The following is a 72089-nucleotide window of genomic DNA, read 5'->3' on the forward strand; positions in this document are numbered from 1 at the left end:
GCCGCTCGTCGAGTGTAATAATTGCAGAAACGGTCCCGCGTATGGTGGGCAAATCATCGCCGATGCACCCCCGGGTAGAGTCGCGAGAATCACGAGAATTACAATCGTTTGGGCTAATCTTGCACTCGCTTGCGATGGCCGGGTGATAACGAGTGTACACAGGTGACATGGGGCCGGCGCACGTCATTTAAGCTCATGGGATTGCATACGCAGGGCATATGTGAAGCACCGGCTCTTCATGATTAAGCTTTTCCGGGCCGGTTGATGCATTTTTCGAAGCGTTTCACCAGCTTTGCCGCGCAGCGACCGGCGTATTACGATCCTAATTGGTGACAAAATGAGTGAAGTCTTTTGTTTGCAAGTGTGCTTAGCTTAATGTGAACAGATGAACCGAATCCATCATCATTTACATTGCGGATGATGGCGACACGTGAGAGGAGCATATTTGAATAAGCCAATGTGTACTAAATCGTAAAATAGTTTCAAACATGTTAAACTATGCGATGTAATTAAAACATTGTAAGATCGTTCTGGAACGTCTCGACTATCGACGTATTATGTCGAAAGAGAAGTATTGATGTAGTGGCTGTGGCTGTGAGGCGAAAAAGATTTAAAGAAGCTACTTATAGTAAGCATGAGCTATTAGTTAATCTAATCTGGATCTTCAAAAGATTTCATGTAGTTTTGGGTAAATAAAATTCAGGAATCTTGAGGATACTTATGCGAGTTGACTCCTGACTTAAATGACTCCGATTCATTCTATGACTGACTAAAAATTGAATGACTAAAAATTCATTCAAGAGATAGAACGTGTTATCCAGCATATTTCGTTGAAACATCGAATTTTACTCCTCTGAAACATCTACAGCATAGTACAAACATTATTGGTGCACCCTGTTTTAGTTTTATCAAAAGCGCCTGAAGGTATGCAATTCGGATGCAAAATCACATATTTAAGCATTCAACACGTACGCATCGCTGTAGAATAGAAAATGCACTGTTTTCAGAAGAAAAGAATGCACTCGGTAAGCATGTTCCGTTGGCTCGTGTGTGAGTCATCTTAAGCAAATCTGTTCCGATCATCGTGTGTAACGACCAGTATACTGTTGCATATTACTGGGGCACAATGTACACACAGTAGCACCAGCAGCGTGTTTACTCATTAATCTAGTTACACTGGCCAAACTGTTTCAACATCCTTTCAAGTGCTTTATTGTTCTGTCCATTTGATCAACCTCCAGTGGAGGACCGTCCCATCACTGACGATCGTCGTCACTGGTTAACTATTAACGTCACCCAAGAGGTGACTAATCGGATGCTGGATAACGCTTTGTAGACACGAAATTTGTTCATTACAGTCGCCACCCAGTGTATTTACCCACGGTGGCATCACAATTCATCCTACGCAAAAACGATCGTGTGCATGCGCTGCACGCAATGTGTTGAGTGAAATACGCGGATACTGCGGAAGGAAATGATCGATCGATATAGAATGGGAATGTCTACCGAACAACACGTTTGTTCTGTCCCCATTCACTAACGAACCAGAAAAATGAGACAGCGGCAGGGTGCTAAATGCGTTTGTCAATAGGTTCTTCTTCCGCAAAACGAGCGCGGATGGTCGCTCGTGTTAAATTGTTGATACCGCCCGAATTAGACGATGAGCCGACAAACGATTAGTGACCTCCGTAACGATGCACGGGGAAGCCACCTGCCTGGGTTGATGCTGTGTTCCGGTTCCGGTCACTGGCACTACAAATTAATTACGAGCGGTGCATTACTGTTTTTGTTACTATTTTGGGGTTGCATTGTGCGCTAAGTACACACACTCACAGTGGGGCGTGGTCGATTCGGTGATGGAGGAAGTGTTGCGAGAAAAGAATGGAGTGCAATTTTGTTCCCCCGTTTGGCGTTACCACGTGACGGTGGATGTTATTTTTTTTTCGTCTTTTGCTTCGCTGATTAAACAAGCTTCAGGGTGAATGGGAAGGGATTTTAGGGAAGCATCACAACAAGAGGTGACAGCTAGTTGGCACCTAGTTAGGTGCCTTCTATTAAAAGCGCATTCCCCCATTAGCGTTACACCGTCGGATTCGCTCGATCGCTTGAGCAGAGGCGTCATTCGAGAACGGGACCGCACGTTTGCAAAGTGGCCCAAGTGGCACAAAATTCGCAGGTAAAGTCAATGGCAATGGCAGTCGCCCAACCGTCGTCACCGCGTCCCGACACAGCTCGCGTGATGTGTTCGATGACGAAAAGTGCGAATTGATTGCGTTCTTTTAGCGTGCGTGCGTTCAGTTCCGCGGTAGTGCAAACAGCGTCTGTTACCAGTTGAGCTTGGGCGGTGAATGCAGAAAGTTGCCCCCTGGTGATCGCACACACTTCTGGTGGAGGCCCTTGCCTGCGCGTCTGGCTGAGATGAAGCGTTTTGTAAGTAGGCGAAATACGTCACGGTCCCGCGCGTTTGTTTAGCAAATCATCGGCGCCCAAACTCGGCGAATGTTGCCCTTTGTGCGTCCCCATTTATCGCAAGGATACTAATCGAATTTCATTGTAGGCATTGTAAGCACAATGGAGCGGGACATAGGTGGGAAATAGAACACGGAAATTTCGCTCCAGACGGGCGATTCAGGCACGATCTTCCTCCGTGGATGACGCGTACACCCAAAGCAGACGTGCATTCAAGTGGGGCGGTCGTGTCTGACGCTTCGTTTTCACCGACCGTTGGGGCACCCGAACGATTTGGGGCCGCGACGCCGCGATTGGTTAGCGCCGACGGTGAACCGTAGCTTGATTGTGGACAGTTATCACCTGTTGGCCGCGAATCAACGATAAAATACCCTCCCGCGTTATCTTACCTGATGCGATGAAAACGACCAAATGTCGTAAAAGTTTTGCTCACAGAGGGCGCCACTGTTTGTCGCTGTTTTGCTCTCGCTAGAGAAATGAATGATTTGCTCTGCACTAGCCCTAATTCCATTGTTTAAATTTACCTTTTTTCCAGATGGCAAGAAGTTTTATGGACCTTATCTGGGACTATGCGGTGTTCATCGTGTTCATCATATTCTCCACCCTGTTCCCGCTCTGGGGTCGGTTTTTCGGCAAAAAGGAGAAAACCAAGGCCGACTATGTGTTCGGGCTCGGCACAATATCGATGGGCGCGATGATGCTGTCGATCGCCCGCGGCACGCTGGGCGTACGATCGTTTCTGGGCTACCCGAGCGAACTGTTCTACCGCGGATCGGCCATGTGGGAAACGCTGTACGGTATGGTGACCGCGTATCCCGTCGTCTGCTTCATCTTCATCCCGGTGTACTTCAATCTGGGCGTGACGTCCGTCTACCAGTATCTGGATCTGCGCTTCAACAGCCGGCTGGTGCGATGTCTCGCATCTGGCACGTACATCGTACGGTCGCTGCTTAATCTGGGCGTCACGGTATACACGCCGACCGTCGCCATGAACACCGTCATCGGCGTACCGTACTGGGCATCGCTGATCGGCATCTCCGTCATCAGCATTGGGTTCAATTTGCTCGGCGGACTGAAAGCGGCCATCACGGCGGATGTAATACAGGGCGTGACGATGATCCTGATCTCGTTGGGCATTATCGTGCAGGCGATGATAACGGTCGGTGGGTTCGAAAAGATTTTCACCATTCCCGCCAGTGAGGGTAAGGTTGCGTTTGGATCTTTACCAAAAAAGAAATGGTCTTTTACTCTAAAGCTTTCTCCTGTACTTCTCCTTTACAGATCGTTTGAATTTCTTCAACTTTACCGGAGATGCCACCGTGCGCGTAGACACGACGTCTGCCTGGCTCGGTCAGCTGTTTATGTCGCTGAGCATCTTCGGCTGCCAGCAGAACTTTGTGCAGCGCTATCTAAGCATGGGCACGTTCAAGGAGGTGCGTCGCACACTGATGAGCAACATACCGGTCGTGATAGTGCTGTTCTGTCTGGCGTGGATCGTCGGGATGGGCGTTTACGCGGTGTACGCCGTGTGCGACCCGATGAAGGCCGGCTACATTAACAAGATGGACGAAATTTTGCCGTTCTTTGTGGAGGACAAATTTGCCTACCTGCCGGGCGTGTTGGGCATCTTCATGGCGTCGCTGTTTAACGGCGCCCTGAGCCTGAACGTGTCGAATCTCAACTCGCTCGCAACGGTCACCTGGGAGGATTTTCTGTCGCATCTGCCCCGGTTCAAGGGAATCGGCGATAAGCAGCAGTTGAACGTTATCAAGTTCATTGGTTCGATTTACGGTGTGATCGTGATGGGCGTTGGGTTCTCGGTTGGACTACTGTCGGGTGTTATCGAGAGCAGTATGCTGATGACGTCGGCCACCTCTGGACCGCTGCTGGGTGTGTTTCTGCTCGCGATGTTGGTACCGCTCGCTAACTGGAAAGGAGCCGCCTGTGGTATGATCGTGTCCCACATCATCACACTGTGGATAACGTTCGGCAGTTTAACGGTGTCGAAGGAAGTTATACTGCTACCGACTACAATTGAGGTAAGCATCTTTGTGCGATTTGATCGAACAAAATGCGCCATTACTAACGCTTGCATCTTCTCATTTGTAGGGCTGCACAAACGACACATTCTCTTCGGGTATTACGAAACCCACCAAATCTTGGCTGCTGGCCAACACTCCTCTCGAGGTGGAGTCAGAATTTCCCTACTTTGACACCACGCCACAAGCACCGGTACCGCCCGAGACCGGATTCCCGCAAAACATCTACTCCGTGTCGTACATGTACTACAGCTTAATCGGCACCTTCCTAACCGTCGTGGTGGGCACGCTGGTGAGCTTGCTGACGTCCCACAGCGACGATGCGTACGATCGCAAACTGTTGCATCCAATCGCTTACCACTGCAGCAAGATATTCCCCGGCAAGGAACGCCGGTACATCTCCAACCCGGACATCCGACCGAAGGACGTGGAGACGGCGGAAACCGGCACGAAGAAATCACCTCTGGAAGAGCTCGAGCGTGACAATTTGGGTTTCGATACGGTCTCTGAGCAGTCTGGTGTTACGGTGGTAAGCATCGATCCGATACCGCCGAAGTTGGATAGGCCGGAGGTGTACCGGAAGCATGATCCCGAATCCGACCACTAGCCCCTGGCTTTACGATGGCTCCTCGCAAGCGTTAGTATACACTATTAAAGACTGTGATAAACTCAGAGAATTTTACCGATTACGTGCATCAGCTAGACCAATCAAACACGTTTAACACCGCACCTCAGGAGGAAGTGTGTTTCTTGCTTCTTTGCCGCAATAGTATTTGACCGTTCGAATGACATAATGGACGAGCGATCCAAATGTTTTGTTGTTGTTGTTGTTGCTGTGTCAACTATAAGCGTCCTAAGGCGCTGGGGATGAAAACTGCTGAAAAACCAATGACAATGTTTTCTATTCTCAGCATGCCGTGCGACGCAAGATGCAGGGGTTAACGATGCGTTAGCAAAAAAAAATCTAGTTCTAAGAATAGCCTAAGTAAATGCACATGTCTAGGCATAGGACATTGTGTTTGCGACAGGGGGAAAGGGTAACAAATGGAATTTATTTCGTATTTAATGTTGGATGTAATGTTAGCAAGTATAAGCAGAATAAATTATGCGCAATTATAAGAACAAAGGTGAACGAAATTTCTATCTGCAACAATTCTCGCCTCATAATGCCCTGCGAGTGACTAATGTATGCATTCAAAATGGATTAATTTAATTAATTGACGTGCCAGTGTCCACTTGTGGTTCGCCTTTAGGAGTTATTCTTTTGAGCACAGGTAAAAGTTGATCTTCACGTATCATGTTATCATTGAACTTGTAACAACTACTACGAGTAGCTGTATATCAAGGTTTGTACAAACTGAGGGCGTCATAACAAAGCGTAGGCGTTTTACATCGTTAGGAACTTTATATCCGCCAGATGGCTTTATTATATCGTCTCCGTCTCGTATCCGTAGAAGCGCATTTCCGGGGTCTCAAAAGATGATGAGGCCTATTTCATGCAAACTAATAACAGTTTGCCTTGCACAAGTAGTCCTGAACCGAGAAGCTAACCATTGACGAATCAAGCATAATGCACCAGAAGAAGACCCTTTTACAAATTGCGGATACGGCGCTCGACCGTGAGCGATTTAGAGGACGCCAAAGCGGTCGCAGCGCCTGATAAGTAAGTAAATAAGAAAGTAAATAGAAGGCTGCTTAAGCATATAATACTGGCGAACTTTTTAAGCATTCAATTAGCTTTATGCATGTTTTTTGTTCTTTTGAAATAAGACCACTTTTTGTACGACGATTTTTTTTGAGTTGGAGGGTTTGTGTAATATGAAAAGAGAAAAAGTTTATCATACATGAAGTTTTACCACGAGACGTGCAGAAATTGATTGATTAGCCGTAACCATAAACCAGTCATCTCTATACGGGGTTCAAGATGACGCGGAGTAGAATGCGAGGCGTATCTCGCACATTGCACCGAACTTTAACAAAGGATTGAAGTTTATGCATGAATTTCAATCCAAGCCTGCCAATCTTACGCCCGCTGTCCGCTCATTATCACTCGTTGTTTAACGTGCTGCGTGAACGGGTGCGGTAGAGTAGGTCGAGGAATTGTCTGTAACTCGAGAGGAACTTCAGTGACGCTTTGTGTCTATGCTCTTTTCCGTTATGCTCTATTTTCGAGTACCGAGTTTCCATGCACAATGTTTCAATGCGGTGAATATGATATTAATCAAGTACGAAACAACGAGAAACTGAAGGGCTCACAATTATGAGTGTTGTGACACAATATTTCACTAGCGATTCGTCTCTTTTCCTGAGTGGAAAACCACTTACAAAATAACTAGCAAAAGTAGTAGAGTATATTGCAGCCCGAGTGTCTTTTCAACCGGCAGAGCAGCAAGTTGAGCGGTTGGAACAACTTTCGTAAAATCTGTATTTTTGAGTACCGAGTTTCCATGCACAATGTTTCAATGCGGTAAATATGATATTAATCAAGTAACTCAACAAGGCGTACGAAACAACGAGAAAATGAAGGGTTCACAATTATGAGTGTTGTGACACAATATTTCACCAGCGATTCGTCTCTTTTCCTGAGTGGAAAATCACTTACAAAATAGCTAGCAAAAGTAGTAACATATGTTGTAGAATGAGTGCCTTTACAACCGGCAGAGCAACTCGTTGAGAGGTTGGAACAATTTTCGTAAAATCTGTATGCCCGGTACCCGTGAAGAAGGGGCTAAAGTTTGCACTACTGGGAAAAAAAGAGAGCTTTCCACCGTAATGAAGTTTATCCTCTTGATTATGAGCTCGTTGAAGTGCCTGATCTGCCCTGTATTAGTTTCCCAGAATGCTCTCTGTCCGGCGGTGGCTGGGCTTTGAGTGAAGCTAAAGAGGTACAGTGTGTAGATTTCTGTATTCTGCCAGGAGGCTGATGCACACATTACCTTTGTAGGAAATGTAGGTCACTGCACGACGAAGATGTCGGATGACGTCGAATGGTGTAACGGCGAACTCGAACGGGATAACGAAAACAAACACCGTACAGGCAAATGCGGGGGGAAAAGGTAGTGAAATTCTGTTCCAACATTCAAAGAGTGCCCCTAGTTTGCTTACATTTTAATACAAATTACCATCAGAGCATTCCGTGCGGTCTATTTATTCAAGCATTATTGTTTAAATGTCTTCTCGCCAGAGGTCGTACAGGTTCGATCCGGACCGGGGCGGGCGCGGAATGGTAAAGCAAAAGGAAAACACAGCACACGGCCCAAGGTAGAGTGGATTTCAATGAGCCAAGTACGGGAACTGATTTTCGTCCAAAGCTTACAGCAAACCAACCGCTGCTGCACGGTGCCTGGGATCAGTCACCGTGGCCGGCGGTGCTGACGTGCGCGCCAACATTTTTGCAAGGTCGGGATGGATCGGCACATGAATCAGGCTCAATTGCAAATGGATACAGAATGCACAACGTTAAATTACTTCTTGTTTACCATAAAAATGTCAACCCTCGTTATTTCTGTGTACAAACAAATGCTCCGTAACGATGGCCGATTTTCATGGCACAGGGAAGTGTTTGCCATGTACGTGTACGTGGAACCATTTGTAAGCGATGCAACGTTTCATTTACAGAGAAAACGGTAGCTTTAATGTGGTGTGTATTGGTGTGGAATTTGGTAAACATTTCTAAAGAATCTCGATGACATTATTACTTAGCACTGGGAGCGAAAAATGACCTTTCGGTTGATGGTGATGATGATGCTGAGTTGTTAGTGTGATTTATCGTCTCAAATATAGTACAATGTACAAATTTGGAAGAACTTCTTGTTATAAATGTATTATGGGATGATATTGAAATAAAATCTGTTAAGATTTACATGGACCATGGAAGTTATATTTGTATATTTCAGACAAACGCACTTCCGATCTGACCTGCTACAGATTTAAACTCCTCATTTTTATATTATTGCAAAAAACTCTGTCCAAAATTTCAAAGGAAGATTAGACGAGCATGGAAAAAAGTTTATAGCGCCTACAATTATGTGCAGCCATAAAATGGAAACATGTCCCCACCAAAACCTGTTTTGATCCGTACGTCCATTTTCTGCAGGACGTTGCTTTCTGTTTGCTTCGTTTTGCTTACGTGCGCTAGATTTAATTAAGTCAGCATGAACGCTTATTTTTGATTTGATCAATAAAAACAAAACACCCAAAACATAACAACCCAACTGGGAAGAGATCAGTGGGGGTAGGGAACATTTTACCGACCGTACCGGACCGGATCGAATGGGTGGTAGGTCGCAGCCGGCGCAGCCCAACAAACATTAGATCACAGAGGAGAAAATATTTATTTTGTTAATATATCAAGATCAGGATGGCGATGGCGAGTTTTATTGCACGGTCCGATTGGAAAGCAAAACCGACGGGGGGTTTTTTTTTGAAGGCAAAGTGCGTTATTAGTTTCACCTGTTATGACAGCTAAACGGAATGAAATGGATCGCTTCTCGCCGATGCGCCGATGTGTAAGGCCTGGCAGAGGGATGAAGATCGTTCGTTTATACATCCAATGGAGGTCATTTTTTAAAATAAAAATCATTGAATTGTGTAAACAGGGCGCAAATCCTATTCTAAATTAATACGAACGAAGACGAGAGCGAAAGCGTAGCTCAGATGAAAGCGTTCACAGTGTGAGGATGCACCATTATTTTTAGCCAAAAGTAATCCTTTTTAATCATATTTTAAACTCTTAAAAAAAAACACAGATCCAATAGTAAGTGGGTAGCTAGCGGACGGACAGCTAGAACAGGCAACGGTCTCGTACCTTTCGGCTAAACGGCATTGTTTACCGAAACGGTAAAAGATAAACTACTTTACACGATAGGTGAGGTGTCGCGTACTATTTTTAGCCCGCAAGATACATTGCCATTATGAATCGACCGTTTATTTATACATCGATCATTTTTTGTTCCCCGTCCATTCGAATGGCGAATGGCGAGGAATGCAGCGGGTACGTCGGTGCGTCTGCACGTCACTTAAGTGACGGTATTGTCGGGTAATTTTCGAACCTTTTGCGCGAGGACGGTTGATATCACCGGTTGAACGCATGCGCCACCGTGTTTGTCGGTGTATGGTCAAGGACCGGTTCGCGTCGCGTTTGTTTGGTGGTTCGACCCCATTGGGGAGGGAAATTCGATGCTCGATGTCGCACGGGTCCGCGCTGTGCACCGGCGAGTGTCCGCGGATCGGACGCGGTTGGCAAATTGACAGCGAACGGTTAGCTAATGACCTTTTCCCGGTGCCTTGGACCATCCTTCCATCAGTCAACACTCAGCGTAGCAAAGGGATAGAGGAGGAAGCGTACAGGAAGCCGGACGGTGTTTGACAATGTGACCATTGCGCCTTGCCTTGCGATGAGTTGGCAACCCCTGGGGGATGGTTTGTTTTTCCAAACAGGGAGATGGGGCAGAAAGGAGAAACCTCTCGAAAATAAGACACTTTTACCGACCATTATGCCAGCTTAGTCATCGCATTCCGAGACCATTACCAACGGTTGGCATAAACAATGTCAACTCGTTACATGCCGCGTTACGTATCGTCCCTCCATAACCCCCCTAACTCACATACACACACACACACACACACACACACACACACACACACACACACACACACACACAAAATTCCCATTGTCCAGGTCCAGGTGTTATGCTGCCATCGTTTTCACCACAAAAAGGACAATTATTTTTATTCGCTCGCGAGCTGATTAGTACAGCAAAATCCATTTTTAGTTGTTGTTAGCAACTTAAGATCTCCTCAGTAGCGGGATGAAGCTATTTCACAGTATTATACAATCGCGCAGCAATGGGAATGATCTCGACGGCGAACGATCGTACGCATGGCTCCTCGCTCCGAACTTATCACCGGCCACCATACCGTACGCCCGACGCAGCTCTCGGCAGCATCGCATAATTAATGGGTGTAGGAATTTCGCGATGCAATTATGCATTGCAAAGCTGGACCTTTTGCGGTGCGCTTTTGGTTCAAGGTGATGCTAATTAGTGCATACGCGCGATGGATGGATACATGAAGGTGGCAATACGTCAACATTGCGTTCTTCTTCCCCGAGCATCACCATGATGGATGGATGGAAAGAATGCGGCGCACAGGCACTGGTAACGATTGCCCGCAAAGGTGTCAAGTGCTCGAAACCGAGTGGTGGTGGTGGAATTTTAAATGCGATACTCCTAATACACGCTTGTTTTGCGCTGATGAAAATTAATGTCACGCTGTGGAAGGGGAAAAAAGAAACACAATCTAACAGCATTGGAATCAAACAATTTAAATTAAATTCTACTTCGTTAAAATTCCTCTACTGTGCCTTAGGCCGAGTGATTGACTGGGCGTCTCCATCGGTGCAACAGAGGAAAATTTTCATCTAATAAAACGGAACATTGCATTGTGGTTGAACATAACTATTTGCAAACAGAAATTTTAATTCCCAGGACTTAAATTCCCCAAAAAAAATAATAAAACAACATGTAAAGAAAAATAGAATGACAAAAAAAACAGTAACACTGAAGGACATGCATGTAAATGAATCATGCAAAGGTTCTTTAAACGCGATAAATTTGCGCACACTTTAAGCGTCGGGCATGAGAAGTAGCAGTTTAATACGTTCATCAGAGCTGCAAATTAATTACACTTGATTCATGCCGTACCATTAAACCCACAATCGGGAATAAGAAACAACCACACAACAACAAGCCAAGCCAAAAGACAATAAACCACAATAACCGATGCACTTCAAGCGGTTGAGCCAAGTGCAATGCAAACCTGCCCACACCGGAGACCATCCAACCGTTCGATCGATTCGGATTTCGTTTTTTTGTGTGTGTGTGATGGTAGCGTTCAATGCCGAGATGGTGCCGAAAAGCAAAACCGCCAAACCGGACTGGATTTTGCGGTGAAAATAAGCGCATTTTTTGTTGTTGTTTTCGAACAGCAGTGTTTAGCGCTTGCACTCAGTGTGTCGTTTTTCTTCGCTAGCGTTTCTTTTTTTTCCCCCTGCTACGATCCCTTGTACCCGTGTACAGAACAACAAACAATCGTTCATCGTGTGCTGGCAGTTTTGGAGAATGCCGTGCCGTGCCAGTCATAGCCGCGCGGGCACGGGATCGGGAATCGCGTCGCGATCGCAGGCGGGAATCGGCCGATTCATGTCGGTGGAAAGTGTCTAATTTTAGCGCATCGCATTACTTAATCTCAATGCGGCCCTCGGCCACATTTCCACACGGAGCGTAGCATCACGTAGCATCACGATCGGATACCTGCGTGCGCAGACTCGTCGCATCGTGGCGAAACTAGTCCCAATCTGCCACCGGTTCGACCGGTAGGCCCAACGGTTCGATCGATCAGTCGACGAGTGAAACTCACGCCGAAAGCGCACACAGTACGAGCGGGAGCATCTACTACCAGCCTACTACCACTACGACCAAGAGCGAGAGAGAGAGAGTGTGTGTTGGTGAAAACAGTGCCAGATCAGCAGGATACGATCGACCGTGCTTCGTAAGTGTAAATGAGTATCTTCTTAATGAGTGTGTGTGTGTGTGTGTATTGCGTCATCAGTAAAGGGGTGGGTTCCGAGTGCGTGTTGGTTTCGTGAACCAAATGCAATGAAAAAAAAACAACAGAAAAGGAAAGAAGAAAACTGCACGGTGGGCGAACGAAACCCGAACGACGAGCCGTGTCGATAGTAGAAAAATAGCCGATGTTCTGGTGACCGGCCAGTTGAGCAAGTGAAGTGAAAGTAAGCAGTCGCGTGTGCGTGTTCAGGCGATCGCACAGCCAACCCTCTTCTTCTTCTCGTGGGAGGAAAAATAGCCAAGGAAAAATAAATCCACAGTAAGGAATTTTCCCAAGCACCTTTTTTTCCACAGTGCAGTAACCGACGGAGGGGTGAATTATTTAGGGTTAAAGTTACCCCTCTTTTCGTGATGATCGTTGTGAATTAATGGCAGCTACTTCGTTGGTTTTTGATAGTGTGAAAAAACCCATAGTTAAGTGTGTGCTTTTCTTCGCTATTTGTGGTTTTTTTTTGGGAAAAAACGGGATGTATTTGGTGAAGAAAACAGTTCATTATTTACGCGAAGGATGAATCACACGCGTACTACATGTGTCACGGACATGTTCGGTTCTAGAAACATCTTCTGCATTGCCGCAAGACGAAGTAATATGGAGTTTGTGTGCGTGCGTCTGTGCGTGTGTGTGTGTGTGCCTATAGCGAATGAATATCATCAGCAAAGAAGTGTTCCGTCCTGAAAGGTGGTGATGATGAAATGAGGAAATTTTAGACACGCCGAAACACCATGTGCATATAAAAGTGGCCCATTAAAAGTATCTCGATCGCGAAAGGGATCTTCCTTACCGCCATACCCATGCCGCATTATATAATGGCGCTGGTACGATCGTGAACCTCCCCTCGTCTTGACCTCACAATCTTGTGTGGGCCCCGCTTCGCCGCCAGCTCCCTCCAACTTCCCCTTTGCTCTCTTCCCACCAAAACCGTGAAGCGAAACACTCACATGAACGTTGTTCTTTAATTTTCCTACCCTGGCTACCCACCCCCTGTCGCAAGTTGTTTTCGGGCCGATCGCCTTTGCCACAGCAGCCGCGATCGAATTCTTCATTGTGTAAACATAGGATGAAGAAATGCGCGAGACCCCGTTCGGAGCAGTGCAATAATAGGTGCCCAAAAGCAACAACAACAAAAAAACCCGCGGCGCATGAGTGAATCGCGCATTTCTTTCGCCTTCGCGTGTGAATAGGCAGAGAGTCCGGTACGAAGGATTCCGTGGGTTTCAAGATACGGGGAGGGGCCGAAGTGGTGAGCAACGGGGCCCCGAACGGGTAAAAATAGAAGAAAAACTGAAAAAAAGTCTATAAATAAAATGGGCCGAGAACCGAGACACCGGGCCGTGGGAATGGGCCGCGGATCGGTTGCGTTTGGCGTAAAGTTTCGAAAGCCGCAAGAATAATAAAGCAACAACAAAAAAAACAAACCCCGCCCGAGAGAAAGTTGTAGAATTTGGCGCTTCACTAGCAGTTTTTTTTCACGGTGCGTGCGTGTGTGTGTATGTGTGCGTGTAGGTGTGTGTAATGGAGTGTGATTTCGTGCCCCCTCTTGGTTGCGTACGGTGGCAGGATATTGGATCGGTGTTACACGGTGGCCACACGCATAAAACATGTCTCGTTCGTGGGGGCTGGCTGTCACATTTTTCGACCGGTGGTGAAATTGTGCGCGAGTGCGAACAGTCGGCAAGGGTAGATTTTATTCGCCAATATATTTACCCGTGCGCGAATAATGACGGGCGCGTTTGATTTGAATTGTTCAAGGTTGCAATTGCTGTGCTAGTGGTGGGATGTCGGTGCGTGTAGCGTGCAACGGGGAAGGAGACCACAAAAAAAACGAAAAGCGTAACGCATAGGAATGTTTGCTGAAATGGGATGATTAAAATAGTTAAACCCTGTCCGTAACGGAGGGGGAGGATTTTCTTCAGTCGCGCAACAAAGTGTGTCCGTGCCCGGACGCAGCGTGGGGAAGGCACGAAAAGTCCTTTGGTCGGTCGGATTGCACCCGCAAGGGGCTGCTAATGAGCGAAAATCCTGCCACCGTCCACCGACGACGACGACGACGGTGACCGTGACGGGAAATTATCTTGAGTGGGCGGAGAACATACAGAATTCGGTGACAGACAGCCAAGACCGCGCTCGAAGGACGTGCTGTGTGAATAGTGTGTCAGGGTCTGGGCTGTGAACGGTGCGCTAAGGCCTACAGCGATCGGTTCCAAGTGCTGCTATGAATAGACACACGGCTCCATGAAGATGCTAGCCAAAAATATGTGGTGTATGTGTGTGTGTTATTGAAAATTAAAAATGACAAAAGTTATGGTTTCGGTGCGTGTTGTGTAAAAATATAATGGATTATTGTGTACACTGGTGTGAAGTGGAGGGAAGAAGCGATACTTCGTCTGGGAGTGATGTATTTTTGCATTGAACATGAGCACGGTTGAGCTACGTCGAAGGTTTTGTGACGGAATTCATTATTTTATATGTCAATCCTTGAAAAGTGGCATGTCCATCTAAAATGCGTTTATGAAGAATTTTATGGATTGTCAATCTTAGTTATGCCAATAAGTTTTTATGATATTCATAATGAAGTTTAAAGCGATGGTAGAATTAACATAGAACGGGGAAGAAATACAAAGTGAACGATCAATTTCGAATTGACAGTTAAAGAAGCACATTGACTGTAAGAAGGGTGAGAATCCTGAAGACAACTGGATGATTTGATCAAGATATTGTAACTATCTTTGAAAGAATAGGAGCCGAATCAAATCGACAAGGAGGATGTTTTAATCGTACACTCACTAGTAACCTTTATTCAAGAATTACTTAACTCACTGCTCCATGCTGCTTAAAATCTGGAAAATGCAACGAACCAGTCACTTAATCACGTCATTGGGGAATCTAAATTTGTAGCCTATGTTAGGACTAGTAGCTGACTAATATCAGTAGTACTGTATGATGCTCAAATCCTATTAAAAATAGTACAAGGTGCAACATGGACAGGATGAGCAACCGATTTCCAACAATAGCATTCTAATAATAGCACTGCGTGCATTCTACAATGTGAAGCTTTATACTGCAATGCATGATTGTCCACTCTCAGGTAGCGGAATTTCTTAACTTGTTTTTAAGATATAACTGCACAAGGAAGCGTTTTTTTATATTGTAGAAATATATTACCTACAGTGATTGAAAAAGGGAGAAAGAAATAGCAAATTATAAGGCACACCTACTCCTAGAGGTTCTTGAAACTCATGAGCCTTGAGAACTCAACCTTGTGAGCCCGAGAAGAAAAACAATAATTTCTCTATCGCTACACATGATGATTCCTTCACTATTTTAAAAAAAGCTACCTCACCTACAACTTCCTCTACGGCACCTTCACGAACGGTATTTCGTTTCGTTTCCTTCCCACGAGTTGGTGCTTTCTGATGCATCTGAAACACAATCCATCTGTCCGCCAGTACACGGATCGCCTTTATTTTTAGGGCACTTTCATGCAAAATTTCGTCTATACTTAGTCAGCCACCTTGCCACTTGAGGATCGTCTTGAGAAGACAGCGTGAAACGAAATGGAGGCAAAATATGTGTGTGTGTGTGTGTGCATGTTTTTTTTTCTACCCTGCTGACCGTCCTAATAATAGGTTCCACTTTGGCTTATGAATAAGCCCCGGTGGTATGTAGTTAACCGCCTCCCGCGTACAGGGTACAGGGTGTTTTTCTTCAACATTCATACAGCTTTGCTCTGGTTTTCTGGCGGACAAAATATGGTGCAAAAAATAGTAGATATGAGAGTAGTGCACACAAGTGTTTGTTTTGCTTTTCGTACGGTGTAAGATCATCCGTTCCGGTTCAAGCGTTGTACCGGAGCGATGGACTAGTTATTTTTGACTGCATCGCAACGAGTTTTGGGTGTGAAATTGGAGACCGGTGGTTGTGAGAAGTGAAAAATCACCGCTAGAACACTACGGGATGTTTGTAGCGTTAATTTTGTCTATCAGCATTTAATGTTTTTAATCGATCCTAAGTGAGTTGTGTGGTTTTTGTCTGTTTATCTACTCCCAACAGCTTAGTATCACAACTGCAGAGACTGAAAAGTGAAAGCCAAACGTATAGTTTGCACGACCAAACGCAAAACAAAACACCATTCCGTGTACATGTTAGTGTCACTGTAACAGAAGGGCAGAGGACGCGTTACGTGCTGCTGGAGCAGAGAAGCTAAAGAAGAGAGAAGAGGAGTGGTTGGTAGTGGGGCGTTAGTGAGTGTCCGAGCGCAATAGGAAGGAGCCCGCGAGACAGCCGGACGGACACACTGCTGGTGGTGGTTGCGCCTCCACCCGCTATCGAGCAATCATGGCGGACCATGATTTCGCGCCAAGCTTCACCCAGAAGCCGCAGCTACGGCAGGAGGACGATGGTAACCGGTTGATATTCGAGTGTCAGCTGGTGGCGAAGCCGAAACCGAGCATCGAATGGTACCGCAGCGAGGAGCTGCTGTCCGAGAACACGCGGACCAAGTTCAAGATCCAATCGTTCGGCGAGAACAAGTACTTCGTCGTGCTCGAGCTCGACGACGTCATCGATACCGATGCCGGACTGTACAAGGTGAAGGCCAAGAATCGGATGGGCGAGGTTTCCGCATCGATCAATCTGAACTTCAGCCGTAAGTAGGACATTGGTTCGTGTAGAGCGGCGCGGTTGCAGCGTTCCCCGAAGTTTTCTTTTTCCTGTTTTGTTTTGTTTCACGAAACCGGTGACGCAAATAAAACGGTGCAGGGCAGCAGCGTGATTCGGTGAATGAGTGCTAAAATGTATCGTGATCCATTCATGATTTGTTGATCGTACCCTTTAGGAATGTATGGCTAAATTTAGAACATTTGGGTGGTATTTCGTACCGTACATTGGCAAGCTGATCTAACCGGATCCGCGGCAGGATCGTTTGCGAATTGTATTCTGTTTTAAATCGTTTCATTCAAAGTGTATCTAGAATTTCTTTCATGTTCGACGATGTTGTACGATCACTTATGTGTAATGTTTGCTAAATCTAATGCAGATTCCTGACTATGAATGAATCGAAATCTCTATTCCGAAGATTCATAAATCTTGAGAGAATCAGGCATTCTCAGAGATTCGTGAATCTTTAGTGATTCTTGAATTTTCATTTAAAAAAAACTGCTGTACAATAAATACGATGCTGTACGAGAAATACGATGCAAACAGAATTGAAATAATACTAAAATCATAATGCATGCATTGAAGAAATTCATGAATCCTTTAGAATTCATGAATCGTTCAGGATTCATGATTCCTGGAGAATTCTTGGATCTTAGTGTTCATGACTCTTTTGAGAGTCCTGATTTGATTGACTCCTTATTAAAGATGCATATGAATGACTCTTATAAAAAAAATCCATTAAGCACAACGCTACAAAAAATTGCGATTTAATGTTGGAAATTAGATCAACCATGGTACACCGATAACCTATTCTTAACTTATGCTCGTAAATTGTAAACGAAAAGCAAACTCACGATCCATTACACACACAAAATCATTTGCCAACTTATGCAGATAATTAGCCACCACACTGTGTCTCTTCTTTGTCGTCTCGACTTGCTGCAAACCGCTGCACTCTTGATAGAACTCCCCATTAACATGTCAATATTTCCTCTGTTCTCGTTTTCCCATCCACACATCATGTTGTACGTGTCTGTTGTGTTCAAAATTCAACCAATAGCTGCTGATGAACCTGTCGAAAAGTAAGTGTGCCAGTACTCGTTATTTCGGATTGTTTTGTGTTTGTTCTATTATGTTTGTGCGTTCGTTTACCTTCCATTCCCTGCGCTGTCCTATTTATGTTTTTAGTATTAAGCCAAAGCCGAAAAAGTTTTGAGTAAATCCTCCTTTCTTTTGCTTCTACTAATTCTTATATGCGCTTCCGAATATTCTCCAATTTTGCGCTACTAATTCCTACTGCCTACGACCAACTACTACGATCGTCCACTGACTGGGATTGGGACAAGCAGAAAAAGTAGAGCGCAAGGAACGGTACGTATGTGCGCTTCGTGTTTACGTTTTATTTCATTGATTATGCTTGATGATGGTAGCAATGGTTTTGGGCAAGTTGTTTTCTACATATCTCTTCTCACCTCTGACACTTCCTACACTTAGGCAAATCGACGGTGTTGCACCAACGTTCATCAAGAAGCCCTCCATCAAGCAGGAAAACGATGGCAAACGACTCATTTTCGAGTGCGAGATTAAGGCTGACCCGAAGCCACAGATCAGGTGGTCCCACAACAGTAAGGTTATCGATAACACACCGAGGCATAAGGTAGGTCGTCGTACGCACTGTGTCGCAATGCCCCCTTTACAACTGTCAACCGTATTTTTGCGTTTCGTCCATTCCAGTTTAAAGTACAAAATGACGGTACGCTGTACCGTGCCACCCTAGAGGTTGATAATGTATCGTTCGAAGATTCGGGTAAATACAAGGTGACGGCCAAAAACGAGCTGGGCGAATCGAGTGCAACGATCAGCCTTAACTTTGACAGTGAGTATAGCGTTTACCGGCGCCCACATGCCACCACGGTATTTGACACCCTTTTTGTCTACAGTGCTCATCCCGAAACCGCAGCCTTTTGTTACCTAATTTCTTTATCTAAGGTTAATTTTGTCGTGTGCCATTTTGCCAGCCAGCCATCCTTCACAACTTCATCGTCACGCTCATCTCATCTATCTCATGTCGATGCGTCACACGAATTTCGTTGATGTTGTAGATAGTGCTACGTTCACTACACCGTTAGTATGCGGTATTTCAGTGTTTCGGGTGTTCTTTATTCACGCATATTTAAGTATCGTCCAGCATCACCGTTCACCACATCGCGCTCATGTATCGCCATCTCTGTGTAAATTCATTCCATTCATTACTCATCAATCACTGTTCCATTCACTTTTGGATTAAAAGACAAAATGAGAGCAATCAATACATCGCGAATCATTGCTATCGTAACAACTAAATCGGACTCTGTTTGAAAAAGAAAAAAACGAATGTACCTACGCAAAGTGGAAACGGTACACAAATGCTTTGCAAAACTGGAAGATCTTAAGACAATGGAGAAATGAACCCCCGGTCGTAAACAATGCAAGAGGATCTTAATACCGATCGGTACTTACAGATGCAAAACAAATCGAGAAAGACATGTACAATCGAGATATGGTTTAATACACGAAGAACGGTTATGGTACGGTAGTACGGGGTTTTATACAACTCTGGTCTGCACAACCGAATGGGTTCGGTTGTGTTGCACACGAATCAAGAAATATTTTTTTATTTGGTTGTAATCTTTATAATCTTATCAAGTAGCAAAACAATGTTTTCGGTACAGAATATATGTCTCTGTTTCTCTCTCTCTCTCTGTGTGTGTGTGTCCCCCTTGTCTCTGTGTGCAAAATGGATGGCAAAATTACAACGTCAACTCATTTTTCCGTCCCTTCCCGTTTAGGTGAGGAAGTCCCGGTACCGGCGGATGGCTTCAAGCCTGCTTTTACAGATCGACCTGTCACACGACAATCGGACGACGGCAAGAATATAATATTTGAGTGTAGATGTATCGGCGATCCAAAGCCAAGCTATTCATGGCAAGTGTCGTATATTTGATTTACCATTTAATTATACTTCTAATACGCTAGTAGAACCGATCGGTGAGATCTCGCTGTGGATATGTGTGATCCACCGCGCAGACTCACCGACTTGTGTTTTTTTTGGTGGTTGTTGAGCGTCGACTTACGATTAGCAGCTCTAATTTCTAATCATCCCGTTTTTTTACTACCTGATGGCAACACGCGTAGGTTACATGAAAAGAATGAGATTGCCATGGCTGGCCGGTTTAGCAGTGAGGTCGAGGAGGACCAAAACCACAGCTATCTGATCCGTTTCACGATAAAGGATGTGAAGCAGCTAGACCGTGGTGTATACAGTGTGCTAGCAAAGAATAAGCATGGCGACTCGACGGCTGTCATCAATCTGAACTTTGATTCTAGCTCGAAACTGATGTAAGTTTACGATGCGTTTGTGGATAATGTGTGGTTGAACGATTGCATAAGGAGCTGGTAGTGCGTTTAGGATGAAGTTTCGACTTCAATGCTATTCAGCGTTAGCGTTGACGTTAACACGTTCGGTTATGACGAAAAACCCTCGTACGGTTCGACCCTACGATTGACATAAAAGCTCCAATGGGATCGTCTCAACCCCATTTGTTTTGTCACTGAAAAATGAACGTTTGATCAACACAACCACACCCAAACACACACACACACCTATGTTTTATGCCTTCCTATTGTCGTGTAGAAATCCGGAGGGCAAACCACCCCGATTCCCACAGAAGCCCACCATCTCCCAGAAGGGAGATGTGCTTTCGATGGAATGCATTTTAGAGGCAATGCCGGTGGCTGACATTACCTGGTATCATGGTCAGGACCGGATCGAGGATGGCGAACGGTTCAAGATCCTGCGGAAGGCCATTTCCATCGATACCTACCTGCTCACACTGCAGATCTCGCTACCGACCGCCAATGACGGAGGCATCTATCGCTGCCACGCTTTCAACCCGTTCGGGGAAAGTAACGCGCACATTACGCTTAACTTCAAAGGTATTTCCACGTTTCTTATTCCTTATCTACCTATAAACCGTGTTGCGTTCCACTGGTCTGTTTTACTGTGTTTTCTTTGTTTATTTGTTTCCTTACTGTTACCTTTTTTGAGTTCTCTACTGATTATCATGCACTACTTTTGTTTCTTGTGCCACCTTATTACGTGTGTTCGGTGCTGTGTTTTGTGAATTTATCGTGTTTTTTTTTTGTTCGTGAACTGTTGTTATCTATTAGTATGTTTCGTGTTACTGTAACTTTGCTCGTATTTTCGCCTATACTGTTTATACTGTACCGCTACGTATCTATTTGCTAGACTTGTCGTCGACTTGTTTCTTTGATAAAGCGTACTATGTTTTGTCTTTCCCATTTCCAATGTGCGGATTGATCAACGATCAAGTGTTCGTACGATGTATTGCTGGTTACTTCAATGCTATCTGTTCCCTCTTGTGATGTCAGATTGTGCAGCTTTGGAGCATTTTCCGACCTTCTTCCTTCTCTTTTTCTCACAACAACTATTGTGTCTGCGAACGTACCACTACTTCAGACACTCCTTGGGACCTTGTTTTGTACAATAAAAGTGAAATATTTAGCATAACTCCATCCTTCAAAAATGATCATGTTATTACGATAGCAAGCAAAGACTGATCACGATCTTTCAGCATCATGTACGTTGCTACTAGCGAGCAACAGGCTTACTGGCTGTTAACAACACGGAATGGCAGCTTTTGCTTCATAACGTAGTGTGTAAGAACCGTTCATCGACCGTTCCGTATTAGTGGTTTGTCTTAATTTGGCTTCTGGTGTAAAAACAAAATGTGTTCTTTCCAGCCTTGTTTGCTAACCGAACGATTAGATTTCGCGCGAACTGCGTTGAGTGAGTGGCAACTTGTTTTAACAGCTTCGAAGCCAGTTACCGTGCCAACAGGCCGTGCAAAAGACAATTCCCAACTGATTATTCTATTTTCCGATTCCACCTGCGTGAAGCGAATGAAAACGAGCGTGGATTTGCACCGTCGTTCGTGGAGAAACCGAAGATCATACCGAACAAGCTGGGCACGCTGATTACGATGAAGTGTAGATGTAGATCGAAACCGAAACCGACCGTCAAGTGGATGCGAAAGAAGCAAGAGGTAACATCGTCCAGCAAGGTGGCACTGGAGGTGAAAACAGTCGACGAGGACACGTACGAGCTCACCCTGAACATTAAGGACCCGAACGCGGACGATGGCGGCAGCTACTCGTGCATCATTAGCAACGAGTTTGGCGAGAGCAGCGCAACGCTCAACCTGAACATCGAGGCGGAACAGGAAACGACCAAGAATGCGCCCATCTTCGTGGAGAAGCCGCACATCGTCTCGCTGGACAATGGTAAACTGGTGCGCATGGAGTGCAAGGTGAAGACCGACATCAAGCCGGACATCACGTGGACACGCGAAAGCCGACTGCTGCAGGAAACTTCGAAACTGAAGATGACGATGACCCAGGAAAAGGACGTCTATCACATCACGCTCGTACTGAAGGATCCACAGACGGAGGACTCTGGCACGTACAAGTGCAACATCAAGAATATTCTCGGAGAATTAAATGCCAATTTAATTCTTAATATTGAGAGTGAGTAGTGCGATGTGTGCTGGTTATCCGAGCAAAAAAGGAACTTACCACCATGTTTATTTTCTTTCCAGTTATTCCGGTGATAAAGGAAAAACCGAAACTAGTTACGAACGTTAAGAAGCGTACTGCTTCAATCGAGTGCTCGGTGGCGTCACGCTTCAAGCCAGAGTGTGTCTGGATGAAGGAGACTACCATCATCAAGGAAACGCACCGGCACATGATCAAGATAGAGGAAACTCGCGAGGGCGAGTTTTCGGTCAAGCTCAACATTGTAGGTTTGAGCGAGGCTGACTTCGGTGCGTACAAGCTGGTGGCCAAGAACGACAAGGGCCAGGCGACGTCGCAGGTGATCGAGATCAAGGACATTGTGTTCGAGAAACCGCCCGCAACGAAACCGATCATCGACGCCAAGTTCAAGGATGTGGAGATCGATGAAGGTGGCGATCTCACGCTGGCGGCAGGTTTGGCACAACCCGACCGCCACTTCAAGGTGTACTGGATGAAGAACAAAACGATCCTGAAGGCCAGTGAAACGGTCATACAGGAGTTTACTGGGCGGATGGCTAAGCTAGTGGTCAAGAACGTAACCGTAGAGGACGCCGGTTCGTACAAGGTCTCTATTAGCAATGAAACCCAGAGTGATGAGTGCGAGTGCAAGGTGAAGGTGAATGCCAAACCGAAGCCGAAGGACGACGAAAAACCGAAGAAGAAACCAGCCAAGAAGGTGGAGGAGGAAGAAAAGCAGGAAGAAAAGGTGGAGCTGAAGAAGGTGGCCAAGAAGGAAACGGAGGAGAAGGCCGAAGAGGAGAAGGTGAAACTGAAGAAGGTTGAAAAGCAGGAGCTGGAGAAGCAGGCCGAAGACGACAAGTTGAAGCTGAAGAAGGTCGAAAAGAAGGAGACTGAGCTCAAGGTGGAAGAGCAGAAGGTGCAGCTCAGGAAGGTGGAAAAGAAGGACGGCGAGCTGAAGGTGGAAGAGAAGAAGGCTGAGCTGAAGAAGGTCGAACGAAAGGATGTGGAGCTGAAGGTGGAAGGCGAAAAGGTGGAGCTGAAGAAGGTGGAAAGGAGAGCGTCCGAGGCGAAGGTGGAGGAGAAGAAGGTGGAGCTGAAGAAGGTCGAACAGCCGGACAAAATCGAAATCAAGGTCGAGGAAGCGAAGAAGGTGGAAACGAAGAAGGAGGAGAAAATTCAGATCAAGGTCGAGGAGGATCGCCGCGGATCGATACCAAAGATCAAAGAGGTAACTACTAAACCGAGGTTTACTAATCCTGCCCCCCGAATGGAGCGGTGCTTTTGTCAACGATTCTTATTCTCGGTTGTCCGTCTTGCAGGAACCCGCCCCGGCCCAGAAGGGTTTGGAAGCTCCAAGCATCGAAATCATCCGAGACAAGGGTAGCCGCCGTGGTTCATTTATGGACGATCGTCGCCCAAGTTTACTGATCAACGATGATGTAAGTACCCGGCGCCTGGGCTCCGTGTGGCGTACTAAAAACGTTCGTTTGCGTGGTACAGTGTGGTACTGTTTACTCAACAACATAAATGCACCTTCTACATCGACCTTGTGGTTAACAATTAATGCCCGTGCAACTTGTATTGCTGGGGCTTTCTGACGTTGCGATTTCCGTTACCGTTTCGACTCCCTGAAACGATTGACTTTGTGTTCCTAACAGTTCTACTCTTCTTGTTACTTATCTTCGTTGTACAACTCCGTCTCGTTGGTGGTAAAATGTGCGAAAATCACCGTACCGTTTTCACTTGTACACATTATTCCAAGACCAAACTAAGGCCGGGCGAAGTGATCGACGAACGAAAGGTGAATATACAGCTGTCGGTGCTGCCAATGATGAGCAATGTACGCAACGAGTACGCTCGGTTCCTGCCATTGCCCCACGCGTACTGTTTATTCAAATGCTAACTGAAACAGGAAGAAACTACGTGTAAACCCGTGTTGTTAATTTCGGTGGACAGCGGCGATCGTATTGTTGCAGTCCTAGACCCGGCCCCGGCTTACTTTCGACGTATGATCAATATTTTCCATCCCCATGTCCGATGCTACGGCTGCATTGAATGCGCATCCCAACTCAAGAGCGTAACTTTCCGTACCTGGTCGCCGATGACGGGGACGGGGGGTTGCTCTAAAAATAGAGTTAGACCCCGATGCTGTGTGCAGAATAGATAAATGTTCACATGTTGAAAGTTTGGCGATTTTTTTGTTTTTCGTTGCTTTACGAAAGCAAACGAGGAGAAGCCAGCGCTGCAAAAATAGCGGAAAATTCGATTATTTTCCTGCCGCGCAACTTGGCTCTTTGACTTGAGTGAATAATTTGGTTTTTACTTTTTCCTTTCCAAGCTGCCCGCTGACTCCGTCTCGCTGCTGGGGATAGCTTGAATTGATGATTTATTGCGATTTGCGATTTAAAGCAGCATTTTTACGGGAGCTTGTAGAATCTGCCGGAAGGGAATGGGGGTTTGGTTTCGACCTAAAGAGGGGGAGAAGGTGGGAAAGGATTGTGAAAATTGATTACTGACATACGAGATGAGCTCGGGCAAGGTGTATTTCAATAGCTTCGCAAAACATACATATCTGGGAAGGGTGCTCCAACACAACCATTTCGAGTGTACTATCGAATATTATGGTTTATCGAACGATGCTGTGCACTAATATTGATCATCTTTCTCTCTCCTTCTTTGATCACGATCATTGGTACGTTTGTATGTATGCATGTGTCCGTATGTGTATTTGGTGTGTATGGGAACACGTGTCTCATGTGGTGTGTGTGGTTTGGAACAACGAATCACTTACGATGGTGGACGTACGTCTGGGTTGCTGACGACTGGTTGCGATTAAAAATATCAAATATCACGCAAAACTGGCGCCCTGCAGAAGCGACGACCATCAATCGATGTGCGTCGTCCGAGCATTCAAGATATGGATGAGAAGATCAACCAACCGTCGACACCGTTGCGAGCGATCGGCGAAGACGGCAAGGCAGCCATCATCGTGGACTTCCAGGAGAGCTACTCGGCAGTAGAAGGTTTGATGAATATTCCGTCCGCTTCCTAACGCTTATGCTGCTACCTAGTGGGTGAAGTCTCAAGTGTGCGACATTCCCGTAGTGTCCCGTGCAACTGCTTTGATGCTTGGCCAGATTGTCAGCCTGATGTCAGCTCGGTAGAGTTACAGCGTATTGCAATGTGTTGTGATTTTGCAGATCAAACCGGATATATCTCGGTGCAGGTCGAGGGTAACCCGGCACCAACCTGGAAGTTCTTCAAGGGCATTACCGAGCTGGTGGACGGTGGTCGCTACAAGCATCATACCGATGGTGAAAGCAACACAATTACGCTTTGCATCCGCAAGGTGAAACCGAACGATGAGGGCAAATACAAAGTGGTCGTCTCGAACGCGCACGGTGAGGACAGTGCGGACGTTCAGCTCTACGTATCGGACGCCAGCGGTATGGACTTCCGTGCGATGCTGAAGAAGCGAAAGTACGCCAAATGGGGCAACCAAGAGAAGGATCCTGATTGGGGTGACCTGAAGGAGGTGGAAAAGCCGAAACCGCAGCTGAAAAAAGTGGAACGAGTATGTGTTTTGTTAGCTAACCGATGGTGTACAACCTCATTTGTGCTAAACGTTTTGCGAGTGTTGATGTTTGTCACTCGTCTAGTGTTGTTGTCCAGGAACTCATGATGCTTTTTCTTAACCTTTGCCACAGAAACAAGACACTTTCTCGAAGCCATTGGTCGATATTACCTGCAAGGAAGGCAAAGAGAAGAAGGTGGTGTTTGAGGCTACCTTTACCAAACCTAACGCCAAAGCCAAGTGGTTGTTCCGCAAAGATGTAAGTATGAAGCTGGTTGTGGCAAGTATAAAAGGAACAACATTTAAAGGGAACATTTTCTTTTTTTGCAGGAAATCTTCTCGGGATCCAAATACAAGTTCAAGGCGGAAGGTGATAACTATACCTGTACCATCTTTAACCCGAAGGTGGAAGACGGTGGCAAGTATACGCTGGAGATTGCGGGTATCTCTTGCTTCGCGTACCTAAACGTGGAGGAAGCTGACCCGGTCTACAAGTTTACCAAGAACCTCAAGAAGGCTGAGAAGGGTTTCCTGACGCACGACTGTACGTTGGAGTGCGCGGTTGACAACTCTTTGGCCCCCATCGGCTGGTACAAGGGTGAGACGAAGCTTGAAAACAACGACAAGTATGTTATTGGCAAGGATCTCAACGGTACGGTTACGCTGATCATCAAGAACTGTACGGCCGAGGACGCCGATACCTATCGGTGCCAGATTGAGAAGCAACCGGACAAGACGGAGACGAAGCTGAAGATCCTGGAGTACAACTATAAGTTTACGAAGGTGCTCAAGAGCCAGCAGCTGTTCGTGAAGGACACGGTAACGATGGCTTGTGAGCTGGACCACGTCCTCGGCAAGGTGGAATGGTTCAAGGGAGACGAAAAGATCGTTGAAAGCGACAAAGTGCAGATCGTGAAGGACGGCCGCAAGCACAAGCTGATTCTGAAGGATGCTGCCAAGACGGATAGTGGCGTGTACCGTTGCGTCAGTAATGCTGACAAGACCGAGGCCGAAATCTTTGTGAAACGTAAGTGAACCGCCGAATGCCGCGGTAAGGAGGATAGTGTCGATACATTCTTACTCTCTGCACAGGGCCGAACAAGTTCATGAAGAAGCTGAGCGATACGGTTGGCAACGAGACCGAGAAATTGGTGCTGGATATTCAAGTGCAGGACGAGGAGGCTGATGTTGCGTTCTTCTTGGGTGAAACCGAGCTGAAGAAGGATGGTCGCGTCGACATCATTAACAATGGTGATGGTACGCACCAGCTGGTGTTCAACAAGCTCGAACTTACCGATGCCGGTGAGATCCGGTGCGAGTGTGGCCCACTGACCAGCAAATGCACGCTTAAGATCAACAAAAAGGAAACGAAGCCCAAGTTTGAGGTACCCCCGAAGGTCGAAACCCCTGCCAAGGTGGAGAAGGTACTGGAGGTACCATTTACAAGTAAGTATATAGTTCTGTTTTGTCTTTCCTCACGATTGATGCGATTCATATGAGCTGCATACTGCTCGCTGTTGCTTCAACTACAAACTGTACATAATGTGTTGTCTTCTTCGACACAGCCGGTGAGTCGCGCCAGTCTAAGGTGGTTGCAAAGTTGTACAAAGATGGTAAACCGGTACCACCGGAAGACGTTGATATAGTTGTAGAGAATGATAAGCTCGTACTGAGGTTCAAGAAAACCGAATTTAAGGATTCGGGCGAGTACAAGATTGAACTGACGAACGCCACTGGTACAGAAGAGCATACCACTAATGTTGTCTTCCAGGACAAACCACAACCTCCGCAGGATCTTGGCTGCACCGGTATCTATCAAACGAAGTGTGTTGTAAAGTGGAAGGCACCGGAAAACGATGGTGGAGCAGCGCTGGAAAAGTACGTGGTTGAGCGTCAGGATGTGTTCAAGCGGTCGGGCTGGGATGTGATAGGCGACACACCCGGCGACCAGTTGAAGTTTAATTGTAACGATCTCGTTTCGGGACGCCACTACAAGTTCCGGGTGAAGGCCATCAACAAGATGGGCGAATCGGAGTATTGCGCGATGGAGAACGATATCATTGCGAAGGATCCGTGGACGGAACCAGATCCGCCGCGCGATCTCAATATTGCCGATTGGGATAAGGACTTTGTCGATTTGCGATGGAAGGTACCGAAGTCGGACGGTGGGGCTCCCATCACCAGCTACATGGTGGAATACAAGCCATACACAGCCGCGAACTGGAAACACTATGCTGATGTCGGTGCGGCGGAGCTGAACCTGACGATACGAGGCCTGACGGTGGGCGAAACGTTTGAATTCCGCGTGAAGGCTGTCAATCAGGGTGGAGCCAGTAAGCCAAGTAACAGTACGGAACCGCTCAAGATCCGCGATCGATATGTGAAACCGTTTATCGAGGGTGAAGGACTGCAACCGATTACGCTCAAGAAGGGCCAAACGGTACGCTACTATGTGCAGTACGGTGGCGAACCAGAGCCAGAAGTTATCTGGGAGAAGGATGACATTCTGGTGATTTGCGATTCCGAAAAACGAAAAACGATCGACGTTGAAAGCTACGCTACAACGATACAGGTACGGCACGCGGTACGTTCCGATTCTGGTGATTATAAGCTGCGGTTAAAGAATAGCAGCGGTGAGTTTGTTACGATCGGTAAGGTGCTGGTACTGGACGTGCCGACACAACCCATCGGACCGATAAAGATTGAGAAAGCGCGGTCAAACCATGTAGTGATCAGTTGGCAACCTCCGGAAGATACTGGCGGTTGTCCATTGACGGGATATTTGCTGGAAAAGATGGATGTCGAAAATGGTACCTGGCTGCAGGCGGGTGAATGTGGAGGAGATCAGACGACGTTCGATTTCCAGCATTTACAGAAGGGTCGCAAGTTTGAGTTCCGTGTCAAGGCATACAACAAGGAGGGTGAATCCACACCTCTGGAAACGCTGTTGGCCGTGAAGACGGTCAATCCATATGGTAAGCTCAAAGCCAATCTGTCTGAGTGTTTGTGCGCAAAGGTGGTACTTCTCCTGTCGTAAAGTCATTGTCTGAAACTTAAGTCTGATTGCTAAACATATAAACAAAAATTGATATAGTTGAAGATGCCACTGTCGATGTCGACGTTCGGTAGCATTTATTTGATGGTAACCATTCTTTTGACTCACCTTGAACCTCTGCAATAGATCCTCCTGAGGCACCGGGTAAACCGCTGGTTGATGACTATGGCGTTGACTTTGTGGAGCTGAAGTGGGAGAAGCCCGAAAAGGATGGTGGGCGCCCGATCACGCATTACGTCATCGAGTGTAAGAACAAGTTCCTAACTGATTGGACGGAGTGTGCCAAGACGGAGAACGACGATTGCGTTGGTAAGGTGCACGGTTTGAAGGAAAAGGTAGTCTACCAGTTCCGCGTCAGAGCCGTCAACAAGGGTGGCGCATCGAAGGCTTCGGAGCCGAGCGATAACCACACCGTGAAGCACAAGAACCGTAAGTGTTGTGATGTTGATGAAACACAACGTATGTGTTGCGTGTATGTTACTGCACTCTATGGATGCTAATATTTAGTTGAAATGTGTTGATAAGCTGTCAAAACCGTGTTACGTTACCCGAAACGTGGCGCGTGTCTCGGTGCTAAAGTTTTGCTCCCTCGGTACGATCGCGGTCTGTCAAATGGTGTCTATCATGTGTTACTTACAACGTCACTAACATATTTGTACGAACTGTTCTTTGTGTCATCATCTACTCGCAACGCCTTGAAACGTACAGTGAAGCCACGTATTGATCGTACAAATCTGAAGAACGTTACCATCAAGGTCGGCAAAGCGATGATCTGGTCGGTCGACGTTAAGGGTGAACCGGAACCTGAGATCATTTGGACCTGGCGAGATGATATTCCGCTGACGAATACCGAAAACATCAAGATTGAGAATGCTAACTACCACACGAACTTCTCCATCAAGGATGCCAAGCGTGCGGATACCGGCAAGTACAAGATCGTTGCCCAGAACGTTAACGGCAAGGACGAGGAAACGGTGGAACTGGTGGTTCTTGGATCACCAGGCAGACCGCAGGGCAAGCTGGAAGTTTCGAACGTTACGAAGAAGGGTCTGAAGCTGAAATGGAAGAAGCCGGCCGACGATGGTGGCAGCCCGATTTTGGAGTACAAGATCGAGAAGCTCAAGAACCGCAATGGCAAGTGGGTCCGCTGTGGTACGGTAACCGGGGGTCCCGAAATTCTGGAGGCAGACATTACCGGGTTGGACGAAGGTGCGACCTACAAATTCCGCGTGATCGGTGTCAACGCCGAAGGTGACGGTGAACCGTTGGAATCGGAGGAAGTGGTTGCCAAGAACCCGTACGACGAACCATGGAAGCCAGGCACGCCGGAAATTGTCGACTATGACGACAAGTCGGTGAAGTTGAAGTGGGCTGCACCGAAATCGGATGGTGGTGCGCCGATTCAGAAGTACGTGATCCAGAAGAAGGACCGATTCAAGGACTGGGAAGATGTGAGCGAAGTCGATGGCGGCGAAACGACTGCCACGATCGAGGATCTGAAGGAAAATACGGAGTGCCAGTTCCGCATTGTTGCTGTCAACAAGGCCGGCCGTTCTCCCGAATCGGATCCAACGAAGTCGCACATAGTGAAGCATCGTGCACGTAAGTATAGTAGTCGTCACAGGAGTCGAGCTTAGCAGTATGCACAGTGAATGCATACGCGTGAGCAATATTGATCAACTGTCCAACCGTTGGTTGGTTCCTCATTTCACAGTGAAGCCACGTATCGATCGTACAAACTTGAAACCGATTGTCATCCGCGCCGGAAAGATGGTTCATTACGATGTCAACGTAAAGGGTGAGCCAGAGCCAGAGATTACCTGGATCGTTAAAGAGAAACCAGTGTTGGCCGACGACAATTACGAGATCCTGAACAAGGATTACAACACCAAGTTCACGCTGAAGGACAGCTTGCGTAAGCACAGTGGTGTTTACAAGATCCAGGCCAAGAACGAACACGGTCAGGATGAGGCCGAGGTGGAGATAACGATTCTGTCCAGCCCAAGCAGACCGAAGGGTCCACTGGAAGTGAAGGATGTTACCAAGAACGGTTGCAAGCTGAAATGGAAGAAACCGGATGATGATGGCGGTAAACCAATCACTGGCTACGAGCTGCAGAAGTACGATCAGAAGGTTGGACGTTGGGTACCGATCGGCAAGGCACCGGCCGATGCCGAGGAGTTCGATGTTACCGGGCTGCAGGAAGGCCAACACTACAAGTTCCGCGTGAAGGCAATCAACGATGAGGGTGAATCGGAACCGTTGGAAACCGAGGAGTACATTGTGGCGAAGAATCCGTTCGACGTACCGAAAGCTCCAACGGATGTGGTTATTGTCGATTGGGACAACGCATCAGCCACGCTGGAATGGAAGCGACCCAATTCCGATGGTGGCGCGGCCATTACGGGATACTTCATCGAAAAGAAAGAGAAGGGAGAAACGAAGTGGGAACCTGCGGTCACTACCAGCTCGCCCGAGTGTCGTGCGAAGGTGGGCGATCTGCCGGAAAAGCGAGTCTATCAGTTCCGTGTTAGTGCGATCAATAAAGCCGGTACTGGTGAGGCTTCTGATCCTACAAACTTCCACACTGTGAAACATCGTTACCGTAAGTATAACGCCATGTCGATAACAAGTCAACATTATGCTGTTTTTTTGATGCTAATAAAAATGTCCATTGTGAATTTGTGAAGTCCCTAGTCCGAAAGAGTATTATCCTATCTGCATGTTGTCAGCATGGTTGCTAATATAGAACCTTTCTTTTCCCGCAGTGCGTCCGCGTATCGATCGTACGAACTTGAATCCGATCACGATCAAGGCGGGTCTTTCGGTGCAGTATGATATCGACATCGAGGGTGAGCCTGCGCCGACGGTGAAATGGTTCCACGGCGAAAAGGAACTGGCAACCGATGCTGACTATAAGATCGACAATGTCGACTATAACACGAAGTTCTTCATCATGCGTGGTCGACGCAATCTTACTGGCAAGTACACGATCGTGGCCACCAACTCACAGGGCGAAGACCGTGCCGAGGTGGAGATCTGTATTCTCAGCAAACCGGGCACACCGGAAGGTCCGCTGGAGGCTTCCGACATTCACAAGCATGGTTGCAAGCTGAAGTGGAAGGCACCATTGGACGACGGTGGTATGCCGATCGAAGGATACGAAATTGAGAAGCTGGATCCGTTGACCGGCCAATGGATTCCGTGCGGACAGAGCGCGACTCCGGAAGCGAACATTTCGGGACTGCAGGAAGGCAAGCAGTACAAGTTCCGCGTCAAGGCCTTCAACAAGGAGGGCGACAGTGAGCCGCTGGAGATGGAGACGGTGATCATTGCAAAGGATCCGTACAGTGTGCCGTCCAAGCCTGGTCGTCCGAAGCCCACCAACTGGAGCAAGGACTTCGTGGAGTTGGAGTGGACCACACCCAAGTCGGATGGTGGTGCACCTATTACGGAGTACATCATCCAAAAGCGAGACAAGGCTTCGCGTAAGTGGCAGGACGCTGCAACGGTAAAGGGAGATCGTACCAAGGGCACGGTGGAAGACGTAGAGGAGGGCCATGAGTATGAGTTCCGCGTCGTTGCCGTGAACAGAGCCGGACAATCGGAACCGAGTGACATTTCCGATTCGGTTGTCGCGAAGATGCGCTTCCTTGCGCCGAAGATCGATCGCAAGAATTTGGACAAGAAGGTACTGCGCAGCGGTCAGCTGTTGAACGTGGAGGCGGACGTTACTGGCGAACCGGCGCCGAAGGTAACTTGGGAATTCAAGGGTAAGCTGGTCGACGGTAGGGAGGACGATCGCATCAAGCTGGAAAATGAAGAGTACAAGACAAACTTGGTGATCCGAAACCTGAAGCGCGCTGATGCCGGTATCTACAAGATTACGGCAAAGAACGATTCCGGCACTGATACTGTTGATTTGGAGCTGGTCGTATTGGCCAAGCCGTCCAAGTGTCTTGGACCGCTGAAGGTGACCGATGTGACGGCCGATGGATGCAAACTGAACTGGTTGCCACCGGAGGATGATGGTGGTGAGCCAATTCAGGCGTACATCGTCGAGCGTATGGACGTGGACAGTGGACGCTGGATTCAGGTGTGCGAAACACGGTTCCCGGAAGCAGACGTTACTGGACTGCAGGAAGGTAAGGAGTACATGCTGCGCGTGAAGGCCGTCAACAGCGAAGGAGAATCGGAGCCGCTTGAAACCGACACGAGCATTAAGGCGAAGAACCCGTACGATCCACCGAGTGCGCCTGGCAAACCGAAGGCTACCGATTGGTCGCGCAAGTTCGTTATGCTGGAATGGAAGGAACCGGAAAGCGATGGAAATGCCCCGATTCAGAAGTACATCATCGAAAAGAAGGATGTGAACAGCACCAAGTGGCAGAAGGCGATGGAAACGGACGGACCGGAAACGAAGGCTAAGGTGCCGGATTTGTTCGAGGGAACGACGTACCAGTTCCGCGTCAAGGCTGTCAACAAGGGTGGCCACAGCCCGTACTCACCACTGTCGGACCCGGTGACGGTGAAGGATCGTTTCGCACCGCCACGCATTGACCGTTCTACGCTAAAGAACATTACGCTGAAGGGTGGCCAGTCGCTGCGGCTGGACTGCAAGATCAGCGGTGAACCGGCACCGACAAAGTATTGGCTGTTGAACAAGGCGCGCGTCGAGAAGGATAGTCCAGATGTGCGCGTGGAGTTTGAGGATTATCGTGCCAAGCTTACCATTAGCAATATCACACGTGCCCATGGTGGTACTTATGAAATCAAGGCCGAAAATGCATCCGGTTACGATGAAGCTCAGATCACGGTGACGGTGCTGGATAAACCCACAGCTCCTGAAGGCCCGCTGAAGGTATCGAATGTCCACAAGGAGGGTTGCTCGTTGAAGTGGAACCCGCCACTAGACGATGGCGGCGTACCAATCGAGTACTACAATGTGGAGAAGTTCGACAAGGAGACGCAACGTTGGTTGCCGGTGGGACGTACGCATGACACCCACATGGACGTGGCGAATTTGGAACCGGGTCAGGAATATTTGTTCCGGGTGTCCGCAGTGAACGATGAAGGCGTTTCCGAGCCGCTTGCTACGGACACCTACATTACCGCGAAGAATCCGTTCGACGAGCCTGGCAAACCGGGTACGCCCGAAGCATACGATTGGGACAAGAACTTTATTGAGTTGCGCTGGACGCCACCGATGACCGATGGTGGTTCTCCGATTACGAAGTACATTGTCGAGAAGCGCGTCCATGGTACGATCAAGTGGATCAAGTGCGCTGAGGTGATTGGTAACAAGTGCGAAGCAAAGGTTACCGAGCTGAATGAGGGCGAAGTGTACGAGTTCAAGGTGCGTGCCTTGAATGAGGCTGGACCAGGTATCTGGAGCGACCACAGCAAGCCGATTACCGCTAAGCCACGTAAATGTAAGTACAGCAAAGAAGGAAGTTGAGCAGAGGTTCAGGTTGTTTGTAAAATACATATTCTTTTGTTCAACAGTGCCACCGAAGATCGATCGTCGCAACTTGAAGAATCTGAGTGTTGCTATTGGCGAACCGTTCGGATTTGATGTGAAGATCTCGGGTGAGCCGGCACCAGATGTCGACTGGACCATCAACGATCGTATGGTTACGGTAACAACTACTCGTACGATCGAGAACGTACCTTACAATAGCAAGTTCGTCAACCAGAATCCGGACCGACGTGATTCGGGCAAGTACATGATCAAGGCAACGAATAAGTTCGGTAGCGACCAGGTAGAGATTACTGTGACAGTAAGATGTAAGTATTTGATGGTCCATAGCTGTTCCAAGGGTAGTTGCTTAATTACTTACTTACCATACTTACCTTTTCAGCTAAGCCTGCCGCTCCGGAAGGACCGCTGGAGGTTAAGGACATGACCAAGGACAGCTGCAAACTGGAATGGAAGAAGCCGAAAGATGATGGCGGTGTACCGATTGATCATTACGTGATTGAAAAGTTCGATCCAGACAATGGCATCTGGATGAATGCCGGCAAAACCGACGGACCCATTACGGAGTTCCCGGTGGAAGGTTTGGTGCCTGGCCATCGTTACAAGTTCCGCGTGAAGGCTGTCAATCCAGAGGGCGAATCGGAACCGTTGGAAACTGCCGGCACGGTTGTTGCGAAGGATAGCTTCTGTAAGTATATAAACCTTGGTGATTTTAAATAGAAGTAATTAACTAAATGTTACGTCTGTTTCATTAGCTGTTCCTGATACACCCAGCGCTCCAACGGTTGTTGATTGGTCGGAGAATCATGCCGTACTCAAATGGCCAGAGCCGGATGATGGTGGTAGCCCGATCACTGGTTACATCATCGAGAAGAAGGACAAGTACAGCCCGATCTGGGAGAAGGCTATCGAAACCAACTCACCCAATCCTACGGCCACCGTGGGCGGATTGGTGGAGGGCAACGAGTACCAGTTCCGTGTGGTTGCCATCAACAAGGCTGGGCCATCGGATCCATCCGACTCGAGCCGCACGTTTACTGCCAAACCACGATTCGCACCACCCAAAATCGATCGTCGTACGATTCGCGATCTTTCCATTTCGGCCGGTTCGATGCTGAAGTTCGACGTTGCTATTTCTGGCGAGCCTGCTCCGAAATGCGAATGGCGTGTCAACAAGGCAATCGTCACGGGTGGCGATCGACGTTTGGAGATTCTGAACACCGATTACAACTCGAAGTTCATCCTGCGTCCCGCAAACCGTGGTGATTCGGGTGATTACGAAATTACTGCCACGAACTCGTCCGGTCGCGATCATGTGCTGGTGCAGGTGACTGTCACGGACAAGCCGGGCCCGCCGGAAGGACCGCTGACGGCGTCGGACATTACGAAGGAAACGTGCAAGCTGAAGTGGAAGCGTCCGAAGGATGACGGTGGTTGCGATATCGAGTACTACCAGATCGAGCGCTTCGATGATGATGTGAAGGCGTGGGTGCCTCATGCGCGAAGCGTCGAAACCAATGCGGACATTAACGGTTTGCAGGATGGCAAGAAGTACAAGTTCCGTGTAAGCGCGATCAACGCGGAGGGAGAATCGAAGCCGCTGGAGATGGCGGGAGACTTCATTGCGAAGAATCCGTTCGATGAGCCGTCGGCACCGCGCGACTGCAAGGCCACCGATTGGGGCACCGATTTCGTCAAGCTGGCGTGGCAGCCACCGGTCAGTGACGGTGGTTCACCGATTACTGGTTACGTGGTCGAGGTGAAGGACAAGTATGGTGAATGGGAACGCAAGATGGCCGTACCAGCGGATGCTACGACCGCCGATGTGCCTGATCTGCTCGAGGGACAGAAGTACGAATTCCGGGTGCGTGCCGTCAACGATGCTGGTCCGAGCGATCCGAGCAATGCTACACCTCCGATTATTTGCAAACCCCGCAACCAACCGCCGAAGATCGACCGTACCAATCTGGTGGAAGTGCGTGTCAAGGCTGGCAACAACGTGGTTTACGATGTGAAGGTGTCCGGTGAGCCGGTACCTACCACGCGCTGGTCTATCAGCAAGCGCGAAATTAAGCCAACCGATCGGTACAAGCTGCAGAACTACGATTACAGCACCAAGCTGACCATTCGTTCGGCAACGCGCGAAGAAAGCGGAACCTACCAGCTGGATGCGGAGAACGAAAATGGCAAGGATACGGCCACGGTGCAGGTAACGGTGCTGGATGTGCCAAGCCCACCGGGAGGCCCGTTGAAGGTGGTTGAAATTACTGCCAACACGGCCGTGCTGGAATGGCGTCCACCATCGGACGACGGCGGTTTGCCGATCGATAACTACATCATTGAGAAGCTGGACGAGGTTAAGGGCACGTGGGTGTATGCGGGCGACTCGGGCAGTCCGAGATGCAAGGCCGAGATCGATGGGCTTATCGAGGGCCATACGTACAAGTTCCGTGTGCGTGCCGCCAACAAGATGGGCAAATCGGAACCACTGAGCATGTCCAACTCGGTGCTGGCCAAGAATCCGTACCGCGCCCCAGACCGTCCGGAACAGGTCGCCATCAAGGACTACGACAAGGATTACGTCGAGCTGGAGTGGAAGGCACCGGAGAACGATGGCGGATCGCCGATCACCGGGTATGTCGTTGAGAAGCTGGGCAAGTACTCGAGCGACTGGGAGAAGGCCGCGGAAGTGCCGGACGGTGACGTGACCAGCGTTAAGGTGCCGGATCTGATTGAAGGAACGGCCTACCAGTTCCGCGTCCGTGCCATCAACCGCGCGGGCGAGGGTGATCCGAGCAGACCGACGGAATCACACATTGCGCGTAGCAAGAACCAGCCACCGAAGATCGACCGTAACTATCTGTCGAACGTCAAGATTCGGGCGGGACTCACGTTTGAGTTCGATGTGCCGGTGAGCGGTGAGCCAGTGCCAGCGAAGGAATGGTCGCACAAGGACAACATGATCATCAACACCGACCGTATTAAGGTGGTGTACGAGAACTACAAGACCAAGCTGCGGGTGATCGATGTGAAGCGCTCGGACAGCGGTGTTTACACGCTGACGGCAAAGAACAAGAACGGTATTGACATTGCCAATGTGAACGTCACGATTCTTGATGTGCCGGCACCGCCAGAGGGACCAATCCGGCACGAGAACCTGTCGAAGACGGGCGTGACCTTGATGTGGCGTCCGCCGAAGGATGACGGTGGTTCGGAGATTCTGCACTACGTTGTGGAGAAGTTGGATACGGATCAGTTGCGCTGGGTGCCGGTGGGAGAGACGATCTCCACCAAGATTCGTCCGGACAATTTGATCGAGGGCCACTCGTACCAGTTCCGCGTGCGTGCCGTCAACAAGCAGGGTGAATCTACCCCACTGGTGACGTCGCAACCGATCACGGCAAAGGACCCGTACAACAAGCCGGACAAACCGGGCAAACCGTTGGTGGTCGACTGGAGCGACGATCATGTCGATCTGGAATGGACCATACCGAAGAAGGATGGTGGAGCGCCAATCACCAGCTACATCGTGGAGAAACGTCCACGGTATGGCGATTGGAAGTTTGCTGGCGAGTTCACCGAACTGTACAAACCGTCCGCCAAGATCAAGGAGCTGACGAAGGATGAGGAGTACGAGTTCCGCGTGTGCGCCGTCAACAAGGCGGGAGTGAGCGACCCGAGCGAACCGTCCGATCCGGTGGTGTGCAAGTCGCGCTTCGTCCCGCCACACTTCAACAAGAACGCGCTGAAGGATCTTGTTGTGCCGGTGGGCAAGAAGATTGCCTACAACATCTCGGTCGAAGCTTCCCCACAGGTTACGGCTGTGTGGAAACGCAATGGCGCTGTTATTCCCGAATCGCAGCGCGTCATTCGTGAAGTTTACAACAACGAGGTGTCGCTTGAGATTCCATTCTCGGTGCGCGATGATACCGGCCTGTACACGTTGATCGTCAAGAATGAGTGTGGAGAGTTCTCGGCGTCGGCGAACGTGACGGTGCTGGACAAACCGGCACCACCCGAGGGACCGCTGCGTATTACCAACATCACCACGGAAGGTTGTCGTCTCGAGTGGAAGCTACCGAAGGACGATGGTGGAAGTCCGATCACGCACTACGTCATCGAGAAGATGGATATGTCGCGCGGCACATGGACGAATGCGGGCATGAGCACGTCGTTGGTGAACGAAATTTCGCGCCTGATCCACAACAAGCGCTACTCGTTCCGCGTGAAGGCGGTGAACGAGATCGGTGAGTCGGAGCCGCTGGACTGCTCGCATCCGATTATCGCCAAGAACGACTACGAGGAACCGTCGCAGCCACCGAAGCCGGAGGTTCGCGACTGGGATGCCAACTCAGTCACGATTCAGTGGAACCCACCGAAGTCGGACGGCGGTGCCACGATCACGGAGTACATCATCCAGAAGAAGGAAAAGGACAGCCCGTACTGGAGCAATGCGGGCCGTGTGCCTGGCATCAAGCGCGACCTGCAGATACCGGATTTGGCAACGGAAACGGAGTACGAGTTCCGTGTGATCGCAGTGAACGCGGCCGGTGAATCGGAACCATCCGACCCGACCGATGCCGTGCTGACACGTTCGCGCTTCATCGCACCGAAGATTGTGACGCCGATGCGCGATATGGTGGTGAAGGCCGGATTGATCTTCCATCTGGACATCAACTTTACGGGAGAGCCGGTGCCGGAGGTGGAATGGACATTGAACGGAAAGCCGGTGAAGACCGACACTCGTACGACGATGACGGCACTTGGACATCACACGATCGTGCACACGGTGAACTGCAACCGGGGAGACTCGGGCACTTACAAGCTGGTCATCACCAACTCGAGCGGTTCGGATGAGGGAAGCTTCAACTTGACCGTGCTCGACCGTCCCGACCCACCGCAGGGCCCAACGGTTTACGAAGAGATTACGGAGAAGAGCGTAACGATTTCTTGGAAGCCGCCGCTAGACAACGGAGGTTCGGAGCTCACTGGATACGTGGTGGAAAAGAAGGACTTGACGCACGGTGGTGGCTGGGTGCCAGCGGTCGCCTACGTTAGCCCGAAATATACTCATACCGTGGTGCCACGGTTGAACAAGGGCAACAAGTACGAGTTCCGCGTTATGGCCGAAAACTTGCAGGGTCGCTCGGATGGTCTTATGAGCGCGCATCCGGTTGTCGCCAAGGATCAATTCGTCGTACCTGGACCACCGACGAAGCCGGACATTATCGATAGCGGATACGAGCAGATTACGCTCAGCTGGAAACCACCGATCAGTGATGGTGGTTCGCGCATCTCGGGATACATTATTGAGCGTCGCGATCTGGCCACTGGACGCTGGATTCAGGCGAATAAGTACCCGGTGCCAAACATCGAGTACACCGATACAGGCGTAATCAAGGGTCATCAGTACGAGTACCGTGTGTCGGCGGTTAACCAAGCCGGACAGGGCAACCCGAGCGATTCGTCCGTCAAGTGCTGGGCCCGACCGATGCAGCAAGCTCCCGCCCTCAACATGGACAGCTTCAGCAAGCGCACTATTAAGGTGCGTGCTGGTGAGCCGATTGTTATCACTATTCCACTGGTTGGCGCACCGCTGCCTGCTGTGGAATGGTCCCGTGGTGGCAACAAGATACCAGAGACATCGCGTGTTTCGATTGATACCAACATGGAGCAGACGGTGTTCCGCGTCGACAACAGCAACCGCAATGATTCGGGTACGTACAAGATTAAGGCATCGAACCAGTACGGCGAAGATGTCAAGGAGTTCGAAGTTATCGTCGTGGACCGCCCGCAGCCACCGAAGTATGTGTCCGGGCTGGAGACAACGCAGGACAGCGTTACGCTCAACTGGGACCCACCGGCAGACGATGGTGGTTCGGAAATTACCGGATACAGCATAGAGTACAAGGAGTTCCCATCGGACAACTGGAAAATGGTGTTCGGCACTGTGCCGCGTTGCTCGCATACTATCAAGCACCTAACGGAGAACCACGAGTATGTGTTCCGCGTGCGGGCTGAGAACATCTACGGCGCGTCGGAACCCACCGAGAGCAAACCAATCTCGCCGAAGAGTCCCGACCCGCCAGAGGCGGTCGACAAACCGACCGTTACGGACTACACGCCCAGCTCTTGCACGATCGCCTGGAAACCGCCACGCGTGCAGACGCGTCCGGTGATTGGATACTTTGTGGAGAAGCGCGAACGTGGTACGGGCGAATGGGTGCAGGTCAACAACTATCCGACAACCAACACTACCTACACGATTCCCGACCTGATGGAGGGCTTCCGGTACGAGTTCCGCGTCAAGACGGTCAACGAGGTCGGTGTTAGCAAGCCAAGCGAACCGACCGATCCGATCACTGCCTCGCACCAGCGCAAGCGTCCGAACCAACCGGATCCGCCGTCGATCGACAAGATCACGCGCAACAGCGTTAACCTGTCCTGGCGCACGCTGCGTCGCGATGCCAAGGAGCGCATCAAGGGCTACATTGTGCAGTACCGCGTGAAGGACGACGAGAAGTGGGTGGATGCGAACTCTCCGGCCGACCTTATTGCCGATCAGGCATACCGTGTGGAGAACCTGGACGAAGGTAAAGAGTACCAGTTCCGACTGATCGCCGTAAACGAGATCGGCATGTCTGATCCTTCGCGGCCAAGCATTTCCGTGACGCTGGCCGAACAGCCGAACAAACCGATGATGGACCTGAGCAACGTGCGTGACATTACTGTGCGGGCTGGTGAAGATTTCAACATCCATGTACCGTACACCGCGTTCCCGAAACCGGTATCGACGTGGTTCGTCAACGAAGAGCTGTTGGACGACAGGGATAAGCGGTTCCATACGCAGCTCACCGATGAAGCCGCCAGCATCGTGGTGGTCAAGAGCGTCCGTGCCGACACGAAGCAGTACCGACTGATGTTGAAGAATCCTTCCGGTTACGATATTGCCACCTGCAATGTGAAGGTGTTGGATCGTCCCAGCAAGCCCGAAAACATTGGCGTTGAATCGTACGGTGGGGAGCATTTGGTGCTGTGCTGGAACGCCCCGTTGGATGACGGTGGCTCACCAGTCACGAACTATGTGGTGGAGAAGAAGGATAAGAACTCCAACGCATGGACGAAGGTCAGCAGCTATTGCACGACTACTTACCTGAAGATACGCAACCTGCGTCTGAACCAGCTGTACGATTTCCGCGTGTACGCCGAGAACAAGTACGGCCTGTCGGAACCGGCCCAGGCAGACTCGATCGTTGCCAAACATCCGTTCGATCCACCATCGCAGCCGGGAACGCCGAACCGTGTCGAAACAACGGAAGATACGATTACCATCACCTGGACAAAACCGGCCAGCAATGGTGGTTCCCCAGTTACGCACTACATCGTGGAGAAGAAGCTGGCCACCGAAGGACACTGGTCGAAGGTGCAGCAGGGCACGCTGAAGGATCTGATGTGCAAGATTACTGGACTGTCGGAGAACCACGAGTACGTGTTCCGCGTGGCTGCGGTGAATGCTGCCGGTACCAGCCCGTACAGCAACCCGTCCGATCCGATCATGGTCAGTGCTGCGTTTACGGCACCGAAGATCACATCCGACATTGGTATGCGCGATATTCTGGTGATTGCGCGCGATCCTTTCAAGATCATTGTGCCGTACACGGCCACACCGAAGCCGGACGCCATCTGGATGGTCAACGGCAACGAGGTATCGCGTAACGATCGCATCGAACTGCCGATCAACGATACCGAAGCCATCTTTAAGAACGATAACTCGAAGCGCATCGACTCGGGCAGTTACACTATTCATCTGGTGAACTGCGTTGGCAAGGATACTGCATCGTGCCGCGTGCTGGTGGTCGACAAACCATCGCCACCGATTGGGCCGCTTGAGGTGTCTGAAATTACACCCGAATCGTGCACGCTGTCCTGGAAGACGCCGCTGGACGATGGTGGCAGTCCGATTACGAACTACATCGTCGAACGTTTCGAGCCGCTTGGATACTGGACGAAGGCGAGTAGCTTTGTGCGTAGCACTCACTACGACAACATGGGCATGGAGGCGAACAAACCGTACAACTTCCGGGTGCGTGCCGAGAACCAGTACGGTGTAAGTGATCCGTTGATTTTGGAGGAGCCCATCATCGCTCGCTATCCGTTCACCGTGCCGGATCCACCAAATCCGCCACGCGTATCGGACTGGGATGCCAACTACGTCACCGTCACGTGGGAGCGCCCGCTTATGGATGGTGGTTCTCGCATTCAGGGTTACCGGTTTGAGTACCGAGATGTGCTGGACAGCACCTGGATCACGAACAACTTCCTCATCAAGGACAACAGCTACCAGGTGTACAATCTGTTGCCGGGACGCGAGTACGAATTCCGCGTACGTGCCCAGAACGCTGCGGGTGTGAGCAAACCATCGGCATCGTCGAAGAAGTTCAAGATCCACGGCAAGATTACACCACCATCCGCACCGGGTGCACCGGCTGTTGTGAAGGTGGGCAAGAGCTTCGTCGATCTCAGCTGGACACCGCCGGCCAGCGACGGTGGTTCGAGAATCCTCGGCTACTACGTGGAACGTCGCGATATCGGTGGCGCACGCTGGGTGAAGTGCAACGAGAACAACATCCCAGTTACGGAGCTTACCGTGACGAACCTGATCGAGGGTGGAGTGTACGAGTTCCGCGTGTACGCCGTCAACAACTACGGTGTGTCGCCACCGTCGCCCGAAACCCGATCGGTACGCATCGGAGAACAGCTGAACACGGAAAAACCGGAATGGGTCAAGAGATTGAAGTTCAACCTGGTGCCGCTGGGTAAATCGGTAGAGCTGTCTTGCGAAGCGCACGGCAAGCCCGAACCGACCTGCCGCTGGTTGCGAAATGGCAAGGAGATCACCCACGGTGGACAGTATGCGCTGGAGAGCAAGAACGGTGTGTTCTCGCTGCATATTTCCAACGTAACGTACCGCGACGAGGGAGACTACACTTGCGAGGCGTTGAACTTTGTGGGTGTGATCCACACGACCGGTGCGCTGAAGATTGGTGTACCGCCCAAGCTGGTTAACATTCCGTCGGATGTGTATCTGGTGAAGGGTGATAATGCCAAGATCAAGCTGTGCTTCCACGGCGACCAGCCGATGGAGGTTAACATCTCGAAGGACCGCGAGAAGCTGATCGAAACTGAGCATATTAAGTACACCGTGTTCGATGACTATGCCGTCATCTACATTCGCGATGTATTGGACACTGATAAGGGTGTATATCTGGTGAACTTCAAGAACGACAGCGGCAGCGTATCGTGCAACGTAAACGTCCATGTCACTGGCCTACCTGGACCACCAACGGGTCCACTGCTGGTGAGCCACGTTACCAAGAACATGTGCACGGTGTCCTGGAAACCGCCGGCGTACGATGGAGGGCGCAAGGTTACCCACTACATTGTGGAGCGCCGTGACATCAAGTCGCAGCACTGGCTAATCGTGTCAAACTACGTGAAGGAGTCGCAGCTCATCATCAAGGGACTGATCGAAGGCTCGGAGTACTTGTTCCGCGTGTCTGCTGTCAACGAGAACGGTATCGGACCAGCACTGGAAGGTGTCGATCCGATCAAGGCACGTGGACCGTACGACTTGCCATCGGCACCAGGCGTTCCAATCATCCACGAGGTGGGAGGCGATTTCGTCAACCTCGAATGGGAGAAACCGGTCTCGGATGGTGGTGCACGCATCCAGGGTTACTGGGTCGAGAAGCGCGAACAGGACACGGACACCTGGCAGCGCGTCAATACAACGCTGTGCGTCATCTGCACTATCAACTGTGCAAACCTGGTCGAGGGCCGCCATTACGAGTTCCGCGTAGCGGCACAGAACGAGATCGGCGTGTCGGAGTTCTCGAAGGCATCGCAGCTGGTGAAGGTGGTTGATCCGGATGTCGTGAAACCGCCGGAGGTCGTGAAGCCGCTCAACACGCTGACCTGCGTCCAGAACCGTGGCGTTGAGTTTGTCTGCAAGATTACTGGTGTACCACGGCCAAGGATCACCTGGCACAAGGGTGCCCGCGAAATCTGCTCTGGATCGAGATATCACATGTACAGCGATGGTGATACGCATCATCTTGCCATTAACGACGTGTTTGGTGAGGATGCGGACGAGTACACTTGTCGTGCTGCTAACCGTGGCGGTGTACGCTCGACCAAGGCATCGCTGATCATCAAATCGCCACCGAAGCTGAACGTTCCGCCACGCTTCCGCGATACCGCGTTCTTCGATAATGGTGAAAACATTGAGATTAAGATTCCGTTCACTGGATTCCCGAAACCGCGCTGCCACTGGACTTTGAAGGGTGAACAAATTGAGTCTGGCAGCCACTATCACATTGAGACACGCGAGCGCCACACGGTGCTGACGATCCGTGATGGTTCGCAGCTGGATTCGGGCACCTACACGATTACTATTGAGAATGAGCTGGGACAGGATACGGCTGATATCAAGATTCAGATTAGCGACCGTCCTGATAAGCCACGCAACCTCACCATCGACCAGATTGGTTTGGATCATGTAACGCTCAGCTGGTTGCCTCCATCGTGGGATGGCGGTGCAAGCATCACTAACTACATTGTCGAAAAGCGCGAGGTTCCACTGTCCACCTGGATTCGGGCCGGCACTACGCGCTTCAATCAGCTCATCATTCCGCATCTGTCACCTGGCCACCAGTACGAGTTCCGCGTGTTTGCAGAGAATGTGTACGGTCGCTCGGAACCCTCCGATCAGACCGAGCTGATCAGCCTGAAGGATCTGGGCATCAAGCCGGCCAAGCGCGTCAAGTACGAGCTGGATGAGAACGGCAAGCCGAAGCGCCAGGGCAAGAAGGAAGCTATCTCGGACTATGATGACTACGTGTTTGATGTGTACTCTAAGTACCATCCGAAACCGGTCGAAATTTCGAACAAGAGCGTGTACGACCAGTATGAGATCCTGGAGGAGATTGGTACGGGTGCGTTCGGAGTGGTACATCGATGCCGTGAGCGCAAGACGGGCAACGTGTTTGCTGCGAAATTCATTCCGGTGTCGACGAATGCCGAGCGTGAGTTGATTCGCCGTGAAATCGACATCATGAACCAGCTGCATCATCGCAAGCTGATCTATCTGCACGACGCCTTTGAAGACGAGGATGAGATGGTGCTGATCTACGAGTTCCTGTCGGGCGGTGAGCTGTTCGAGCGTATCACCACCGAGGGCTACCGTATGTGCGAGCAGGAAATCATCGAGTACATGAAGCAGATCTGCGAAGCGGTGAAGTACATGCACGAGAGGAACATTATTCATCTGGACATTAAGCCAGAGAACGTGATGTGCCAGACGCGCAACACCAACCAGGTGAAACTGATCGACTTTGGGCTGGCGACGAAGCTGAACCCGAACGAGATGGTAAAGATCTCGACGGGTACGGCCGAGTTTGCGGCACCAGAAATAGTCGAGCGCGAACCGGTCGGCTTCTATACCGACATGTGGGCGGTCGGTGTGTTGGCGTACGTGCTGGTGAGCGGCCTTTCGCCGTTCGCCGGTGAGACGGACATCGATACGCTGAAGAACATCAAGCAAGGTACCTGGGAGTTCGACGAGGTTGCATTCCGCGGCGTGTCGGAGGAATGCAAGGACTTTATCCGTCGCCTGCTGATCAAGAACACGGAGAAGCGCATGACTGCGCACGAGTGCTTGATGCATGTGTGGTTGAGCGACACCTACAACAGCTCGACCTCGGTCATTTCGATCGAGCGCTACAAACAGATTCGCGATCTGATCCGCAGAAAGTACGAGAACTGGGCATCGTTTGTGCTGCCGCTGGGTCGCCTATCGGAGTACTCGGCCCTGCGCAAGCTGCTGATTCAGAAGTACAAGATCCACGAAACGTCGGTCGACCGACGCCAGGCCGCTCCGCGCTTCGTCATCCGTCCACAGTCGGCGTTCTGCTACGAAGGCCAGAGCTGCAAGTTCTACTGCCGTGTGATCGGTGTAGCCACGCCGGTGCTCACCTGGTACCACAACAACCAGGAATTGAAGCAGTCGGTGAAGTTTATGAAGCGGTATGCCGGAGACGACTACTACTTCATTATCAATCGCGTCAAGCTGGACGATCGTGGCGAGTACATCATCCGCGCCGAGAACCATTACGGTGCGCGCGAGGAAGTGATCTTCCTGAATGTGCACCCGATGTCGAAACAGGTGCCGATCTACAAACCGGAAACACTGACCGTGCGCAAGCGCGAACCAAGCCCGCGACCGTTCTGGCAGGAGGAAGCCGACTCTGCGCCGTCGTTCACCTTTGCCCTGCGTCCGCGTGTCATGCAGCTGCGCGACACCTGTAAGCTGTTGTGCTGCGTGACCGGCAAACCGATGCCATCGGTGAAGTGGTTCAAGAATGGCCGCGAGCTCAGCAAGTACGAATACACGATGACGCACACGGACGGTGTGGTGACGATGGAAATTATCGACACGAAGGTTGAGGATTCCGGCGAATACAAGTGTGTTGCCGTTAATCCACTGGGCAAGGCAGAAACTACCTGTGTGGTGATCGTGGAAGATCATCGCGCCGAGCAACAGCTGGCCGCGAGACCGGATGTGAAGAAACCGACCATTAAGAAACCGGAACCGTCGAAGACGGCATCTTCCGGCTCACACCTTGGAGCACCTACGAATGAGGCCAGATCGAGGAACTCTACGCGCGAACTGATTCGTAAGTATTGCCGTAACGGGAGTTAACACAACGTTGAAGATGGTACTGATCACGCATTTTTTATCATGTAGCGCTTCAATCGGACAGTTTGATGCACCCACCAGAGTTCACGAAGCAGCTGAAGGATGTGGTTGCCGCCGACGGAGAACCACTGCAGCTGAACTGTCACGTAAATGGAGACCCGCTGCCACAGATTGTTTGGACGAGGGATGGCAAGAAGCTTAGCTCGTCTGACGTGATCGACATCAAGTACAAATCGGGTATTGCAAGCCTGCGCATTAACGAGCTCTTCCCGGAGGATTCGGGAGTGTACGTGTGCACGGCCAAGAACTCGATGGGAGAAGCGTCTACCCAGTGCACGCTGGATGTGAAGAGTAAGTAGCTGGGAGTGAAGGATAATAGACGATGGTTTTCTGAGGCATTGCGTTCGTTTTCTACCGACAGAGGGTCCCACGTCCACGTCGCGTCCGGAGGGTAAGGGTATCCCGATCAAACCACCGGTTATCAAGAAGCACGCCGATTCCGGCTACTACAAGGACGGCGCGGAGGTGTTCATCTCCTGCAGCATCAACTGTACCGATCCGTTCAACGTGATCTGGCTGCACGACAACCGCGAGATTAAAAACTCGGCCGACTTTGAGTATCTGAACGACGGTGACATCCACACGCTGCACATTGCGGAAATCTTCCCGGAAGATGCCGGCACGTACACGTGCGAAGCGTTCAACAAGGGTGGGGAAAGCTTCAGCTCGTGCACGATCACGGTCCTGGCGCAGGATGACCAGAAGGACAAACCAACCTTCGCCAAATTCCCGGCTTCGTTAAGCGTCCTCGACGGAGCCAAGGCTGTGTTCTCCTGCGAAACCTTCGAAGCACCGTCGAAGCTTCAGTGGTATAAGGACGGTGAGCCGATCAACGAATCGTCCAACCGGTACCGGTTCGTGAAGAAGGACAACAAGTACACGTTCACCGTAGCCAAATGTTCGTTCGAGGACATTGGCCAGTATCAGGTGCGGGTCGTGACGCGCACCGGCGATGCGCTCGCATCGTTCTCGCTCAACGTCAGCGCTTAATCGGTTGCATCCCACGGGATGCGGGTATGCTAAACTGTAATTATAATGCATAGCGTGTAAGCGTAGGTTAGAGCGTCGAATTGTTTTATATTTTTTCTCTCCTTTTTTGTATAATACTTACATATTTTGGGCCGGGAAATTGCATAGCGGGCAAAACACGGACACACGTGGCAAAAGTCGATATATTTATACATGCATATATTTTTACGTTATGGTATGTTTTTTTTCTTTGTTTCTATCTGTAAAAGCAAGTTGTTAAGTTTTATTTTTGTAAAGTATTATTATTGAACTAAACGAATGGTATTTTGCAAAATTTGCATTGTCCATTGATGGTTGTATCCGATCCGCATGATGACACCGGCATTACACATGTGACAGCGTCAGCTTGATTTAAAGTTGTACATTTTTGATAAACCGTTCCGTACAGCAGATGTTGAATGTAACCCCGTTAGTGTTGGCACACTAAAGTCGCACCTTGATCAGACCCGACTAGAACCGTCTGGTTTGGTGGAGCAAAAACCAATGGCGCACTGCCAACGAGCGGCTGCGGTGTGATTGTTGGCACCGACTGACTTTGTCAAATTACCGTTTGAAGACCACCATCGGCCGCAGTCGCCAAACTTTTGCCAGCCCTATTGATGCCCATCAATCCGCTTTGTCCCCTTTACGTAGCAGCGGAAGCCAAACAACGTACCAGCTATTAATTATCAAACTTCTGCTCTGGTACGGAGCAACCCATTAAGCTAGAATCGTTACGACCATCCGATCGACCAGCGTTGATGGAAGTTTTGGCAAAGGCTCATCGTTTATGGTTTTCGTACCGATTCGGTGCGTGGTACCAATGTGGGAGGTATGGGCAAGGGATTTTTTTTGCTGCCAAGCTGGTTTACAGATTGTCCGCTTCTCGTTACGTTCCTTCCATTTGTATGGCAATATTCTACCGATGTTCTTCTAGTCGTTGGGTGGTGAAACAAACCCATTTCTTGAACTCCTGTCCCAAACCCCGACGACACCGTGCGTAGCATCCTTTTACCGAGTTGGAAAGCATAAATCCGGCTCCTTCTGTTATCGTTTGCGGCGGACAGAATCCAACCATGTGCATTTTACATAAACTATTGGCTGTTGTCGAACGAGACAAAACTTTCGGGATGGATTGTAGCAGCGCGTACCTTCTTGTCCGGAAAGCGAAGGAAGCGAGCATAAAAGCATCTAAAACCTCCAACCGGAATACGAACGGACTGGTTCTGCACACGCGGGGTTCTGGTATTGAAACATCATTGTCAAGCTCCGTACCGAAAGGGGTGGCGAGGGGGTATGATGGGGAAAAGGATCGACAATCGGCTTAAGGTTTGTTGTTTTATTTTACCCCTTTTCTGGCCGGTTCTGGCATTGCCAATTTAAAGCCACGTACGGTGACCCCACCCATTGGGGGACAAGTTTCAAAGTTATCGCTCGTGACAAACGCATTAGCAACAACAGAGCAAAAAAAAAAAACGAACGAGTCGCCTCTCCCGGTTCCTTCACGTCTGGGGATGCCGGGCAGTTGCGTTTTGATGAGACAGGTATGGACACGGTAACTGCCAGGAAAGGATTTGTAGCTAAGCGGAAGCGTCTCCACGGTGCGCGTCCGGTGGTGAGCGGAGCAGACAAGCCAAAATATATGTACATGTTGATTTTAAGTCCCATCGTTCAGTTACCCTGGAGGACAATACGGTTGAGGGATTAATAACATGCTATAGATCAACTGCAACCGCTGCAACTGGACCGGTGCCCGGTCCACCCCGTACCTTTTCAAAGATGCGATGAGGGAACCGAAAAGTTCACCACTAATCCACCACCGGGAAAGGACGATATTAATTATGTCCTGTCAGTGTTTGAAGTGAGCAGTGAGCACGAGGGAAAAAAAAGGCAACGACAAAATGGTCAGCTTGGGTCAGCTTTTGACAGCGCAATAGTGGACGGTGGGTGTGTGCGGTACAAATCATCGCAAGCAAGAAATGTGGTTTGGTTCTAACCAAAAAAAAAAAAACATTTCAAATCTTGAACCACACACACATGATAAGGTAACGACGGAAATCACGATTTCTTAATGCTTTCCGTATCCGATGTGTGCCAAACCGACGCGAATACTCAAAAGTCGCAGCCGTACAACCTTCAGGCATAACGTGCAACACAACAGCGTGGGGCGTTATGACGGTTTTGGTTGCGTTCGCATTTTGGCATTTGCGTGCGGAGTTGCATTAAAACGCGCGAACGTAGAGTCTGCGAAAACCCGCCAAATTACAGGGGCACCCATGCGGCGCAGCATCGGAAGAACGTTCTGGGAAGATGAGTTTTGTTGCGAAATGATGATGATTGCTTCCTCAGCGAATACGGCGTGGAGAAACTCCACTCCGTTTCGCCGTGTGTCTGCTGTGCGAGTGTATTTCCATTGCGGCTGGAAGTGGGCAGTTATTATGCACTTCAGCGCTTGGTTGTTGGCCGGCCGGCGGACCAAATGAGCTGTTAAGCATTTGTACATCATAAACGCATTTGGAAAGTTACGTGAGACGACGGCAAGCAACGGCTTAAATTGATAAAAAATGACCATTTAAGCGCGCACGTATAATAGGTGCCAGATTCCGTGCGCACTGATGACGCGTGTTTCGAATCGAGCATGTTTGATGCGCATTTTCGGGGAGCTGTTCGGTGGGATAAATGTTGTTTCGTAAATCTTAGCTTTACTCGATGAACGGTGACGCAACGTTGTGCACAGTTATTGGACCTTAAGTAAGAGAAATAGAGGTTGTTCTGAACTGTTTTTTGATAGTTTCATCCATATTGTGTTTAGATAGGATTGAACTTATTCGAAGAATTCGTAATGGATGTTCAATTCGGTCTTCAATGACTTTTTTATTGTTCGAGAAGTTATTGCTTCTAACGAACTCCGAGATGTCTGGAAGGGTCAAGGGAACCATGGCTGGATCTCAGTTCAACAGTATGATCAACTCCACGCAACGATCTTTGAGCTAATTCAGGAATTTTGAAGTATAAAAACGATATTCCATTAAGTCTTCAACAACTATTTTATTGTCCGAGAAGTTATTGCTTCAAAAGAACTCCGAACAAATTCAACACTATAATCAATTCCACGCAGCAATCTTTGAGCTAATTCAGGAGTTCTGAATTATGAAGAACAATCATTGAGCAGGCTCAAGAACTTCAGCCCTCATATCAAAACCAAAATCGGAATAACATTTGCGGTTGCTTATTCCGCACAGAATAGGAACTCTGCCCTTATCTTTTATCATTACGTTTAATGTTTCTTTTACATAACATTTCAGATCATCCACCTCAATCGTTCGTGCATGTTGTCTTGGCATCAGCAAGGCCAAATATCTTTCTGCAATCCAAGCTTTTTTTTTCAACAACCCACTATTTTAAATGGACTTTGCTGAAGTCCATGCGCTCCAATCAATCCCGAATAAACCCCAATGCATATCTGAAGATCAGTATTTTTAAGGTGGGCTGTTACCGTAGTGCCACCACCAACAAACCAACTCCAGCGGTACATAATCCATCAACCTGTTCTACGATACGCTACGCAAGATATTCAAGCGGTTCTAGCTAGATAGAGACGTAGAACTTTCAGCATGAAGGTATTCTCGAGACAGCGGTTGTACATTTTGATTAAGAATTACAGGTTCTCTCGAAACTGTCAATCATCAGCCCATAGATTTGGGGTAGGCCGGGGCGGTTTTCTGGCACTGTAGCACGGTAAAGAATAATAAGAACCAAACGAAACGTAACGATGAAACCGTGTAGGAAGCCAACCACAGCAAACACGCCACCCCGAAAGTGTGTTTGAAATCGAAAGTTCGTCGAACCCGAACCTAATCCTGCCATGCTGTTGGAACTATCGGCATGAAGCGGCCGAGTGGCGCATTTAGTCTGATCGTATAGCCCGCGGCTAAACCGTATTATGCCATGCCCCGAAAACGAGCAAGGCCACGATCCATCAGCCGTCAATCCACATTTGCATATTTCGGTGGTACGATCGGTACACGGTTAAAGAAATTGATGGTGGAACAGGGAACAGGGAGTACGCCTGCTTCGATGGTTATGAGCAATGCTTTGCATGAACGTAACTGTCGTTAGAAATGGGGAAAAAGGTTCAAACAGTAGCACCAGAAAAGTATAAAACCGTGTTCGTCTTCAAGCTATGCCTTTTGAATGCATAAGAGTGAAGCGGTTCGCGACAAAACCTAAATGCATTTGGAACTTCTACTTCAGATAATCTCAGGCACGATACGTACGTGAACAATTGCCAATGCAAGTGCGTGTAGATGCACTGTGACAGCCATTTCCTGTTCCCTTTGTTTTAATGCAGTATTAGTATTTTTTTGTTATTATGCTTCTAAAAAAGTTTACCGAGGTGAATAACACCTAAAGGCCCATGGAAATTCCATCCCCCTATTGGTGCTCTCGTGCGCTGAATGGAGGTACCATCGAACAGAACCGTTGCTTTACACAATTCTTCGAATTCCAGCAATCCAACCCAACAATATCTTTATTGCTCAAAAGTGCATAAATTTGTGCGTCTAATGGGACGTGTTTGTGAAGACGTTCTGCGCCAATATTCAGCAGCAGCAACAATGCGCAACGTGTATCGCGAATCGGATCGAACAGTGTAAGGCGACGGCAATGCATAAATCATAAGCTGGCATTCATACACATTGCATGAACCGCAACCGGGCCGGCACCGTGAGCTTTTTAATCCTGCATGGCATGTGCGGCTGCTAAGGGTCCGTGCCAAATTCGACGCTTAAATTTGACCGCTGCATGAATCATCTACTTACCGCTTTGTGCCATTTGCGGTTCATTACGTTACGATGGATGACATTTAAACCGGGAAGAAGGCTTAAAGGTTCCGTACGGCGAAATATATTTCGTGTCATTTTGTGCGGCAACCCAATTGCTCGTATGTGCAAGTTTGTGCGGCCGTTGGCTCACCGAGCTGACGGTACGAAGCGGGTATTTCAGTATAATGTTGTTTATACGCACAAAAAAGGGGCTTTTAGAATACTTCAACACCAGTAAGCTGGAGCATACTTTACTCCTGTATCCCCACACTATGAACTCGGCCGAGATTGGAACAACTCTAAGAAGCTCGTCAACTAACGACAAGAAATTGAACCGTGCACAATTAATCTACCGGCCAGTTACATAATTTTCGCAGCAAAAAAAAACCGAACAACTATCTCTGCAAAGCACATCCGGTCAGTGGCTGGGTGATCATTTCGACCATTTATTAACTACGCCGTAAGTCGTCACGTGGGCTCACAAATGATGGATGCATGAAACCCCGTGCCTGTATGCTGCGCTGCACAGCGAGGCAGCAACTTGCTGCTAAATAATTAGAAACGCATGCAATTATTATTCTACCGCGTATGATCCCGTTCTACGGATGGGTTAATTATTGCAGCGCCGCGTACTTAATGGCGTCGTTTCGTAACCAACAGCACCAACCATCTGAGGCGGCTGAAGAAGATGCTGGCCCCTTGGGTTGGTTCGTTGACGGTTCGTCTTGTCGGTCATGGATTGATTTGTAAATTCTTATTCAAACACAGTGATAGAAAGGTATAAACATGATTAAGCCTTGTTTACTACTTTCAATACTTAGACATTTCGAACTTTGAATTCGAGTTCGAAAAGTTTCCTTTATATAAAGTGCAGCCCCGATTATCCGGGTGCCATTTAACGACGTGTCTGATTATCCGTACAGCTCGGAAATGACAGTTCCAAAGGAAATTTGACATATTCCGAGCAACACCGTTGACGGAAAAATTGAAAGACCCAATTGTGTATGATAAAATGAGCTCAAATTCCTAAAGAAAACAGCTACAACTTCTTTTGCAAACATACAGGAAAAAAGAATTTTACTCTAAAAAAGACCTATCTATGACATATGATACGCAAATGTTATCATAAATGGGATATGTGTTCATTATCCGTGTTATCCGATTATCTGCCAACTGATGAACACGGATACTCGGTGCTCCACTGTACTGTAATTATTTGAGGTAATATTCTAAACTGTTCGATATTTTCAATACAAATGCAGCCATTATGGAAGCACACATCTTAAAACATAAGTTCTAACACTGGCAGCCACTGACAGCATTGTTGCAGCATAATTGATATATTGAACGAAAGTCACGTTTCGATAGAAGGACCAAAACTCAGCATTTTAGCGACTCTATCTACACGTTCGTGCTATGCTTTTCGAATCCGATTCAAATTTAGGACCGAAGATACCAACCGACCGCTGTCAATCAGTACCGAACGAGGATAAAAGTATACGAAAACAGATTATTTTGCACTTTTGCTCTGCAAAATTGTAACCCAAACCACGATTGGATAAGAAAGAGTTGACTCTGTGGCACTAAGAATTTAAATATAATTAATAAAGAAAACAAAAACTTATCCCGTCATGGAACGAGATCATTCCAGCAATGATCGCTGAAGAATTCTCCGCTTGGTGCCGAAAGCCACGTCGTCGTCTAATGAAAGATAATTAACTTTCCATGTCGATTTGCCAGTTCACTCACCACGCTGCACTTGAACCGACCACTTTTACCGTCGCGAGAACAAACTGCACGATCTCGTACCACATATCCTCGCTTTCATCTCGCAATCGGTTACTACCGGGGAGGCGCACTTCCAACACAACCCGGTCTTCGGTTTGCACGACCATGTGCAATGTTTGCTCAAGTTAATCGCTATGCAAATAGTGGCACAACCACCACCAAGTTAAGTGTTGCTTTGTTGCCGTGTTTCGGGTGCATTTTTCCTGCCCATTAAGGAGCCGAGCCGTTCTGGTTGGCTGTGTGGCAGCAGTGGCTTGTTTACTGTATCCTCTTTGCTCTCCCGTTCCATCGTATCCAGGGTTTTCGTACCAGCAGCCCAGGGAGCTCATCACCTGGACGGCGAGGAGACCAATAAGTTATTAATTCGCCTCTTTCGCTGCAGTACAACCTGCAGCTTAATGATTTAATAAGCTTCTACATAACGGTGAGGACTTTTTCTCGTCTACTTCGTCCGCGTCTATTCGTCATCATCGCTGACGCTGGAGTTGTTGTCACGCGAGTGGAGTTCGTTGAACCGCCAACTATTCCCCCTACGATCATCAAACGGGCGAAGACGGATTATACACACAGAAGAACACAGAAGGAGGTCCCCGCTGGGTGCCGTCGTTCCATACTGCGGTTAAGCAGTCAGCAGCTAGCCTCTGCTACCCCATTCAGTTGGCTTTCGGTTTCCACGCGGCAAAACGAAATTCCGATGCGAGTTGATTGAGATTTTAACCGCATCATTTCGTTATCGATTAACGTAAATGACCACGCGCCTACCCACATGTGTTGTGCGGGCGCACGCGAATGTAATGCACGCGCGGCAGAAGTTGGAAACCGGGCTCGGGCTCGGAAATATCGGAAACGAACCCGTGGTCCTTGCTGGCGCGGTGTATGACGATGATGATGATGATGTTGGCGGATAGTGTGGTTTTCGGATCGGAATGTAATTAAATACGGTCAACCTTCTTAACGCTTGTCACGTACTTACGGTGGTAATCGTCAGGACTTTGGCGTGCGTCGGCTGCTCGGAATGGTGGACAAAGTATGGGAAAGACTGTGCGCACTGATTGTGAATTGTGAACGGATTGGAAAGAACGTCAATCGGCATGATGAATGTCCACCGTTTCGGTTCACTGTTCGGTGGGCAGGTAAGTTATGCCTAGTTATGCTGCCAAAGAAGAATGATTTGCCTTATGATTCCGTTATGTGTCTGGTCGGGACAAACATAACTTTGTGTGCGACGAAACGGATTTGCTGCCGGGATGCTAAGGTAAGGTTGTAGTAAGGTACATATAAAAATAGATTATTTGCATAATTTTGGTACAACAAATGCAAGCTAATTTTTGTTAAACAGAACAAATAAATTCAAGTTACTTAATTCAAGTAAAACAGTAAGCACTACTTTTAATTAAAACGACACACATTCAAGTGGAAGCGATGGCATTTATGGTCCTTCTAGAAAGCCTGCTATTCTAACGTTTGCAAAGTGGAAAGTAATATGTTGAAAGTATTTTACATAGGAGATATTTGTTAAATATATACAGCACTTATCAAAAAACAGTCCCAAACGAACATCATTAGGCGCAGATTTTCTACAAAATGAAGTTCGACAAAAGCTCACAAAAGGTAACAAAAGCTCCGTTTTGACAAATTTGTCAATGTTTTGTCTCGTGGCCCTGCACCTATTCGTTTCATTCTAGTTTCTAGGTTAAGGACGTTTAATAGGTATATGAGTAGTCAGCTTCTAAACTCGATAATAAGAGGGTATATTTCGAAAGCGATATAATAGCATCGGTTTGTTCAAAATATCGGACAGTATATTCCATGCCCGCCCTGATTATCCAGTTACAGGTAAATCTAGTCTAAGAAAAGCAGCATTGACATTTCTGGACTTTTTGAGATGGTAGCGCCACATAATGATAGAGATAGGTGCAGGTAATGATGAGATATAAATTGTTTGAATAAATAACATTAAATAAATACATAACAGAATATAGTTTCCGTACACGTGAGCGTGGATAAGTGGACATTCAAGGGATACGCAAGGTACCCAAGGGCTCAAGGTAAATTATAAATATCTTAACCATGATTACATCTGCCCTGAACCTGTATTGGGGTATGTGGTGATCGTCAATTCATCATCTATTTGTGTGGTTATAAGCACGATCAACTAGGTGCATCATTCCAACTAAATAAATATCTTACAAGAATTGCTATTGACAAATAGTCGACATGTGACATAAATCAAAAGTCCTTGCTATTTGATAACCAATCTAAATGTGATCACTAGATCCCCCATGATATGATTGTTATTTGTTTGCATAATGTGGAACCAAAATTAAATAAATTAAATGTTTTTATTCGCTTCATCTATTAAACAAACACAGCGTACACACAGTGCGAAAATTCCACTCAACACTCATTTATAGTCCACGCTAAAAGAGAAAACTAACAAGCATGAAGCGTAGTATCGCGGGAACCATATCAGTTCACTGGAAGGAATCATCGCATCGAACCCAGCCAACTCGGAACATGAGAATGGTAGTGCATGTGTGAATTTGATGCAAATTTAAATTGCATTTCGGCCATACCACGTTCGGACACCGGTCAGGACACAGCGACCGAAGGTTACCTCGTTCCTCCTCGTTGGCGCCGGCGGATTTAACCTGACGAGGCGGTAGGACGAACACTCCTGCTAAACACCTGGGTGCAAAAAAAGGACCCCGGCCGGTGTGGTGTCACTGCCACATGCACGCTTAAATAATTTGTCGTTTGAAAAGCTGTTTATTTGTTCGTACGCTCGCTGGGACTTTTCGTGTCCGGGATTCGGTATTCGGGTGGTGGTTGGATGCATTTATTGGATTTTTTGTTGTTATTGTCCGTTACTCCCAAATGAGAAGTTTTTAACCCGAGTAAGCGTACCGGTGCCGGTTACGAACGACGGTACCCCAAGCAACAGGATTGTGCGATATATGCGCTGGCCTTGTTCAATCCACTCTTCTCACACGCCGGTGCCCGTTGGGGTCACTGTTATGGTCCATGGTAGTTTTTTGTCTGTAGCTCGTTGATTGTAACTCCCACTAAACGTATTTCCCCGGTATAAGAGTGGCAGGACTTCGTGATCGATCTTGCACGGTACGAGGCGAATATGGAACGTCAACCCAGCATCGTCGTTGCATCGCAGAAGCCGAAAAGGGTGAGTTAAAGAGACATTGCAAAAAAAAGGAAACATACTCGAAATGAAAATTCCAAAAACAAAAGCGATTGGAAAGTGCCCTGTAACTGACAGGTCTACTTAAACGAAAGGACTCGGGCCCGTCTACCTGTACGATGAATGTCGCCCAAATGGATCACGATTGGTTTTATCCCGAAACACGTACACATCAACAAGGGCAGCTGTTGCTGGGGCTGAGTGTTTGAGAATGGAAATGAAACAGTATCTTTGTTTTAGGTTTTTGGCTACTGAACCATAATAGTAGAGTTTTGTGTGGAGAGTTTCAGATAAAAGGTCCTTAAAATATTGCAATTCACAATGAGAGAGTTGGTAGAGTTCGGAGTCTGCTAAGTGAAATAAATGGTGTGATGTTCTTGGTTGGAAATATTAAGAACTATCCACCTTGATTTTCATGTTCCAGAGAGATTTACGATACTACAATGATCGGAGGAGTTCATACCTTGAACATGACCATCTTTAGGAATCTTTAGAATTTGAAGAATTCTGAATTACTCTCACCTGAGTATTCTGAGATGCAGAGCTCAGAAATCTAATAGCCTCGACCTGCATTGTCCAAGTACTTCGATCTCAATTTCTCTAATTGATAAACTCAAAGCATCCTGGCGAATTTCATTCCAATTCTGGGATAAATATGAACCAAATCTGAAACTTTCTCGATATTCGATTCGGAAAGCGTTCGACAGTACATTAATTTGCATACGCATTAAATGCCTTAGACACATTTCCGACACAAACTTTTGCTGTTTTGCGCTTCTAGGTAGAAAACTAACAAAAGCAAACGAATTAAAACAAAAACATGATAGGTAGAACGATCATCGTAGCGGTATTTTCTCGCAGGGCCCTATTACGTTTACCGCTCAATTCTTTCCACCCGACAAAGCGAAGCGAGCCAAGTGAAACTGATGCAACGGTCGTGTGCTGCCAGCGGTATTTAATTACAGCCCCAACAAGGGGCGAGAGTATTTTTCCAAACCACCCTTTGCCGTACGCTTATATTATACATTTTTTTTCTCCACCCGTTGGAACCACTCGCGGCACACCAAGCGCAAGAAATAAACATCCGGACAAATTTCTTCGCGTCGTGTGGCGGCGGCCGGTGATGCGAGCGGGTTAGGTTTCAATTGAACCGGTTCTGTTTTTCTGTGCACTTGTGCCACTTGTGCCGATCGGCGGAATTTTGCGGGTTGGAACGTGGAACAACCAGCCGCCCGCTAGAACATGGTCACGGGCACGGGAGGGCGAAAGTTGACACTGATGGGAAATAAATTGTAGTCTTTAGAACAACAAAAAGTCCACCATTAATCATGGATAGACAAGGTGTGCGTTTAAGCCTCACTCACGGGGAAGCGCGCTGGCCGACCGTTGTGGTGTCCCGTTTTCTTCGTTCTATTCTTGGGCCGCAGCGAGAGTGCAACCGTTCGACCCGTCGCAGCGGATCCGGCCGACACGAGTGTCGCTTCCGTACCGTGCCGCTTCCCCCCCTGTGTGCAATCACCTGATGCACGCAGGGTGCGAATCAGTCGTGAAACTTCCAGCGTTGTACTACTACCACCGATTGGGGTAGTGGCCGTACGCATCGAATCGCTGGGAATGGATAGATGTGGTGTAAAGATTATCGCAAATTTGCACACCACACCACTTGCCGGAGCTGGATGGGCGGTTGATGATTAATTTTCGCCACAGGTCGATCGTGTGAACATCAGGACACACGGTGGCGTGAAGGAAATTGCCCGTGCACGGAATGGTGTACGTTCGAACGGGATACTGTCAGGATGTACCCCGAGTGGCCGGAAATAATTTATCTGCCATGGTACGCGGAGCGAACCATCATCACCATTGTCACTGCATGAACCAGAACGGTTTTTAATGAATGTTAAATCAATTTGATTGGGCAATTAGTGAATTATGTGTTTAAACAATCTATTCAGTTAGTAATTAAAATAACAAAATTGAAGTTATCTAAACCTCGGTCGAATAACGGTCGAAGCAGTGTTATTCTGACGCAATTGGCTTCATCATAAGTCATTCTTCCACCGAATGCAGAACATTATACCGATTGTTGACAATTTATTTGAAAGCGCGTGCGGAATAAAACATACAGGCTTATAATTTTCATCACCAAAATTGCCTATTTGTTACTGACAAAGCTGTTGGCATAGCACAGAAGCTGCAAATTTAGAATGGACGTGAGGATGAAACACAATTCCACGTGAAGAACCAGAACATAAAGCTAAAACAAATGCAAGAAAGGCAATTGTAGTGCGTGATGGAAGTAATTTCCCCATAAACACATGAATGAGAAAAAGAAGCGCCTCCCGGGCGTATGCGTGCTGCATAATAACTACGCATAGTGAAATGGCCGGCACACAGCAGTATTAGGCAAGGAACTGTACCAATGGTGGCGTAATTTGTCCAAGAGATTTAGTGTTACGGAATGGCCAATTTTGGCATTTTGTTTTGAAATTCCTGCCCCGATTGAGTTTTTTCTCCACAGCAAGTGCAATTGAGTTGCGAAAGTCAGTCATTAAAATTGTATACCGTGGTATTCTCGCAATATTTGCAGCTTTTTGTTTTAGTTTATCCAACATTTCAGCAAACTTTCGACTTCACCCGAATCGACCCCATCTTTACTCGGTGGTAAATAATGTCCACTCGTCTATCATGGAACTCACAATGAAAAATAGCAGCTGGTGTACAAATCGTTTCAGATTTTGGAGCGAAATTTGAAAATAGTAACAAAAAACCGCGTAGCAGTTCGCTTCCCTTCTTTCTATTGCGCGCTTAAGTGGATCATTTCGGTTGTTTTAGTTTAGTGGTTGCAACAACTTACCCCCCTTACTCGCAAACAATCACTTCATAATAAGCTTCCGGGGAAAGCTGTGGTTTCGATAAGGTTTTAGCCATACAATCGGAGATAGGGAGCTAGATTTATACGAATTTTATGTTTATCAATGTTGGTTTTGGCCGGAGGAGACCGAAAGTCTCGTGCGGCGCGACCGAATAGCCGTTGTACGTTGTACAACTTCAAAAACTAGCCCAGATCGGGCTTACGAAACGTGATAAATCAGAGGTCAAGGGGTGTGTGGGTTTTTTTTTGGGTTCGCTTCGCCGAGTTTGTTCGGATAGCTTGGAATAAATATTTAAAATCCAACCCTCAGCGACTGGCGCATTCACTTGTCCGAAAATTCTATTCCTCCAGGCACCAAAGGATACGGATGGGGAGGCATGAAAATGGGGACGAAATTTCCTGTGCCACCATTTCCACCCCTTTAATCGGACGCATAAATGAAGCGTAAAGATATATAGTTTGTTTGCTAATGAGTTGAAAAATGGGTCGTTTGTGGATCATTGGCTAGATGCAAAACCCTTCAATTCCCCCCCCTCAACCCACCCATTTGTCACCCCACCCCTTGCTGGGGATGGAGTTGGTTTGGCAATTTCAGGAATGTTGACGTAGAGAATTTTGTGAAAGCCCCGAGGAGCGGTGGAAAATTGGGAATGGGGAAAAAAGCGCCCATTTGCTGAAAAGTAGCAGTCGCACCATTATATTCACGACTGAAGATGGGCTTTCATCCATTTTGTTAACCGACGGATAGGGCAATCGGGTGAGCGCGGGAATGGGGAAGGGGGAAAGAAAGTCATATCTGTCGGATATGACTGTTTGAATGAAGTAAAAACAATAACATTTGCCTGTGCCTGCTCTGCTTGGCGCTCACGGGGGTGCATGTGTCGGTACATTTTCCTACGAACCGGCGGCACAGGTACGCAAAAGGCGGCCATATTGTGCAAAATGGATCCCTTTTGTCTTACCTTGTTCGCCTGTAACGGTTCGTGTGGCGTGTTTTCCATTCATTTATTGCTGCAAAATCCTGCTTTATATTATAAATCCATCCAACCGTTGCGAACTGGAAGCGAAATACTTTATCTTTTACACAGAGCCCGAGACTGTTACAAAAGGGAAGGCTTTTATTTCGAACTATTTCTGCTTCACTAGCGTTCTATAGATTCGTGGCCGGTGCACATACGCCCGGGAGCGTGGGAGGGGAGAGAAGCACCTGTAGGGAACTAATCCTTTAACAGAAAAGCCACAAATTGTAAGAAAAATTGTACCACATTGACAAATGCTGGCTTCGGTATTTTCCAGGTTTCGAAGAATTTTACCAACATCACACCCCAGCTTTTACGCTTTGCATCAAGCAAAGTGCTCGTCTTAAGCCGTCTGCCGCACAGTGTGCATGTGGGAGAATTAAAATTTTTGCTTTACATTCTTGCAAAATGGGACGTACGCTTCCTTTTAATTATGTAATGGAGTCAACGAGGGGTTGCCGTTGGCTGTGTGTGTGTGTGTGTGTGTGTGTGTGTGTGTGGGCAGTGCCCGTAATGCGCCGGCAAAGGATACAATTTCGAGCTTAATAATCAATCTGTTAAATGAAATTGCTGCTTCGATACACTAGCTAGACAAACGATGATACACTTCAAAACTGGAAGGTTGCAAGTAAAAGCCCTCTAGCTAGCGCGCTGTTGCTCTTTGAGTAGCCAGTCGAACGGAAACAATGCATTAGCATCCACAGACCCAGGATGAACGCACACCGACGCGATCGAATGGACGTTTACGTCGCACAGGACACAACCCACCCGTTGAGAAGTAAACAGCTCGTCCCTACAGCCCCAACAACACACTTCACCTTCCGCGCGAGGGTGATGAAAAAACAAATTATAATCCCATCAATCATGCCCGCTCCGATCAAATGTTCACGACACATTCCAATTATCTTATCATGAGGTGGGTTCGGTGCCCTCGTGCACTCGAACAAAGCCACGGACTAGTACGGCTAATGGATGAATGAAGCGACGCACTTCGACAGACCGGGTATTCTGGCTAACAGAGCAGAATGTCCTAAATGGAAGTGAAAATGGAAAGCGCAAACAAATAACAACTAAATTGAATGGCAAACATCCTTGCGAATAAACATACCGAGCGTTTTAAAAATCGAGGAAAAACGATCTAGCTGCGTGACGGAAAAATGGACCGAACGGTGTGGGGTGTTAACGTTTATCATATGGCACCCGGTTTTTGTTTTTTGCTTTACCGAAACAGGCGTCCGGTTGCTGTTAACCGAGCGACCTTATCGAATTTTAAATTCAATATTTGTATAAAATCGATAACATCCCCAATAAACTATCGAGGGAGAGGATTTATTTTTTCATGTTGCTCTTTCGTTCCCCCATATATGACCCGGCAAAAATTTACATAAAATGTGATGTTGCCCGTCGACAACCAACCGACCGTTGTAATGGTACAAACAACTTTAACCTTACACGTTTCGCATCGAAAGCTCGCTTCGGAGCGGAAACTTTGGTGCAACCATCTTACTACCCCTGCCCCCGCTTGCTCACGATGTCCTTTAAGCCTGTTACCACTTTAAGAAAACGATCATAAATCAATTTCATCTTGCCGCACGTAACCATCACTCAAGCTGACGACGTGAAAAATCACCAAGTAGTGAGGGTGAAAATTTATGTTGCATGCCGCGGAAAGCTGTTTACCTTTGTGTCCACCCAACGCCACAACCCCCTGAAGCGTCGTTGCCGTCGTACCGTAGCGTCGGGCTTATGAGGAACCGTTTCTAAGGATTAACGGTAAGCCGAAAACCAGTTGCCCGGATAGGTTTCGAGCGGCAGCAAAAGAAAAAAAACCCCAACACCCGTGCCACAGAATGACGGAAACCTGGGGAGCGAAAATATAGAGCAGCAGGGCAAGTTTAGGCGAATCAAAATGGCCCAACCAAGGGTGGGTTGGGCAGGGTACAGAACGAATGGGTAAGGGAAATCTGTGTTACATACTACCGGCGGTTGGATATTGCCACCATTATATCGAGACGCGTCCATCGAGCGCGGTGTAACGGTAGCGGATTGAGTATGCTGCAGTGCGGCCGAAGGGTTTTTTTTTTTGGGACGCGGCGCTAGAACCGTGCCTTATTTTCGCCTTGCTGTTAGCAAACCCTGCAGTTCGATGGATAAGCAACTTTAAGCCAATCTCGACGGGTTTGTGCAAATCCATAATCAAAACCGTATACTATCGCAATCACTAATCTGGGTCGCTGGATTCAGCTTTTGCCGGTCTCGTCTACGGTGAGACAGTTATATTTTTATTCTTATTTGTACAGAAAAGAAACAGAAAACAAAGCTCTAGCAAGGGCTGGAAGCTCCAAGCATCTGGGTTCTGTTACGGGGTTTTTGGGCAGCATATTTTGCCCCCAGGCACGTGCACGAGGCGTTCGCGAGATGTCGAATATGTTTTTTTTCTTCTTTGGATATCACTGGCTCAGATCGCATGATGTATTTTCTACCGATTTATTGCATGCTTAGGTTGTACCTTAAGTAACGATCGTTTGGTTTTGTCCAGTAGATTGGGTAGGTGCAGAAACATGTTGTAAGCTATTATCTTATAAAATAAATAAATAAATAAATGAATAAATAAATAAATAAATAAATAAATAATATACTAATTCCTCATAACCCACAATTCTTAGGATAATGAACATGTCGGAAAGATGAATTTATCAGAACAGTCTGGATTAAATATTATCCCAAGCTTTATCACGATTCTACTAAGTCAAATTAGTAGTAAAATAAAATAGTATTGTAATGATTGTTTGTGGCGCTGAAAAGTTTTATATTTTAAACACATTTAAACCCTCTCAGCATTACTATAAAACTGGCCATTATAACATTATAACATGTTGTTATAATATTCCTCTGAAAGAGGCATTTCTAAAGAGTTATTGATCTACATAAATGGCATTATATAACTTAATATATAAATTCAATGAAATCAATCAAGAGTGAAGTATGTTTAATTTTCATTCACTAAAGCATTCAGAAGTCTAAAAATGGTTTTAAAAGACGGCCTTAACAATGTTTTGAAGATGAGCCCTTTAGTTCTCACAGGGTTTTCCGCTACTTGTCTTAAAGTAAGCCTTAAAATGGCTTGACAAAAGCGACATCCGTAGATCAATGATAACATTTAAAATGTATTTCGGGATTAGAAGTATTCCAGAGGACGATATTTAATGGAATTGTTTGAAGGTTAAGGAGGAATAGCTGGAATCAAGAGGACCGAAAGATGATTTACGTCTTGAGAACGATACCGAACAACCGAATGTATATCCAATAGTGATAGTAAAATGGCATGTGATTTTATATCCTTGTATGGTAAGAACGAATCGAAGGACAACAGATGCTATATGAAATGGTGTTTTAAAAGCTTTGTACTTCTGTCTTATCCTGTCCGGTAAACCTTTGTGCAGTCAAAAAACACGATAGAGCACACTGGATTGCAGATTTGATCCAACACTAGCACCCAACCTCGTAGCTTTAATTTTCACCAACCTAAAGCTGTCAAAGTTTTATTCCCCGCATGCCATTTGCTTGACCCCGCGCGCTCGGCACTTGATCCGTCCTGAAGTGGAGCAAGTGTTGGCATGGAATTCGGCACCCGGATCGCCGGTAAAACAGAAATGAAGAGAAAAAAAAAACATCATCATCACAAGCAGCGCTAAGCCACATGCCGGGGCGCACATAATCATAAGTCTCGTCTCGGTGCCGAAACGGCAGCATTGGCGACCAGCACATCCGACAACCTTTGCAATCCATCATTTATCTTTCCCTCCACCGACCATGGTGGTGGTGCCGGGCAGAACTTTGAAGCGCAGATTAACGGTCGCCGGGTTCTCGGAAGTCCGGCCAAGATCTGAATTCTTTCAATGAAGGCAAACACCAAACCAAAAACAACAAAAAAGTAAAACAAAAAATAATATCGCCTCGACAAGACAACTCAGGCGGGAGGAATAAGGAACTGTATTGAAACTGTTTTCGCAGCGCGTTTTGTTTTTGTGCCCGTTTGTTGCTTCCCTTCCAGTGCTGGCACTTTCTTAAGAATGAAGATTTTTAACTCATTCGTTTCGGTACACGGCAAGGGAAGTGTGTAAAAGCGCCCGAAGTTCATTCCCGTGGTGTCTGTAAGCGGTCCCTCTCTGGTGGGTCGTAGTTTTCTCAAGTCAAGCGCCCCTAAATGGTGGGTGTTTCGTTGGGAATTCCAGGAACCGGAGAGCAGGGCAGGGGGGCCCGGAAAGATTCATTCAAGGGAGTAACATAACATATTTCAAGGTTCGTTTAGTCAAACGTTTCAAGGCATAACGAAAGATAACGTGACCGGTTGCAGTCTGGGCTATCGATGTCCGCACGTCTTGATGTCGCTCGACGAAGATTCCGCTTTCGCAACAAACCACTCGACACAGTGACATATTGACCATCGTTACAAAACGGTCGTATTTCATCAATCAAGCCATTATAAAGCTATTTCTTGCTTTCAGCCAGACTCTGCCGCACTCGCTAAAGGAAGATTTAGCTTAGTTACGGGATTGCCTCCAAGGCACTGGACGAATCTTCCAGGGGCTTTGCGTTCGTAACTCTCAAACGAAGCGTAAGGATGGTAGAAAATATTGCAACCTGATTGCACTCTAACCATCACTCGTATGCGTTGGAAGCGTTGGAAGCAAGAACTCCTGACCCGGGGTGGAGGGTTTGGGACTAATTTGCCACCACACACGCAATGCACGATGCAGTTGATTTCGCTCAATGTGACTGAGTCAAACACAATTGAACCTGGCCGCATTTGGAAACCGGGTTGTAAAAATTCCTCCGTTTCTTGTCGACCACTTTTCGGGATTATGTGCCGCTCCGCGTACACTTGACTTAATATTTGCATGTTATTGTATCATTAACTCCATTCAGCAATGTTGCCTGCCATTACGTACCCTGTGGGGGGGGGGGGGGGGGGGGGGGGGGGAAAGGTAGCAAGAAATTGAAATAATAGTACCCATCAAAATTATCTTCCGCACGACCTGGCTGTTGGCATGTTGCAAGCGCAGTAGCGCAGTACGTTTGGAAGAAGTGCAAAAATTTCGGCAACTGTAAGTGCTACTTACTGCGCTCGTTGGAACAAAAAGGGATTGCTCATCTTCAACATGTTTGTCTGGTAACGTTCGTCTGCGCCGTTAGGAAGGTGCGTTAGGTAGGATGCTCCCAATGGTATATCTGCATTTCGGTTAACCGACCGTTGATTCACCGATGTTGTTGATGATCCTGATCCACTTGCCGGGTTCAGAATATTCCCAGCCACTTGCCCAAAAGTACGGTGGGAAATGGTTTGGGTGAGAACAATGCACAATGTTCTGCGCATTTCGCGATCATACGGAAAAAGAGCAGCAAAAGGGATTATGCTTTGCGCGTACCGTCCACGAACCCTCGCGCATAGCGCTTCCACCGGTGGCCCCCGGGGCAATCTTTGTGGGTCAATTATGTGGGCAATGGGTTTTGTGTTCACGATTTTTCGGATCCAACGTCTCAAGGCTAATGATTCATCCGCGCGGTTGCGTGGTGCTTTTGTTTTTTGTGTTTTTTTTGTTTGCGCTCGGTGCAACGGTGTGGTGCGGTAGTTATTAATTTTTCCAGGATCCACCTCCCGTTTGCGTCATTGAGGATCTTTTTCTCGATGCCGTCGCCCCCTTTCACAGCCTTTGCTGTAACGCAGAACTGAATGGATTTGGCAGTGGCGATTAGTGCATCGCCGCATCGTAACACCCCCCAGACCCTGGCGTGGTGTGGTGCCCCGCTCGGAGTGGATTGATCTTTGGCGAGGGAATGTTCACCACCAGTTTCCGATGCCAGTCAGCACACAGTAGGGCCACACAAACTGTGCCGAAAATGAGACTGGAAGCGTATAATTTTCTTTGTTGCTTCCTCTCGGTTTCGGTCTCGGTGGCGAAGGACACATCGGGATCGAACATTGAAGCAGCAAGGCAGATGAAACCGAACGTATCAAACCTGAAGTTGATTTTTGGTCTGGCAAACGATTGGAATCTAATAAAATTTGTACAATTGAGAAAATTAGCGATTTATTGCAAAGCAATTTTGCAAACTTCTCCTTTTTGCTTCGACACGCGGAATGTGGTCTCGTTATACGCGCATGATGCGAATGCGGAAGATAATTGAAGTGATATTTGGTAAATTTATGTTGCTATTCTTTAACTCAACCGTGCACACGATTGTGCAAAAAGACGAAACAAAAAAAACGTTGCTGTGAAATGTATTGTTATCGCGAAAATAATGAGCAATAACGAGCAATAAAAATAACGCCCCGATAGTGAAACTGGTAATTTTAATTGAATGAATTTCAGTAATTTCCTTTCGTTTTTTTATTGGAATGTATCAAACAATTGTTACTTTTTAAGATAAAAAAACGAAAGATTTTCCTAAGAATACATAAACCAACCAGTACGATTTAGAGCGCAAGATTAAGCCAGCTAACGATGGCACAAAACTCAATTGGCTGAAAGTAATCAATCATTGCCTAACTTCCTCGAACAAAGCTGATATGAAATTCAAAAATTAATTGATAACCTCCAAATGGTTTGCCAACGGGCAGAAAATTGAAATGACAACAACTCGCATCAATGCCCATTCCCTTCCAACCGGGGACAAAAGCTGCAAATGGCTACAAGTGGGTGGCGTGTTTCAAAAAAAGGGATACTACAAAAATATCCTCTTTCCGGCGCCGAAAGTGGGCCCAGATCGACACGTCGGTGATTGTGACGGAGAGCTAACAAGGGGACTAACAAATGGGTGCTTGGGTATGGGAAACTGGCTGACAGGGGCCAGCTGTGGCTAGAAGTCAAGTACAAAGTAAACTTTTCCCCGGGTGTCGTTCGGTTTTCATTTATCATCGATCTCGCCCCCGGCAAGCGTGAGTGTCGGTACTCGATGCGTTATCGAGGAGCGGTGGAAACGTTACACCTGCTCGGTGCAACATCGATGATTCAACGTGACATTGTAGGGAGTGATGTTGCGTGCTTCAAATGCGCGAGAGACACAGTGAAGCTGAGAGCGGGAAAAATCTTGCGTACCGGTTTCGGTTTGTTGTTGGTTAAAAGGCAGATAAGATCTCGCAAGCAAGGACAAAACTACAAAACAAAACAAATTTAAATAATAAACCAATAGATTATCAAAATAGCACTGTAAATCAATCAATGATATAAAAATACAATGAAACCATAACGTATACAACTTTGGGTCACTAACTGTCGTCTGCATTCACAGCGCTTCACAAAAGCATAAAATGAAGACGAAATCCGAAAATGATCTGTAACTGTAATGAGTCCTTGTGATCTATTACTCTTTGAAACAATGTGAGTAACATACAATATAGTTAATTAATGATTTTTATGCGCAAAGTCTTATGCATATACATTTTAGTGCTTTTTGCCTTTGCAAGAACAATAGTAGCTAGTGTGTGTACATATTTTACATTATTGCACTTTTAGATTGCCTAATGTAAGAAAACAACCTTGAAATTCGCTTAGCATTCATTTAGGCGATAAAAAACCTTCACCAACCAGAAAGTTCGACACCTTTGATCTGGGAACAGGAGCTACGTCGGTTGTGTGAATTTCTCACAGTGAGTGCCAGAGTGCAACACTCATTCTCTCTTGCCGAGCCTCGCAAACGCAGGGCAAGCGTTGCGTGACATGCGTAACGGTCAGGAGAGTTGAGAATGAATGATTTTTAGACGAATTAAGTAATTATATGTTTTACATATTTTAAAACAAACAAACTACAAAAAGGAATAAGGAATAAACAAAAGTTTGCTACTATAAATGTGACGTAAAGCGAAATAAGGTAGATCAATCTTTACTAACGAATATTCGATCCGGATTACATTCTATTTTATGATCGTTTGGTGAGTACACATGACCTGTACACATTCGTGTAATCGCACTTGATGAATCTTCATAATTTGTATTGAGCTTAATGAATCTTTTGAGAAGAGTCGTTTAGATGAATCTTAAGTGAATAGTGATTCAAATCAGGAATCGACTCTTGTTTCTCAAACTGGTTCAGTTCATTCAGTTCAAAGATTCATTCGGAGTCATGAATGTGAATCAGATTCCCCCGACATATCTCAAGATGTTAATGGTTGTTTTTTGCTCGAGAGGAACGAAAAGTAGTTTAATCTAGTGTTCAATGCACATTTACTCCTCAAACCAGTGAAAGGCCGACTCAAGATGCTATCGATGTGTAAGTATTGAATAATTAATATGTGTTTTTGATTTTATGTTAAACCTGTATTCTCATTTAAGAAGAATCAGGAATTGATCAAGAAAATTACATATGAGTACAAGGTAACTCACATTTTACTGCTCACCGCATTTGCTGCTTGGGCTGTGAGTTCGCCATCGCGGCGCAACACGCTCGCGCGTATGTTGCACGGCTTCTCTCGACACCGTTTTGTTTTGGGGTTCGATGCTGCATCGCCACGGCAGCGCTCAGCAATTCTCGTCCAGCAACAGCGGCGAACGAACCGAATGCCCGAGCGTCCAAGCGTGCGTGTGAAGTGAACCGAAGTCGTCTAGCATTAGGGATTGTTTGTACGCACCGCGGAAAACGGTACCCCTAATTTTGCGCCATTCAGTTCTTCGCTAGGCGTTTGGCCAGCAAAAACCCCTCCCGGGAGGTTAGTGTTTGTGTACGACGCGTGTGCCGCCCCTTGGTTTGGTTTCGTGTGTGCAGAAGGAAGTGAACATCCCTGGTGCAGCGCTGTCCGCTGGTACAGCGTGTGTCGAAGTGTTCGGATTACGCTGCAGCAGAACGTGATTTGTTTCGACACACCAATGCCGGCAATCGGCCGGTGTGTGTTGTGTGCATTCGTTATGCACCCCGCGGGTGGCCGCTGGTGTAATGCCGCAGCAGGTGCATTATGCGCCGTTGTTTAGCACCCACCGGTAAAAACGAGCGTGGCGTGCGTGCTACGTGCGGAAAGGTCTGACCAGTGGGCCGGTGTAAATGCACGTGCAGTGCATTTTGTGCGCGTTGGTGATCTAATTTTGCGTGCCTGGTGCAGTACGGTTGCGAAAGGGAAAAAGTGGAGAAAATAGTTCGAAAATTGATGATAGCTAACGTACACCCCCCATCTGCAATCCGTGAAGCGTATCGGTGTGTGCGCGCATCGCTAATGTGCTGGTGTGCATCCAGATGGTTGCTGATCTGAGCAGCAGGCGTACGCAGCAGCGCATGATGAAAGTGAGTTTGGCTGATTTGAAAGCAGTTTAACAAAAGGTAATGGAAAACAACAATTGCACCTTAAGCAAAAGGGTGTGATACCATCATTCGCCAATCGTTTGTGCGTGATTGTATTTCGGTGGATGTTTCAGTCAAATGGTTTATCCCGATCGAAAGTGTTTGTGTGTAAAAAGCACGGATTGTCTTATGTTAATTAGCCTTGCAAATAAGAAGATAATCAGTTCGGGTTGATTCTTCACATGCCCGGTTTGTCTGCTAATAATTATGGGAACGATCGTTAGTTTTGCTGATGGTTCCACAGGCGTTTAAAGCAGCCACGGATGGATGGAACGCGGATTTTCCACCGGTCGGCATCATTCGAATTGGTAGTGAAAGTACACGCGCTTGTGGGTGATTAAAACCGTTTCCTTCCCAGCGGTATGTCCTGTGAAGCCACACTTCCCCCTCAAAAAAAAAAAAACCCAGATAACAGTGTTGTACTTACGGAGATGCTGATGAAGATGCTGTCCGAAGGGGTGATTCCATCCTACTTAGTGCGTTGAACGTGAAAGTGATCCTCAACAATGGGACGGTGGGTGCGTTGCGGTGGGGATCATCATGGGATCTTTTCTGTGGTCGATTCTGAAGATTACACAAAACAACAACGAAATGTACAGTGAGTTTGTGGCTGTGCGTGTGAACAACACCCCGTCACCCGTGGTGAGTGAAGAAGCAGCGCGTTCAAAACAAAACAGTAAGATAGCTAAAGATGACTCGTTAGGTCCACAAAACACGTTCTCAGCATTGTTGTGAGGCGC

The 72089-nt window shown here is 47.8% G+C and overlaps 2 protein-coding genes across 4 annotated transcripts in view; both read left to right on the forward strand.

Annotated features, from left to right (window-relative positions):
- Nucleotides 1-5613, forward strand: part of LOC128310583 (sodium-coupled monocarboxylate transporter 1-like) — a 6664-nt gene extending 1051 nt beyond the window's left edge. Inside the window, exons 2-4 of the mRNA XM_053047264.1 lie at nt 3005-3671; nt 3751-4508; nt 4579-5613. Coding sequence (XP_052903224.1) covers nt 3005-3671; nt 3751-4508; nt 4579-5115 — 1962 coding nt within the window. The 3' untranslated portion in view covers nt 5116-5613. The remainder of the gene's footprint in view (nt 1-3004; nt 3672-3750; nt 4509-4578) is intronic.
- A 10770-nt stretch (nt 5614-16383) lies between these two features.
- LOC128297278 (twitchin) lies at nt 16384-48610 on the forward strand. Of its 3 annotated transcripts, XM_053032896.1 has the most exons (27): nt 16384-16782; nt 17854-17875; nt 18288-18450; nt 18528-18669; nt 19622-19757; nt 19968-20171; nt 20467-20768; nt 21753-22379; nt 22451-23190; nt 23263-23616; nt 23708-23827; nt 24151-24189; nt 25261-25411; nt 25589-25962; nt 26096-26221; nt 26293-26989; nt 27055-27408; nt 27528-28937; nt 29144-29446; nt 29726-30619; nt 30732-31622; nt 31786-34449; nt 34523-34804; nt 34879-35184; nt 35252-47230; nt 47302-47604; nt 47675-48610. In XM_053032896.1, exons 1-27 carry the CDS (start codon nt 16473-16475, stop codon nt 48301-48303), a joined length of 24522 nt encoding a protein of 8173 aa, XP_052888856.1. In that variant the 5' UTR covers nt 16384-16472; the 3' UTR covers nt 48304-48610. The 3 variants fall into 3 exon arrangements, with proteins under 3 accessions (XP_052888856.1, XP_052888855.1, XP_052888854.1); XM_053032895.1 differs by having other exon boundaries at nt 22451-23616; XM_053032894.1 differs by lacking the exon at nt 17854-17875 and adding an exon at nt 18140-18164 and having other exon boundaries at nt 22451-23616.
- The last annotated feature ends 23479 nt before the right edge of the window (nt 48611-72089 follow it).

Source organism: Anopheles moucheti, chromosome 2 (genome assembly GCF_943734755.1).
Source record: "Anopheles moucheti chromosome 2, idAnoMoucSN_F20_07, whole genome shotgun sequence".
NCBI lineage: Eukaryota > Metazoa > Arthropoda > Insecta > Diptera > Culicidae > Anopheles > Anopheles moucheti.

Coding starts and splice junctions, on each gene's coding strand:
- LOC128297278 (XM_053032894.1), top strand. CDS start 16,473: ATGGCGGACCATGATTTCGCGCCAAGCTTCACCCAGAAGCCGCAGCTA. Junction 23,617..23,707: donor CGATACCAAAGATCAAAGAG/GTAACTACTAAA, acceptor TCCGTCTTGCAG/GAACCCGCCCCGGCCCAGAA. Junction 29,447..29,725: donor CACCGTGAAGCACAAGAACC/GTAAGTGTTGTG, acceptor TGAAACGTACAG/TGAAGCCACGTATTGATCGT.